This window comes from Hermetia illucens, chromosome 5 (genome assembly GCF_905115235.1).
Source record: "Hermetia illucens chromosome 5, iHerIll2.2.curated.20191125, whole genome shotgun sequence".
In the NCBI taxonomy this organism is placed as follows: Eukaryota; Metazoa; Arthropoda; class Insecta; order Diptera; family Stratiomyidae; genus Hermetia; species Hermetia illucens.
In genome coordinates this window covers 68,219,202-68,280,149 of record NC_051853.1, presented here as the reverse complement: position 1 = coordinate 68,280,149, position 60,948 = coordinate 68,219,202, and the positions used below count along the sequence as shown (strand labels likewise).

Sequence of the window (60,948 nt, the reverse complement as noted above, 5' to 3'; positions counted from 1 at the left end):
TTTTTACTTCAACCCATAAAAAATCATACAGATTTGCTTTCTGGAGACAGGTTAACCTAAAAATTTATTGTTATCGATGAGTTATTACAAAAGGTATAAGACACTGGACTATTTTGGATTACCTTAGAAATGTGTGCATCGTCATTGCTTTAGTTTTCAATTACCTTAAAGCTGACTTGCGCTTCTACCTAAAATTTGTTATCTCCAGGAAAGGTTGACGTCACGCAGCTAGGATTAACAATTTTATTCTAAATATAGAAAACGAACGTCGAGTGAACATTCAACATATACGAAACGAAATAAATTTTCAATTCCATTAGGGATTTATTCAGAGAAGCTGCTCCCCCCAATGAACAGACAGCGAATATCACCATGAGTAAACCCCAACGAACACGGAATTTGAGAAGTATCTGAATAAAAAACGCGCATTCTGTCCTCCGTTTCCCAATCCCAGAAGAGCCCTAGGTGTAAAGACGTTACACCTCTTCTAATTATAGCAATCCTCTTCAAATTGCTTACATTTGGAATGACAATTTCCGATTTGAAGTGAGGGCGTACTCCTCACTATTTAGGTAATAGTGTCTGGCATGTGCACTTGGGATTTTCGAATGAATTGCGACCAGAAGGAAATGAGATAAGGCGGCGGCCTAATGAGGCAAAATGGATGAAGTTTGGCGATAAACTTGCTCCAGGGTTTTCGTGAGTTGGGGGATATTACTTTGGGGAACTTAGAAGTAAAGAAGGAAGGGTAATGCCACTAATTCGGCTGAAGCCTACTGTAGTCTCTAAAAAGACAATTTAGTGACCTGTTGAAAACCCCCGCTACATACATATATATTTCAATATTCCCCATGGGAAATCATTTTCAGTATTACAGCCTTTTCTGGCGCAACGCGGCTTCTTCTTTCTATTTATGAAATCAGACCACACTTATACGAAGTATCTAATTTTTGGGTACACATTATCTTAACTTTCAGGACGCAATTAGATTAGTGACAGTTTTAAATAGAGTAAGCGGACTTGCCCTTCATCGACGTGAAGACAGATGAAAAAACGAGCCCCTGAAGTGTGGGTGCCGATTCATTCCGGAACTATATTTCCGTCGTCAGGTTTCAATGGAGAAGTGAATGCTGAAATGTGGATGAAAAAATTGTGTTTTTAGTCAGCTCGACTTGGAGATTGGAGGAAATCTATTTGTGGAAGCTGTAGTGTTTGTTTTTCTGGAATTGCATTCGGCGGAGATATTCTAGTTGCATCGTGCATCAGCATTTCAGAGATTGGTCGTGGAAAGTGGTGAATATGTACATACTTATATTGCTCTTCTCTACAAAATATAAATAGAACCATTTTCTGCAAACTAAAAACAACATAAGAGCAGTCGGCAAAGATAATTCACCCTTAATGCTGGAGTTCGTTTTTAGTGTTTAAAATGTTGTCCTCGAACAAAAGCGTCTACAACTACTATCTGCTGGCACACTGTCTGAAAGCTTCCAACGGTTTTTGTATATTTGTTGTTAATTTGCTCAACAAGGGATGCAATTAGCCAAATGAAATTAACGAAATTAATTTCTTAGATGACTCTGAAAGACCCCCCGCCGGCATTGTTCCCATTATGCCCCGACAATACGTCGCAGCGGGTGATACAACGCAATTCTAATGAATTTTCCGGAAATTCGTTTCACACCATCATTCAAGGTGGATCGTAGATTTGTTATCATTTCACCATGTTCCTACGTTTCGAATTTTTCACCTGAATAGGGTTGTTAATTAAAAGCATGAAACGTTTCATTTCCCTGTCTAGTCGATGTCTCACGTACGGCGATGTGGGTAAGGTCTATGTCATTTTCGCAGCTTTTAAGTCCTTTTTCGCTGTCGCTTAATTCAAAGTGTATGAAAAGAACCAGGAGGTAGGAACAAGAACGTGTTTTGATGACTCATGGAAAGTTTTTTTTGCATGCATTAAGAAAATGTTGCTAATATTCTTGAGCAAAGTTAATTATAGAATGCACTTTCTATATTGTAATCAATAGAAAAAGCAAGGATCATTATTTGTTGTCAGCTGTTGGAAAATGTTCAATACACTTTCCGATCCGGCTCTGGTCCGGAATTGCCCCCAGAATTTTATTGGAGTGGGACTTTCAGACCTTTCAGATTTTCGGCTCCTTCTGCTTGGGAACAAAAAGGGCACCTGCAGATTCTAACTTTTCCTTGTTATGGAAACATCGAGGTGAGGGCGGGGCTACCGCTTATGACCTAAAGCTATAGGATACGGTCTGGTTTTTCGAATGTGCGTACGCTCCTCAACAACGGTATCGAGGATTAACAGAATGAAGTTCCAGGGTTAGATATTCAGGGGTTAAACAAGGTTAGATGGTGGCTTTGAGGAGAGCACTTCTTTTCCTTTTGCGGGGTGCTATGTTATTGTACTTTGACAAGTCTGCCGGAAGTAAGGGCGAATCTGGTGTCACATTAATGTTTACGGTATACACTAGCTGTGCTTTCTGCAGCTTCGACTGCCTTCCACTTCTTGCGGCGCCATGCTATACTACGGAAAAGATTGCGGAAGCAAGTGTGTTTACAGCAAGGTGTGCCCTCATTATTTGGGAGCCGGTGTCGGACAAAATGCTCTTTGTGAGATTCTGATTCAGTATGAGGGACATATCAGTAGGAGATTTCCGATCCAAGGAAGAAGGAGGCATTTTATGTGGAATTGAATGCAGTACAAGAAAAACTTTCGAAAGGTGACATTGTGATCGGGATGGGTGATCTGAAAACTAAGGTGGGCTGTGAAAACACCTTGCGGAAACTTGTGTTAGGCAGATGTAGTCGTGGAACGTAACGATAACGTTGAGAGGTTTTCGGATCCACTGCCTTGTGAATTCTGGCCCATTGATCCAGCGCAGACATTGCAAGTTATCTGATTGACCAACTTGCGATCAGCAATAGATTTTAGCTGTCTTCTGGATGTTTTCACTGTAAAAAGGCGCCGACACACACTTCAAAGGGGTACTGCCTCAAGAGTCGTGAGCGACTGACGGTGTCGGGACGGCGACTCCAATACCCTGCGGCGCTCCTGTTCTGGAAAAAATCCCAGTCAAAATCGGTAGTGTATTAGGCCATCAATCGAGTGGAAGTGAGGTCGACCGTCCTCCAGAAGAACATCTGCAAAGGCATCCAGAACGGGCTCATAGAATTAGAGGAACTCTCGTGGACATCAGGGAAAATCGCGTGGAAATCAGAAACGGCCGCGCTTCCCGCTGAGAACATATTAACGCCAAATGGGTCGCAGATAGCCCACTGCAAAGCTAACTGGAGAAAAGCAGCATGAGGATGACGTGCCAGAAGGAGACTTTAGAAGAGCAGTCCCCAGTGTCCCAAAAAAGAAGACAAAAAGTACAAAAGGAATGAAGTCCTCACACCGCCTACAAACCGAAAACTAGTAACAGGAACCGATTATTGATTAAACTGAAGGAAGGCAAGGCATTTGCGGAAACGCTCACTGAAATCCGTTACAACATGAAACCCGAAGGCAATGAAGCAAAAATGTCTTCCATACGGAAAGCGAAGGGCGACTAGTAAAAGTACGTTCTGTAAAGCGGTCAAGAGGCTACTGGGGAGAAGGCTCTCATTTCTAGTCTAGAGCCTATGTACTGTCTATAAATCCGAGATCCTAGCTGCCTCACGTGAATATCCAGAGGCAACAAATGGCGGATATACCACTTCTTTGAATGGTAGGTAGGTAGGTATCAGTGGCCGCTCCGAGGAGCCCAATTAGCGCTTTGGTGCGCCGTTTTGATGCCACAAACTCCTAAGACCGTGACTGTTGTTATAGGAACAGGGAAGCAGAGTCCAGCTGGCTCGGATCTTCAGAGCCAGCCCGTAGCATTCACGAAGGAAAGCAGCTCTCCGACCCTGCAGCTAGAAATCTCACTAAGGTCCCCAAAGAATGGTTTACCCAGTGTCCGGAAGAATGCGGATAACCCCCACCGACTGCTACAGGTGTCTGGACTAGAGATACACGTCAGCAACTTTCATGGGACTCGACAGGAGGGCAGCATGCACTAGATGCGGTCAGGTAAGTCACCAAGGAAGGACCTGCGATGAAAACACCAAGGATCGTGGCGCGTCCGGTGAACTTGTTGCATACACTGCAGTTTCAGGATGGTGTCCAATCTTTATGGTAGAAATAGAAAGAGCTAGGATGCAACTGGCATGATCCGCACCGTATACCGGAATGCTATCGCCCACGAATTGCTAGCGCAGTTCGCTGCAGAGGCGAAAGAGGATCTAGCGCTAATCAACAAGCACTACCGGAACAGGGACCCGGCTTCATGACATCTCGACTTACCGTGTGCCGCTGCCATCTGGGTTCGGGACGGCGTTCACTTCGTGTTCTTGTTTAAGGGCGATTAGCTTTGTCTGGATTCGGTATTTAACTTTTTTTAGCGTTTACTTGACGACGAATGAGACTATGCCGGACTTTTGGTGCCGCCTAGATGCTTTGGAGGACGCGGTTTCGGACACGGAGAAAGTTGCCGCAGCTGTGACAAGCCTTTCAAGTACTGGCGGACGGCAGAAATTGCCGATTTACGGATGGAGCGTCATAAGCTCCGCCGCTTCACACAACGTTTACATGTACGCGAGGAGGCATGTGCTTTGAAAGGCAGAGTATATATAAGCAAAAAGGAGATAAAAGCAAAGCTCACCGCTGGTAGAATCTAGCCAACGAGGCAAATGACTTGGCTGGGGACTTCGCTATAAACTTACCACCGGGAAAGTCGGGGCTCGCGGTAATTCCGCATACTAAGTACCGAACGGATAGACCGCATATTATGGGCATTATTCACCGGCCAGGTCCTGATGGTATCCCGGCGGAAATCTATAAAATGGTGTCCCGTCAACGGCTAGACTTGTTGCTCGTGGTGCTCGACGCCCGCCTGAAGGAGGTTATTTTCCCCTGTCGCTGGAAGGCGGCGAGACTCGCGCTAATCAACAAAGGGGTAGGGGACCCTGAGCTGCCGTCTTTATATCGAAAAGTGTTCGAAAAGCTCATCAGCGATTTACGCTGTTGGAACTCAACCATGCTGCCGAGACTTATCCTCAGGGCAGTCTGGGTTCACAGCAGGGAGATCCACGGTGGATGTTGTTATGAAGGTCGTGGATGCGGTTCTTCGAGCTCAGACACACAGCTTCCGATCTAAACGGAGTGTTCCTGATAACGCTTGATGTCAGAAATGCCTTCAATTCCGTAAGATGGACAGATATGCTAGGCACATTAGAAAACTCAATCCACGTGCGAAGCAAAGTTTTGCGGATATTGAGAGATTATCTGAAACACCGCTCCCTGCTCTATGAGACGCTAGAAGGGCAGAGGAGGATGGAGACCACGTCGAGAGTAGTACAGGGATCCACCATACTTCCGCATCTCTCGAACAATTCCTATGATAGTCTGCAAAGACTGGACATTCCAGAAGATTCCCGCCTGATTGGTTATACAGACGAGGTTGCGGCTCTTGTTGCCGGATTGTTGTCGGACGCATTGTTGAACAGGCGCAAAGCAGAGTTGGAATATTGATGCGAGTATGCGGATGGATGACTATTCAGCTTGCGCTTGAAAAACAGTAGTCGTCTAGCTCAGAAAGATAATTCCGCTGCGTCCAATATCGATTGGCGAGTTGCCCATTGAGTCAAAATCAGCGGTTAAATATCTTTTTGAGCAAATCAAAGCAGCTTCGGAAGGGGCTACAAGTGGAGTCTAAGCCATCTACCTGAAGAGGTCTTCTTATAGGAGCAATGTAGTCTGTTCTGCTCTACGACGCGAAGGTATGGGTTGATGCCCTTGACAAGGAGGTGTATCGTAAGAGCGTTATTCAAGTGCAGAGACGGGGAGCTTTGCGAGCGGCGTCTCGCACCGCACTGTCTGGGGGGATCGAAAGGTGGAGCGACAATGCACATCAAAGGCAGGAGAACCATCGATTGAGGAAACGTGCAGTCTTGGATCTTCTCTCATGATCACGGCACTTAATCCGCAGATTTTCGGCTCCACGCCCGCTACATATAGTGTTTGCGGGCGGACCTTCATGGTCAACTTCACTACTTTTTTTAGATTTTGGGGGAGCTCTTCCCTCTTGGTAGATTTCGGACACTTAGGATGGTTTTGTAGTCCATCGACCAATCACACATATCATTACAAACCATATAGGATGATCTAGTCCAAAAAGTCTATAGGGGCAGTACAGGCTTTGCCTCAGATGGAACGACGAGGGCTAAGAAGACAGAAAGCTCTTAGAAGTAGCGAATTGGTGGAGCTCGGCCCAAACCGAAATGGTTGCAGTTCTTTGTTAAAGCAGGCCTTCACCGGACACCGGTTGATGCGACATTGTTGACCATGATGATTATGAAAAAATATTTACAAGAAATATAAAAAATATAAAAAATATTTACAAGAAACGGTTTTCTATTTGCATGTCTAGCATTTTTGTTTTCACTGGATCATGGCTTCCTCCATCATAGCAATTATTAACGTCACTCCTATTGCCTTCTTTAGCTTCTGGAGTAACACTGGAACTGCCGACCGCTGAACTATTGTAACTAAGCTCGTTAGATCTCATCTGGAAAAGTCTGGTTTGTATTTACCTTCTAATTTAATCATCATGAGAAGAATCGAGTCCTATATGGTATGTCATTACCATGTGATGAGCGAGTGAATTCAATTTTTCTAACTTGGAAGATACTTCATAAAATCCTCGGCGGTTAGGTCGAACATACTTGCCGGTGCAGCTTAAGCCATAATCAACCACTTCCATTTTTTTAATGTCCCATTTCCACTTAGAGAACTGCTTCATACCCTCTAATAAATGATAGAGGTACAATCGTTGATCGGTAAGCAATCTTTCTTCTCCCTAGCCTCCCTCTAATGTGAACTTCATTTACCGATGAGAAAAGTCTGAACAAGTACCCCCGCAGATAGACATGATTTTCGATTTTTATTCGGAATGCAGTTGACATCAGATACATTTACATGAATATGCATTGTACCAATATGTCCGAGAATTTAAATTGTCTCTCTGAGGAACGATAGGTGGTAAAATGCGTTAATTACGAACTCAGTGTGACTCTGTGCAGTGCAGACCTCGGTCAGGCACAAGGCTCAATGTTTTAACGAGGGGTTGCGAAACTTCTTATTCAGGATGGTGTTTTCAATATCGTTAATCTTGTAATGTATATAGTATGAAATTTCAAAACTGTATATTTATAACGATAACAAATTGTTTTTTATGCATGGGCGATGTTCGAAAGTATCTAGTTCACTTCTGGAGCCGGTCCAGGTGTGTCCCATAGGGGAAAGATCAGTTAAGAACCAGAACCGAAACCAGAAATAATTCCCTGAAAATTAATGCCGTTTCAAGAGAATTAAGTGAAAGACTTGGGTTGTCTCTAATTGACCAAAAAATCCGCAGATATAATATTGAGGGTAGGGGTGCCTGATGCCCGGTTTTTACCCAATGCCAGCATTTTGAGTTTGATTTAACATTAAGGGTGTTTGCTCCCCGTTTGTCCTTGTATCCCCTAACTCTGGCTGGGATTCACTTTGAGGCATGCACTCTTAAGTCCGTGATTTTCAACGCAGATACATATTCACAAGTGCCACCTGTAGAACCGGTCGAAATGCGTCGACAAGGCTTAAAATATTTCCTTGGCTTTGTTACATATCGATCCATCTACAAGAAGTGTACAGGTCGCGTTTCAATAAACGCGTGCATATGATGTAGTTGTTTTTCAGTTCTTGTTCAGCTGCAGATCTACTTGTTTCTAGTGGAAACTCAGTTTTTCCGATATACGCCTGCCAAGTCTACTGCACTAGGAGAGTGCATGTGCAATCATTTATAAATGAGTCAATAAATTATCAACTTCCTGACCGGCGAGAAATCTCCTCATGTCGGTAGAAAAGATGCCTCCTAGCGTAATTGGACAATTGGTTTGGTGTAAGACTTGTCGATATAAATACCACAATTATAGCATGTGAAATGGCTCTCTTCGGTAAGGTCCCATGCACCTTTGCACATAATATCAAACTCACATCAGACCTTCATGGAGCCTCATGCGATCCGTTTCGTTTTAAGTTTCTGCTAATTATATTTTGAACAGTAGGAATCACGGGTCCGTATTTTGTCCAGAAAGGGAATTTCCCTTCCCTTGTGTTCCAACAACTTGATTATACACCTGTGAACTGATTCATGAGAGGACCGACATGTAAAGAAAAAGAAAAGGAATGGCTTCACTGAAATCGACGCTGTATATACTGGCTTGATCAGTAGTAACGTAAAATCCGGCACACGTAAGAACACACTGAGACCGAGGTGGAAGAAAATAAGCAGCATCTCGTGCATCTCATAAATTAGTGCAGGTGGTCAAACGCTCACTTGCCTTACTTTTATTTGGAGAAGCGCATCTGATCAAGACAACTCTGATCCTAAGTAGTCGCAGCGGGAAGCCTGTAGGCAAAAGTGTGGCTTATTTTTTAAAAAAAGGATCCTATGTAGGCTCCTTTACAAGTTCAATGTTCTTGGGCAAAGGGTTCCAGGAGCTTTAATTAGTTTGATCTTCACAAAAAGTGCTTCTAAATATCAATCTCAGTAAAAGATTCATTCATTGCTCTTGGATATGGTATGCTTTCTGGATCACTAGGAACATTGAGAATGTATGTATATATGGGTGTAGAACTAAAACGGTTATTTTTGGTTTTGGCAACGACCATACTTTACTGCCAAGCACATTACGCCGATATTACCCATTGTATTATGTTGCTTTTGGTGTATCGAACTTAGGTTGGGGGAACACGAAACGTTTGTAGCAATAAAATTTGAGTGTTGGGTAATATCATCCTCTGGTTAGCCTTTTAATGGTATCCGTAATGAAGGCCGCCCATGGGATCACCGTCATGATATGATTTCCCTGGATTGCATACTACCCACCGTGGTGCTAACATATTTGCGCGAACTTTTTTTCTCCATTTTGATTCTGTTTTTCTCCATTTCATTGTTGTAATTACCACGGTCTACGTCTACGTCTACGTCTGATGCCACCATGTAAACTGCTACATTTTCCCATTGAGCTTTCTAATTTTGGGCAGGTAAAAAAAATGTGCTCCTTCGGCTGCACCTTCGTACGTGGGACAATCAGGAGATTTAGCCAAACTGTCAAATCATAGTTCGTCTTGCCGGGGCATATTTCTATTTGGGTTAAGTTTGAGTTCCCATCGACCATTCTTCTCCTGGTCCTATGCTGTTCCTGTATTTATAATCGGCTGGAATATCTACCCAGAACATCCCTACTACAATCATACATTCTGCCCCATATGTTGTTGCTCTTTTGGCGCATTATTTTCGTAGTGCGCCAAGTTGATATGCAGTTTACTTTGTCTACGATTTTCTTTCATGTTGATTGCAGATACCCACACTAAAGGAACATATAAAATAACTGCCCTGACAACTTATGATAGAAGTAATCGCAGCTTGTGTTTTAAGCAGTCGATTATATTTGGTAGCACCTCACTTTTATTTAAAGAGGTTAAAATTACCACAAGGTATTTCAATGATAGCCAAGAGAGTTAACATGTTAATTTATGCAAACAGTTGAACCGTTTTCAAGAATTCATTGTTAGTATAAATTTTGATTTCTTCGGGGAGATAGGATGTTATTGTTGCCATTATCCCCTAAATGATCCGACCCTGGAAATTTTAGTTCTGCTCTCTCTAGGTCTACATTCCTTCTCTACTATTCTGCACCACAGTCTTGAAGGAAGATTTTCTCGCCGATCCCCAGCAGTAGTGAATTTAATTGCACAAATTGTCGTTCTCCCTTAATGTGGGACCTATCCACTGCCGATTCTGATTTCTAGTCAACATGCCAACCGATGCAAACTCCGCACCCCCTATAACCTGATCGACTCCGATTTTTACTTCAAACTCCTCTCAAGGAGCACTTTCCACTTGCATGATATGGTGGATTACCATTACATCCATAAGAGGTGCAACTTCATCGGATACTACACGTTTGAAGACTGGGGAAACTAATCCTCCCATCTCTTTGCCTGCACGTCATGAGTGAGACTTGCGACCACCTGCAAATTTATCCTTGCCGCGGAATACAGTTCTGAAATCAATTTATTTATATTATTTTATTTGCTGTAGATTGAACGTCTTCGATTAATAATAATAATAATAATAATCGTTGGCACAACAATCTATATTGGATCAAGGCCTTGAAGTGTGTTAGAGCACTTCATTCAAGACCGTAACGGTACACTACAGTACACTGTAGGAGGCAATGTGGTCAGCATTACGTTCGCCCGAGATTATTACCCTGATTTGACTCAGGTACTCATTCGCAGCTGAGTCGACTGGTATCCGACGTTAAATCACGATACAAATCCCACTGTCGCCAGCGAGATTTGAACCGCGACCTTCCGTACGACAGCCTTGTGCTCTAACCACTCAGCTATCCGGACACTTCTTCGATTAAGCGCAATAATATATATGGTTGCAATTAACCCCCGAGTGGGGTATACCGCGACATTCACTTTAGCTCCCACCATGACTTCCCGAGACGTCCGCATTCCTCCTCCGCTACTATGCACTAAGTGCCCTTCGCGCGACTCACCCGTTGACCATCTTGCAAAACTGAAATCCACTGCATAGTGTAATCAGTAATTGTTGCCCCTCCTTAATGTGTGACCTAACCACTACCAGTTCCGCCTTCCAATCACAGTGCGCATACGTGCTGGATCTGTGCGCTGATCACGTTCTTCGTTTGAAATAGTGTCAGCGCATTTCGATAATATGACCCAGACAGGTGTTGACGAAGGCTTGGAGCTTTTGTGTCACAGTGGGGTTTACTTTCCATGTGCTACCCCATATAGCGACACAGAAAGAACACTTGCACAGAACAATCTCAACTTGATTCAGTCGTTAAAATAATTGCATTTCCAGATCCGCAGAAACCACGCTTTGTTTATTTATTTATTTATTTAATGAGGACAATACACAGAAAGCAAATTCCTTATTACATATTGTCCCCAGAGGGAGGAGCAAGTGAATGGCTTATTTTACGCTTAAAACTAGAGAGGGAAATAGAGTCAAAGGACCCAAGCTGTAGGGCATTGTAGGACCGGCAAAGCCTCGGGATCGGAGAGTGAAAGCAAATCTGGAGCTCCGCGAAGGGTACATAAAAAATGCCCGCACTACGTGTGGTATGAGACGAGGCGATACGGAAGTAATAACTGAGTTGGCGGAACAGCCCATCAGATAATTGCAGAGTTTGAAAAGGGTACAAATATCAAGGAAGATACGGCGTTGCTGTAGGGAAGGGAGATTGAGGGTGCAGAGTCGTAACGGATAATTAACCCGTGGAAAGTTCTTTTTGTAAAAGAGGGTCCGGGTGAATTTGCGTTGTACAGCTTCAAGAGCGCGGCAGTCACGGATGCGGTAGGGGGACCAGACTACACAGCAATATTCACGCTACCTATTTATACAAATTGGTCGATGTTTTCGGTACTCTGCCCATTAATGCAAATATATGTAAAGAAGGTGCTATGCTATTGATGTTCAGTCCAAGCCTACTTACCTCTCCTTTCTAATCCAGAGCCATTTGGCCCAGATCCATGACCTGGTGAGAGAGCAAACAGATGTTATCAGTTCAATCTAAGTGTTTGAAGAAATATATCATAGTCCATTGAATTTATTTCTTTACGTCCTTCGGGCAAGGCGGTATGAGGAACGTCAACCCATAACAAGGTTTGGATCAGAAAATTTCAGAATTTACCTCAGTGCAGGGAGTGCATTTTGCATCATTATATGTTGTTCTGATAACAGTTATTCATTTCTCCAGATTGCCCCTACTGTATGTAGCACTCCAGATACATTCCCAGTTTTCACTATTGTAAAATTTCTCGATATCGATGAAGAGCAGGTGAATCGAAGATCAAAACCCCGTGCACTATTCCAAAATGATCTGTAGGGTATCGATGTAAATGCAACAGGATCTAGAGCGGAAACTAGGTTTTTTTCTGTCAATCAATCTTTCGAAATATTCTTTGATGCGTTCCAGCGTTATTTTAGCCATTTTCTTTGGGACGCAGGGAGCACACAGATACCCCTCCAATTGTCGCTCCAATTGGGTGCTCTTTTTTGGAATCCTGACGATCATCAGGTGGTGTCCGGGTAGCTGAGTGGTTAGAGCACAAGGCTGTCGTAAGGAAGGTCGCGGTTCAAATCTTACTGGTGGCAGTGGAATTTATATTGTTATTTGACGTCGGATACCAGTCGACTCAGCTGTGAATGAGTACCTGTGTCAAATCAGGGTAATAATCTCAGGCGAGCGCAATTCTGACCACATTGCCTTCTATAGGGTATTGTAATCCTGTAGTGTACCGTTGGTTTCTTGAATGAAGTGCTGTAACACACTTTAACACCCTAATCCAATATGGATTGTTGTGCCAACGACTATTATTATTATCATTAACGATCATCCCCTTCTTCCACTCTCTGGGATAGGTCTCGAATTCCCGAGACTTCCGTACGAGTGGAAGCGGCAGGTTTGTAGTAACTGCAAGTGTGTGAGGAAACCGTAAAGCCCAGCGAATTTACTCCTTTTTGAGTCCATTCCTATCTGAAATGATTTCTTTTCTGTTTGGAAGAATTACTTCGTCCCCAAGACGATGTCATACGGTTAAGAACCATGGTGAAGTGTTTTTTCTATTTCTTCAGTTGCCCGTCATCGTTGATAAGAAGTCTGCCATTGTCGTCCTTCCCTGGACAACTGAAAGATTTGCAACTACATGCAAGTTGTGTCATGATGCACATTCTCTTCTGAAATCATTTGATTTTCCGATATCTTCCGCTTTTCCGACTAGCAAAATAGCAAATTCTCTCTTGCCATGGTGTACACTATGCTGAACTTCCCAGGATTTTGCTCGGTATCATAATTTGAACACGTTACGCCTGCCATCGCTCGCAGCGGTAAATACAACCTTCAGCCCCTTCTGTACATAGATCCGCTTCCTTTACGGTATTTAGTTCTTATAACGTCCTTCGAAGCGTGGTCGAGGACCTAAGCAGCCCACAAGAGAAAAGCGCATTTGTGGTGGCAACCCAATATTCATCGATATCCTCAGGCGGGTTATCCAGTATATCTGCCGTCAGATCAGTAAGATAGCTCTCCCACTATCGATCATACAAGTGGTCGATATTGAATTTGAGGAGTTGCCCAGCATTCTCCAATCGTGCGAGAAGTGGTGGACGCAACACGCAGGCGAACGTAAGAGGCAATGTGATCAGCATTGCGCTCGCCCGAGATTATTGCCCTGATTTGATTCAGGAACTCATTCATAGCTGAGTCGCCTGGTATCCGACGTCAAATGACAATACAAATCCCACTGCTAACAGTGAGATTCGACCCGTGACCTTTCGTACGACAGCTTTGTGCTCTAACCACGCAGCTATCCAGATCATTGGATGGTAATCCCTTTCGAGACCAATGTCAACGCCTCTCTTGTTACGTTCATCCAGGAGACAACCTCTAAATCTACTGCTGATTGTGAAACGGTCGGTTTGATTTCTCTTATGGTGTTGGTCATTTAAAACCCAAAAGCATCCTTCTCCACTATATTGGAAGTAAATGTTGGTGCCTATTATTGTACATTTATGATACTCCTTAATCTAGACCGGATTCTTTCAGTTAGAAGTCTTTAATAAACCGGGCCTCAGGTCAGTAGTCGTCAGAAGCAACCTGATAACGGATTCACGTCTGCTACCACTTGGTTTTCCAGAGTACAAAAGCGCATTGCAGGAGGGAGAAAAGTACTTTCCTTACAACGTTGGAACCCCCGCTCTAATTGGAGGAAGCGAGCATTTTGAGGTCGCTATCGTTGCCGAGGAGCATGTGTACTTTCCAAAAATTAATCATAGTGTATTTTTGGTAGCCAAAGCTCGTAACTGAGTCCTTCCCTGAGGCGTTGTTGAAGTTTCGGTGGCAATAAGATGTCAAAGGTTGTAGGCTATCCACAAATTTCTATTTATTTTGTTCACCTCTTACGACAAACAGGAAAGACTTTGAGCGCATTTTTAATCCTCAACTAGGAGGACCATTCCTTTTAATGTGTACTTTTTGCACTTCTAGCGAAAGCTAATATTTTCGAAATAACTTGTTCTCTTCGTGAGTGCGAGATATTGTTGACATATTTCCAGAATAAAAAATTTTGCTTGCAGCAAAAACGGAACCTACAATTGAAGAAAATTTGCTACGGCCCCGTAGTCTAAGGCTTCAGTAGTATAAATATGTATGTTCTAATCCACTTTCATATAAAAATCTTGCGGTTTTGAGACGGCATGTATGTTCGAATCCAGTTTCATATGAAAATGTTGTGGTTAGGGGCGGCCGGTTTGGCGCGTGCCGGGGGCGACTTTTAGGGAAGCGTAGTTCGTAGGGCGTCGTCCGCGGGGGTTCGGGGATCCTCGTTCCGGGCCGGGGCGGGGCGGGGCGGGGCGGGGCGGGGCGGCGTGCGTTTTTGTTGTTGTTGGATGTCATGTGCATATTGCTTGGGTGATGGGGAATTGCTTATCAGGTTGGCATATTTGGGAGCGTGTGAATATTAGACCGCAGGTGAATATGTAGTAAGTTTGAAAATGATGGTTTTTTCTAGATTTTAAATGTACTTGGCTGATTTGTTTGTTGTTGTTGTTGTTGCTGAGGTTGCTGATAAGAGGCGATCGTTTGGGTGCCATGTGCTAATTGTTTGGGTGACGGGAAATCGCTTATCAAGTTGATGTATATTGGGGACTGTGTGAATATTAAACCGCAGGTGAATATATTGTAAGTTTGAAAGTGATGTTTGTCAGTTGTGAAGGAAGATTAGAAGTGTTAAGCGATAAGCCATGTTTTGGATTGAGCGGTTATCGCATAGAGATAAATATTGTATATGTGAACAAGTATGGAAGAGTTTTAAAATTATCAACGTGAAGATTGATTCGGGTTATCTGGAGGTTTATATGACACCTGAGGATGGTTCAAGGGGGCTTGTACTAAGCTTAAGGAATGGAGAGGATTGCAAACCTGGAAATTTCGATACGACATTTACATTTCAAATCTGGCAGCATGTTAAGATTGAAGTATTTGGTGAGTGGGATGGTGATGAAGGGAATAGTGTATTTTTATTGCAACTTTGGTGTTGTTGTTTCAGGTAATGGTGAAATTACTATAATGGGAAAAGTGTTGCCAGGTTTGACTAGATGTAAGACGAAAGGCCGATATCCGAAGGGTTGTCCGTTCAACGACATAGATGGTGGTGATGATGTTGAATGGGTGCAAAAATATGGAATAAATGAATTTGAAAAAGGGGAAGAGGAAAGAATTAAAGAGGTTCTTCGCCGAAATGGAAGTCATCATGATTATTATGGAGATGATATCATACGAATTCAGCGGGAGTTTGATCGATTGATTCGAAGAAAACAAAATAAAAAATCTTTATCGAGTAAAATTATTGCAAAAGAGGAGGGGGAGAATGGAAGATCTAAGAAAACGTTTCGCATAAGGAGTGGTTATCTGGAGGCTGTTGATGAGGGAAATCTTGAAGTTGATTTAGCTGAAAGAGAATTTTAAATAGTCAATGATAAATTTTGAAATGTGTGTATATCCAACCTGTAAAATTTTACGTTTGTTTTCGTTGTGGGGGATAAACATGCAGAATAAATAAAAAAAGATGATTGTTTTTTTGTAAATATTTGTTTATTGTTGTTCATTCTTTTTCTTTATTATATAAGTTTGAAAGGCTTTCACTTGAGGATATTTATAGATGACATGACAATGTGGTTTTGAACAAAACCATCGAGACTTCAAAATGATTTCCTCAAATGTGTGTCCTCGTGTTGCGTCATCCCACTTTGGGGGATTTTTTAATGAGAACTTGAAGGCCTCTAACTGCAACCGATCCTTTAGGAAGTACACATCGGCATGATGAAACTTTTTGCTGCCGATCCATGCAGCTAAAGCGTGATGCTGCAATTTTGGCACCTGGTACTCCCTTTGTTCTTGCTGCTGCTGCTGTTGCTCCTGATTTCCTAACATATTGATGTTTAACGAACTTTACCAGCTGACTGACTGATTTTAAAAGGTTCGTTTGGTTTGGTTTAGTAAAATGTTTCTTTATCAGAAACTATATTCATGTTCGGATATATGCAGTTCATGGGAATGAAAATATTTAACCGCAGATAATTGTGTTGTTGTAAATTTGAAACTGATGGTTTTGCGTGCTTTAATATTTACTAATGTGAAATAATAATTTTGACGATAACGATGACGACAGGAAATATATGTAACCACATAAAATTGTTGTTTACGAAGAAAAAAAAAAAACAACCACACAAACTGTTTTCCTGAGAACGAAATATTGGACTACTGGTGATAATAAATTAATATAAATAGTGGACTTTATGAAAAGATTTTGTTATAAGTGAAAAGTTGTCGCCAACGATGGATTCGATAAATGAGTTATTGGGCTGCAAACCGCTCATTTACATCAAATCATCAGAATTGGAAGTGGGAAAGCGCTACCACATCACTGGAGGCGAAAGAATGGAAACACGGTAAGTTAAAATTTAAAATTAAACTTTTCTTCTTCTGCTAAAAAAATTAATACATTTTTTGTTTTTTATAGATATGGACAGGCCATCGTTGTAGATTTGGAGGGTACTATGCGGCTATTTTTACCATCGCGCTACAGTAAATGTAGCGATAAGGTGTTGGACGACTTCAATGCGGGGAAGTTGTCCTTAAGTTGCAGCGGTGCGGCCAATTCCAAAAACTTGGAATTTCACCTACACATATAGTTATAAAATATATATATATATATTTTAAATAATAATAATAAAACTTGTAAATTTAGATTGTCACAATTTATTATTATTATTGATATTCACAATAAAGAAAAATTATTATATACAATGAAACTTCTTTTTTTATTATTACATTTGATTATTATTTTGAGTTATAAATTTTTTCAGAAGGAATGCGTTTTGTAGCGCGCAACATCCGCTGTGGGCATTACAGCGTAACATGTCGGGATAATTTTGTTTCAGTGATTTTAGATTCGGACAGCTGTGATCTTCCACATTGAATACTAGTGCAATATTTCCCAGCAAATCATCCAGCCATTTTTTCTTCTCTGTTCCTTTGACGTAGATGGTTGTATTTTTCATGTTTAGAAGTAAATATTCTTTCACTTCCCAAAATGTTGTTAGTCCACCTTCCCATTTCAATCCATGATGATTTTCGTATACCCAGTGTGCCTGGGATTGCAGCTCTCTTGATAGTGTTGAAAAACTGAAGGGAGGTTTCAGTATAAAGTGTCGATGAAAATTTTCGTTTACATTTACGACAGCTAACTCTTTGATGATGAAAGCATTGTTGCATCCTCTAAATCCTTGCATATCGATAACGAAAATCATCGTCATGGTGATGAAATGGTGCAGTTTGCTTGCGTGCAGAATGTAAACGTGATACTGGATTAACATTTATAGTTTCCATAGTTTTTATACAAGTTTTTGAACTGAAGAAGTGAGTGGGTTGTACTCTATCACACGATCATGTAGGAGCAAGCAGTAAGCTGTTGTTAAGGCAGGCACATCTACAGATGTTTTCATGTCTAACCTTATGTCCACTGAGCCAGATTTCATGGATTCATTTTGACGTGAACAATCAATTACTATAATTGGTGCAGATTCCTTATATTCGCTTCGTGAAAGTAGTGGCTGGGGTTGTACACCGTAATAAGATTGTTGAAAATTGCAGTACATATCATAGAGAAGAGCGAATCGATCACGGGAAAATTTAATATTCATATCGTCATAAGGATACGATTCGGAGTTTAAATGTATTTTGATATTTGTTAAATCACAGTGATCAAATTTGCTGGCATCTTTGTCTTTGAGATTTTTTCGATTTGTCTGTAAAGCTAAAATAACATATCGAGGTTTTTCGAGTTGACCTGTGGTTTTCACATTCCACACATGATCTGTTGTTGTGGGTAGAACTGGATATTCGTACAGTTCCCAATTTCGAAAGCTTATTTGAATCGGATGTCCCGATTCAATATATTTCAACATTGACAATTTTTCAGCGCCATCGGGATTAACATGGGGCACCTTCCACTGTAGTTTAAAAATTTTGATGTGTACATTATCAGTGGATGAAATAAATGCATTTTCATCGCTTCTTGTGCGAACCAAAATTAGCTCGTGTTTAGCGTTTACAATAATTTTCTTGTAGTCCTCGGCAAATCCCAAAAGTTTTCTTAGCGGAATAGAAAAGTTGAAGTAACCACTTGACGGTGTGATAGATTCGTTCGGTGACCAAGCGGCATTATAAAGCATTTTACTTTCGTTTTCATTAAGTGATACATAATTTTTTAACGTCGATGTTATTCCCACATTTTTGTTTCGATCGATTTCTACTCCATTCAGTTCATATCTTATCTCATCAAATAGGAAAGCTACGCTATTATTCGTCAATTTAGCTAGTGCTGATATTGTTCCATCTGTTTTAGTTAAGGCGCCTTCAATGTAAATGAAACTCTGACTCGGCAAAATACACAAATCCTGTTGTTGTATGGGTATTCGGATTTCATCACTGGAGTTGTATGATGATAAGAATGGAGAGTAGCTATGGTATTCGATTTTTGATATACTATTATCAAAACTGATTTTACGTGTAACGTTCAGGATATCGCTCATTATTTTTGTTTCAATTTGAATCCCAATAACTTTAGATACTGTTTATTTTGCAATGTTAATCGCGGTCTAGCTCGTTCGATTTTTCTGATTGAACTGGTTCTATCTACATTATCGGGCAGGTATTTATCATCGTTATATAGCAGCATCCTGGGGCTTCAAATGAAGTCTAATCGTTATTGTTTCCCCTTTGAAGTTTATTATATCTCCGTTTTGATCAATCAGCTTAAGAGTTAGCGTGCTTATTCGTTTAAGGCTTACCGGTAAATAAATGACGTTACTAGGAACCTCCACTATTTTATAACCTGGTCCTACTTCAGGTGAGAATTCATGGATTGTGTGTGAGGGAATATTGTTGATGTAAGAATTTCCAACTATGTTACACTCAATCCGTATTACGTTCACTTTACTTATACTCACAGGTAGATCAGAAGTATGTTTTTCATTGATTTTCAATTCTCGTTTAGCGAATCCCAACAATTGACCAATGGATCTTTCTTCATTGAAGTAAATTGGAGCATTTGACTTTATTTCACTTTTGAGTGTATTATTATTAGCCTGTATTAAAAGAATTATTTTGTCATTGATCTTCGCTAGTTCTTTATACAGATAGTTGGCAATATCATCAATTTCGTACGATCCAATGGGTATTTCTATAATGTGCTTCCCAATGTGAAATAAATTATTTTTTTCATCCACGTTAGGTATAGAATTATATGTTTGAAAATCAACAAGTCCGCATACGTAACCACCTTGTAAATCGATTGGTGGAAAATATTCAGTTGTAAGAATGGATGAATTTCCACTTAGAGTTAATGTAAGTGCCATGGCAGCATATAAAACAATGATTGATTTTCAGTTTTAAAAGTATTTATATATTTACATAGATGCATTGAAAATTTACAAAAGATTGTACAAAAATTTCAAACATAAATGTCCACAGTTATATGAGTCGTAGCTTTGATATGCATTGTAGTTGTATTTTATATTAGAACCTAGATAATCTATTAGCTCTTTCGGTGGAGGTAAATTTCCAAAACTATCAAAGTATTCCACATATCGATTCTGTTTTTTGTATGCTACCCAATGAGTACCAGAACCCTGCATATTATCCAGATTTACAATACCACATTCGTTTTGCTTTGCAGCTCCCCTCGGTAAATTATTTCGCATGAAAACTCCTCTGAAGTTTGACAAGAATCTGGCGAATCTCTTTAAATCATTCTCATTTAATGCTCTCTTGGGTAGCGTTTTTAAAAGTTTTTTGAAGCAGGATTCAAAAACAACCCTAATCCTTTTCTGTACGGTTTTAAATGCAATCCTCGACCTAATGTTATCTCCTCCATTTTTTGGTTATGACGCTGTTTTTCTTCTAAGGTCTTTTTGGCATTGGTAGCATCATTAACAGCTTTCGCTATTCCCGCAGCTCCACCTGATAAAGCACCAATAGCAGATAATCCTGCGAAAAGAGGAACTAGAAAAGGTAGAACTCCACCAACTTTAGGAATGGGTATTATCCTTGGAGTCTTGAGAGTCTTCTTCCGTCCCTTTGTTATATTCTTTGCAGCAGCTAAGGCTACTTTAATACTCGCTTTCATTGTGTCGGGTTTCTTTCTTTTGACAATCCTTCGGACTTTGGAAACAATTGTTCCAAATTTCGGTTTATTCTTCATTCCCATTCCTAATTTTACTTTAGCTTTCATCATGTTGGTTACAAGTAGTGCGTTAGCTCGTTCTGACAATCCTGCGTCTGCTGATCTGACTCGTTGCCATGCCTTTTCAGCTAATATTTTATCTAATATATGACGATCAGCCGTTTCTTTAAATTTTGAATATCCAATATCATGCTCTTTACAGGCTTGATCCAATAAGTTTATTCCTGGATCACCTCTAGCAAGCCGCTCGCTTAGTTTTGTACCAGGACCACAGTATTGATAACCGGGTAGATGCAGTTCAATTGGAAGTTTATTGATTAGGGTATTAATCACACCTCTTCCTTTCACCGCTTTTCGTGTTGTACTAGTATATTTATTTTTATGATCAATCATTTTATAGTGACCGTTCTCTTTGCGTCTATGTATGCGTATAATCCTGCTCGGTTCAACAACTCTCGCAGACTATAACACTTTTTGCAACAACGTAATTACTTTCAGTCTGGTTGTTTAGTTGCACTGATAATGCGGTTTATACAACAACAACAAAGGTTGGTGGTGGAAAACACTGACATTACAAATGAAAGCTGTATAGCTAAACACAGCAATTTATTGCCTAATAATATTCGGGGTATTATTACGGGTCCTTCTAACTGCGGCAAAACTAACGTTATGCTTTCTCTATTGAAGCACCCAAATGGTATAAAATTTGAAAATATTTACATCTACTCGAAATCATTACATCAACCCAAATATGAACATTTGAAGCAGGCTGTTAAAGCTATTTCCGGATTGGGCTTCTATACATTCTCAAATAATAGTGAAGTGATTTCGCCTGAAGAAGCCAAATCTGACTCTGTTTTCATTTTCGATGATATTGCCAGCGAGAAACAAGAGAATATTCGATCATATTTCTGTATGGGACGACATCATAATATTGATAGCTTTTATCTGTGTCAAACATATACAAGAATACCGAAACACCTTATTCGAGATAACGCAAATTTTTTGATTATATTCAAACAGGATGATATGAATTTAAGACACATTTACAATGATCACGTAAACACCGATATGACTTTCGAACAGTTTAGAACCATTTGTGCTGAATGTTGGAATGATAAATATGGATTCTGTGTAATTGATAAAGACAGTTCTTTAGAGAAGGGTCGATATCGAAAGGGATTCGATATATTCATAATACTATAAAAGCAAATCCACAGTATGGAAAGAACCCCACATCTATTAAAAGCATCATTACCAACTTAGCAGTTCAGGAGCAGTTCAAATCAGTTCAGGAGCAGTTCAGGAGCAGTTCAGAGCAGTTCAAAGCAGTTCAAAGCAGTTCAGAAGCAGTTCAAAGCAGTCCAGGAGCAGTTCAAAGCAGTTAAAATCAGTTCACGAACAGTTCAAAGCAGTTCAGTTCAAAGGACCAGTTTGATGCAGCTCAATAGCTGTTCAATACAGTTCGATAACAGTTCAATACAGTTTGAGTGCAGCAACAGTGAGGACAGTTCCAAACAATTCAAAAGAGAAACAACAAATCGATTTAGGTGCTGCAAAAATCAGTTCAAAATCAAACTAGAACCTATTGAAAGAATATTTCAAAACATTTTAGATATATTTCGAAATTTGACCGATTGCATCCGTTTGCATAAACAATGAAAAGAACAAAGCTTGACAAACAGTTGCTAAGTGATATTGTAAAGACAACCGATTCAATAAGGAAAAAATATCAACAGCTGAAAGCTAACAAAGCCGGAACAGAGATTCAGTTGGAAGAAACATTTAAGCCCATCACGGAACCCCTCAAAGAATTTGTTAAAAAAGCTAAAGTATTGCAGGAACAAGACATAAAAAAACCAAAGATCAAAGAAGAGTCTTCATCAGCTCGTATTAAATGTAAAGATGAGGAATTAAAGAGAGATCGTGTCTATGAAGAAAATGAACACATTTTTGAAACCCCTAAGTCAAAGTTTAACCGGAAACTTAACCTCACCAACACTTCTTCTTCTTCTACAAAAGCTGTTCGCCAATATGTTGCCACTCCGGAAGGACAAGAATATCTGGGAGAATACCTGAAGCAAAATCATTTTTCAGATATTGCTAAGCAATATCTAGATATCTATGTAAATCAACCATCTGTAATTGACAGTGTTTATGGGGTATATAGGGATGACAATAATGGAAATCAGTGGAAAATAGGAAATTCAGATTTCGCAATCGATGATAATCATATAATTGTAGATGAAAAATCTTACATTGGAAGTCGGGGTTTATATGAACTGCTTTTTATGAAGTATCCAGATGAAACAATATATTCCGACGATGATTTAGAGAATTATAAAAGTATTCTTCTACACTCTAATGCTCACAGGCGTTCTTATGACAGTAGCAGTCAAATCAATGGAAATCGAAGCTTTAAATATACAAGAATAATTTCTAAATTGTTAAATAGAAAAGAAGGAAAAGGGTTAACACGAACCCCTAATATTAAATGCAAAAACCCTAATTTAATGGAAACGTCTAACAAACAAATTGACTATATATATTGGGATGATCCCAATGAACTAGTAAGTCGATTGCGGTTACTCATTGCGTCACAGCAAGCCGGTCACAATAATCATAACAATGAAATTATATCAATCATTGAAGAATTGAAAGAATCACAAATAATAGAATAAACACGCAGCTCACATCATTTATTAAATGGGTGTTGATAAATTTGGTCGATTTTCAAACGATACTGGAGGAGGAAAACGTGGTTTGCAAGGACTTCAAGGACCCCCGGGTCCTCAAGGTCCCCAAGGTCCTATAGGTCAGCGGGGCCCCTCGGGTCCCCGAGGTCCGGAAGGAAAACCTGGTAAGGATGGTCTACAAGGTTTGCATGGTGCGGGATTTAATAAAACGGAAAGCGGTGATTACAACATCAAATTCAAACAACTCAAGAATCTTGGAGAACCCGTTGAGGATGCTGATGCTTCTACAAAGAACTACGTTGATATTAACATTGAGAAACTCAAAGAATATATAGACAGACAAATTCAACTTGAAATCGACGAACTTACAAAACTATAATGATGATGACAGTTCAAAGTCATACCTTGAAAACAACAACAACAAATACAACTATCAATCATATTACGAAATTCAGTTCATTCTAAAATGAGCAAACGGCAAGTAGTAAACGAATTACATAGGTCAGCTCGAAAAAATTTTAACCGACGACGAGTCATAATTAAAGGGTTGGATGACTTGTGGCAGGCCGATTTAGTTGAAATGGGAGCATATGTTAGCGACAATACGGGGTTCCGTTTCCTTCTTACGATCATCGACACGTTTTCCAAGTTTGCGTGGACGGCTTCCATCAAAACAAAAACGGGTAAAGAAGTTGCTATAGCAATTGAACAGATTCTCCAACGAGGACGCATTCCTAAAAACCTACAAACAGACGACGGAAAAGAATTCTACAACAAACATTTTAAAAATGTTATGACAAAATATCAAATAAACCATTATTCTACGTATAGTCCACTTAAGGCATCAATTGTTGAACGATTCAATCGTACCCTAAAGAATATGATGTGGAAAGAGTTTAGTATGAATGGAAACTACAAGTGGATCAATCAAGTCGATGATATAGTTGACGCCTACAATAATAAAAAACACCGAACAATTAAAATGGCTCCGTCTGCTGTGAATAGTTCCAATGAAAAATTACTCCTGTCTACCGTATACAACAACATTAAGGTGATGGGTCCATTTAAATATAATGTGGGTGATCATGTTCGAATCAGTAAATACAAGCATGTATTTGAAAAGGGCTACACACCCAATTGGACCACGGAAATTTTCAAGATTCGCGAAATTCGTATTACCAATCCCGTTACATATCTATTAGAAGATTACGAAGGAAATAAAATTGAAGGTGGTTTTTATGAGCCTGAACTATTGAAAGCTGAGCATCCATCAATTTATCTTGTGGAAAAAATATTGAAAAGGAAAGGTAACCAAGCGTTTGTGAAGTGGCTAGGGTTCTCAACGAAACACAATTCCTGGATAAATACCAAGGATATGATATATTAAGATTCACAATGAAACACTGTAATTTTGATTGAAGAATAAAATTTATTTATTAGTTAATCTTTTGTAAAACTGAACAAGGTTTTTCATTTCATTTATTCTCCTACGAACACTATAACATTCACAAGTGTCTGGTCCGCATTTTGCATCGTCATATGCCCACGGGCAGCTCACGTAATGTTTTCCAAATTGGCTGACTTTCTGCGACATTTCAGCGTATGGTTTCAAAAACGTATAGCTGCTTATAAATTGGTTAAAGTGCTCCGTAAGAATTAGCAATCTGTTGGTACAAAAAAATTGTTTCAACTCCTCAATAGAACGTTGAAGGTCGTCGTCCACATCGTTGTTATTTTTATTCGTCGTCGCCATTTTTTTAATTCGTTGTGCACAGGTTCGCGGTTCAAGCAATACTCATAGAATAGGTTTGCTTCATTTTCTTCAAGTCCAGAAATTCTATATTGCTCCTATAGTCTGGATCTGCCTGTTTTATATACTCAACCTCGCCATTACTGAGTATTCTTTCGGTTTCGAACTCATGGTATTCATAACATGCGATTTTCAGTGAGCGCATGGAATAGTTGCTATCATATGTACATCGAACTGTTAAAATTTTGTCATCATCGAACTCTAATTTAAAGTGCCTGTAAAAAATATTTTCGCTCTCGATAATTCCAGCTATTTCCATTTCCTTCTTAATCAAAGCTTGCCGAAATCCTTCTATTGCTTCATCGACTGTAACATATCTTCTAGACGGTTCTGTTGTTGTTGTTGTTGTTGTTGTTGTTGACGTCGACGTCAGCCATGATGATGATGATGAAATAGCAACATCGGCATCATTTTGAAACGACGTGTTCGTTTCTGTTGAAACTGTACTAACAGTCATAAGTCGAAAAGATAATGTCACTTGCGCTGTATTGTTATCAGGTAGCACGAGATTAAACGCTAAATTGTTTGTACTTTCGTTGGTATTAAGATTCACCACTGGTAATGGGCTACCTAAAAGAAAAGGCACACCAAAACCTAACACAAGAAGTATATCTAAAAACTTCATTCTATTCCAATCGATTTGCGAAAACCAACTAATTGTATATTTACCATCATGAGATCTATTTATACTGCTCTGAACGATTGAAATTACCTACCCTTTCGGCTGCTCCTATTCCATAAAAAGAGAGAGAGAAAGAAAACTTTTTTTTTTCTAGTCTACATTTATTTATTATTATCATATGAATCATTTTATTTTAGTTTACATCCATTCTTATATTAAAATGTCCCCAAGCATATGTCCTAACCCCGTCCTCTCTTATGAATCGCTTATCATCTAAATAGTTTAATGCAATTTTATTAATACATTCTGTATACAAGTTATGCATCTTAGACCTAAATATAAACATGTTACCTCTAAATATTTTTTTTCTAAATAGACAATCCCGATAATCATCTAAACTTAAACCATCCATTATTATTTTCTTAACTCCTTTGGCTTTTTTAACAAAACCGTCATTTTCTACGCTAAATGAATACATTTTAGATCTTAATCCTATAAATTCTGTCATTATCTTACCATTATTTTCATCTTTCATCAAACCCAAGACTTTAGCATTTTTTTGAGGAATATTATATATATTATCGATAGCATATTCTGATGTATCAAATTGTGTATCAATATCAGACAAAATATCTTTGTACACATCTTCCGTTTCGATAGTGTAAATGAAACTGTCCGTATCCATGTAATTTAGAATGAGCTTATCATTATACTTAGGTTTCATATAATGATAGTGAAAATCATACATTTTCAGTTTGGATAGATCAAGCACAGTAAATCCCAAGTAAATTGGTTTGTCGTAACAAGTAAATACTCTATCCATTTGGATAGCTGCCATGTTTGGTGTAAATACAGCTGCGCTGTGAAAATTGGGTTTTGAAATAAGCACTCGAGCGCCTGAATGTCTGCCTCGACTCTCCCAATCGGTAACAATTTTTACGTCCTTTCTTTTGTCAACGTTTTCCATGGTTTTGCCATAAACTGCATTATTCAAAAGTTTGAAAAAATTTTTCTCGAAAGGATTTTTACTCATTTTCCTGTAATGGGTATTTAAATCGATATATTCCTTCAACCAACTGGATTGTTTAAACTGTAAAATCCTGTAGATGCGAGTCAGTTTCAAACCATTTTGAATGCATTGCTGCAGATTCCGATAGTGGATAACATATTTTTGCTTGTCTGTTAAATCCACAATCAGTTTGTTAGTTTTCGAATTATGCGGGATTTTATTTTCTGGACATAATGGCAAATCATTGTGCTCATCATGTTTTGATATTGGATACTCCAAATCAACTTCCAATATGTATCCAATATCCGAATCTGCTGCAATATTCAAAACATCAAAATCAACTATATTTTCAACCCACTTGAATTCAGCATAGGGAAGCGGCTGTGACATTGCCCATCCGTATAGATTATTAGCATCTACATACATTAAATATTTGGAAGGATCCTCTTCTTTATAATTTTTCATATATTTATTATTTGCAGTTGAATGGCGATGCGAACATTGCGTAATACCCCCCCTAATTCCTCTTTTCACAAAGTGATGCATTTCGATATCTGTAAGAAGCTCCAGTTTTATGGATGTAATTTTAAGCATGGCATCCCATGATAAGCCAGGAGTCGTATAATATTGACAAGGATCAAGTCCATATATATTTTTACAAACATTTCGAAAGTTTTCAAAAACATCTGTTAGAAGCAAAACATCTGTTTTCAGATACAACTCCAAATAGTCCCACATAACACCACAATTGAATTGCTTCCAAACATTGAGCGCATGTTGATAATCTGCTTCTTTGCACTCAGTGTTTGACATCTTATTGAAAAATTTCTCTCGAGATGGTAGAGAAGTTTCATTAAGCCGATCCCAAGAGTTTATATATTCATAAGGAAACACACCCTTTCGCGTAAGAAGACTGAATTTTTCGCCATCTCCATATACCCCTGAAACAGTTTTCAAATCTTTATGAGCCAGATTGTTTACGAGTGCATCAAGACTGCTATGCATGAATCTGAACGAATCCAAAAATCTTAATTCAATGGTTTCAGAATCATTAAGGGGTATTTTTTTGGAAAGCGACACGTACAGTTCCTTATTAATGGGTATTATTGAAATATCTCCATCAATGCTTGCCAGCTCCTTGACAAACAAATGACAATCATACCCTGAAAAGTTATGAAATAGAATTGGGAAGAATTTAGGAATCTGAAACAAAAGATTGCATGAGCTATGAGCCGGACCTCTATACTTTCCGGTAAAGTGGCAATGTTCGCGAACTCTATCACTATCCAGCGTTTTCTTACAAATGCAACATAGAGTTGCTTCTCTTTGCGTTTTTTCCTCATCTAAAGTCAAAGTATTTGACGATTTGGGTTTCTGAATATGATTTATATAGAGCCATTTTAAATCAGATACTAACGAATTAATAAATTTTTTAGGAGAATCTGGTCCCTTGTATATTCTAAACCTATCTAAATTAGAATTGTAACAACACTTAATATAGTAAGCAAAAGCACACGGTATATGCTCTTGAAGAGTTGTTGTTGACGCTGATGCTGGATCCGGCTGACAACTTTGAATATCTTGAAGTAGACATTCGAAATCTGCATAGACTACAAAAGGCACATCTATTTGCCTCTCGAAATGTCTATACTCCAACGTTGATTTCTCCGGGGACACCATTTTCGTGACAATTTTGCTGCAATCGTTTTCATGACTCTTCAGCTTTTCAGTTGAATAGAAATGCTGAAGACATTTGTTACATATAAATATTTTTGAGCAGTGCGATGTTTGTTGCTCTCGTATTAATCTAAGAAAAAAATAAAATATATGAAAGGCTCTGAAAGAAAGACTAATCTGTTATATTCTCTTACCTTGACATATCTTTAATCCAAATGTAGTGGTTTTTTTCTCCAAATTGCAGCAGCAGCAAGTTGATGTGGTGCACCTTTTCCTCCTTCGACAGGTGATAGGGACCCACAATCTTTTTCATTTCTGAATCATACCCGAATAAATTGATGCTGATTGAGGGATTCAGCTCCTCGAACACACTAATGTCTTTCACTTTAAGGGGGAAATCAAGCCCCCAAAAGTTTATAATTCGTCCATTTTTTAGCACTATTACACTATCTGTGATATCATCGATTTCATATGATGATGTTTTTTCCAAGTGAGTGTTCACGGGGTATAGGGCAGAAATGATGCTCCACTTGAAGCAATAAATATCTTTATTTCTTACATTCACACATGCACGTTTTTGGGCTATATACTTTGGGGATGGAATAAAATTCGTTCCCCGCAGTGGTTTGAACTCATTTAGGTTTAATTCGCAATGCGTTAACCTCAATAAAGCCCATCCACTGTCCTTCTCCTGAAACCCTTCCATTTTTTCCACTATTTGAGCCGTCATATTGTTAAACGCGGGCTCTATCTCATTAGCACTTAATATTGCATGCATTTTGGTATTGAAAGACTTGATGCTCACAACACTTTCACTGTCCTCATCCATTATTTTTATAAACTCCGCGAAAAGTTCAATATTAAATTTGAATGCCATGCGCTGCTCTAACGCATTACGAAGGTATTCCATCAAAGGAGCCTCCATCCTCTTTAAAAACTCTGTAGCATTCAAAAGAGCCTCGTCCATGTTTTCGTATACCAGGGTTTCGATCCGGTTACCAAAACAACCTTTCACTCTTTTCAGGTTGGCATCAATTGCCTCGGTCGCGTTTCGCTTGTGCGAATTTGTTCGCAGATGAAACTGCCACGACGAACTCCCTACCTCAATTTTACAAAATTCACAATACATAGTTAATAGATTTAGTTAATAGTTAATAAATTTTACGAAAAAAAAGTTTTATAACCCCCCGATAACAATCAATCAATCAATCAGTTTTTTGTTTTTATTGTCTACAAACACTTTGTACGCGCGGCAACACAAACACAGCCAGACACACACACACGCAAAATCACTTTTATCTTTATTATTATTATAACTTCACGTAACTTAACACGCAAATTCCAATTTATACCGACGGCAGCACACAATCAGCTTTTTTTTCTAGTTCGTTCGTTCATCCGTATTGACTTGCGCGAATTCGGTAGAAATTAACGTAACTCAACTATTTATATTAGTTTATTTGATAAGCGATTTCCATCACCCCAAGCAATACGGACATGGTACTCCAACGATTACCACTTATCAGTAACCACAAGAAAATCAGCCCGAGTACATTTTAATCTACAAAACCATCACTTTCAAACTTACAATATATTCACCTGCGGTTTAATATTCACACAGTCCCCAATATACATCAACTTGATAAGCGATTTCCCGTCACCCAAACAATTAGCACATGGCACCCAAACGATCGCCTCTTATCAGCAACCTCAGCAACAACAACAACAACAAACAAATCAGCCAAGTACATTTAAAATCTAGAAAAAACCATCATTTTCAAACTTACTACATATTCACCTGCGGTCTAATATTCACACGCTCCCAAATATGCCAACCTGATAAGCAATTCCCCATCACCCAAGCAATATGCACATGACATCCAACAACAACAAAAACGCACGCCGCCCCGCCCCGCCCCGCCCCGCCCCGCCCCGGCCCGGAACGAGGATCCCCGAACCCCCGCGGACGACGCCCTACGAACTACGCTTCCCTAAAAGTCGCCCCCGGCACGCGCCAAACCGGCCGCCCCTAACCACAACATTTTCATATGAAACTGGATTCGAACATACATGCCGTCTCAAAACCGCAAGATTTTTATATGAAAGTGGATTAGAACATACATATTTATACTACTGGCTTCTACTCACAGCGGCAATAAGAGCTTTCACTTTCTTACCTTCATCGAACGGTTTCCATGTTTCCACCTTCAACCAGATCTTGTTGTGCACCATCGAAACGTGACCGACAACTTGAACTTTTGATGGCGGCCCAATGCTGATCAGTCTTCTCTCTTTCGGTTAGCTTAGGCAGTTTTCTATTGCGATCTTGTAGGTTCAAATCTTCCCGATGTCAACGCTTCTCCTACACGTGATAGTAGGGGGTCATTTTCTTTTTGTTGTCGACCTTGGCAACTAGTATGCACTTCCCAATGGGACGAAATCAGTTTCTTTACAAAGTCCCTTCAAGCAATCCTTTTAATTTTTCACGATGCACAATTACAACTTCTTGCTTGGGTCTTTATACTCGAGGGGTCGTTGTTCATATCGCGCGTACTTCTTCGTCATTGACTTCTAACCTGCCGTCGTCGAGGCTCTACAGTTCGTTTCAGGCTTTGGTCTTCGAAATGTCCTTCTTGCAATCATATTGATCCATCGATCGCGTCCTAGAATTTCGAAATTCGCTGATCCTCTAATGCGCTGTTTTCTTCTCGGTTTTCCCACCGGTCCTCGCCCTTCTGCTCTCCCTTGGAATATCCTTTCAGGTATTCGTGTGACGTCCATTCGTTCAATGTTGCCAGTCCATAGCAACTTTAGTAGTATAAATATGTATGTTCTAATCCACTTTCATATAAAAATCTTGCGGTTTTGAGACGGCATGTATGTTCGAATCCAGTTTCATATGAAAATGTTGTGGTTAGGGGCGGCCGGTTTGGCGCGTGCCGGGGGCGACTTTTAGGGAAGCGTAGTTCGTAGGGCGTCGTCCGCGCGGGTTCGGGGATCCTCGTTCCGGGCCGGGGCGGGGCGGGGCGGGGCGGCGTGCGTTTTTGTTGTTGTTGGATGTCATGTGCGTATTGCTTGGGGTGATGGGGAATTGCTTATCAGGTTGGCATATTTGGGAGCGTGTGAATATTAGACCGCAGGTGAATATGTAGTAAGTTTGAAAATGATGGTTTTTTCTAGATTTTAAATGTACTTGGCTGATTTGTTTGTTGTTGTTGTTGTTGCTGAGGTTGCTGATAAGAGGCGATCGTTTGGGTGCCATGTGCTAATTGTTTGGGTGACGGGAAATCGCTTATCAAGTTGATGTATATTGGGGACTGTGTGAATATTAAACCGCAGGTGAATATATTGTAAGTTTGAAAGTGATGGTTTTGTAGATTAAAATGTACTCGGGCTGATTTTCTTGTGGTTACTGATAAGTGGTAATCGTTGGAGTACCATGTCCGTATTGCTTGGGGTGATGGAAATCGCTTATCAAATAAACTAATATAAATAGTTGAGTTACGTTAATTTCTACCGAATTCGCGCAAGTCAATACGGATGAACGAACGAACTAGAAAAAAAAGCTGATTGTGTGCTGCCGTCGGTATAAATTGGAATTTGCGTGTTAAGTTACGTGAAGTTATAATAATAATAAAGATAAAAGTGATTTTGCGTGTGTGTGTGTCTGGCTGTGTTTGTGTTGCCGCGCGTACAAAGTGTTTGTAGACAATAAAAACAAAAAACTGATTGATTGATTGATTGTTATCGGGGGGTTATAAAACTTTTTTTTCGTAAAATTTATTAACTATTAACTAAATCTATTAACTATGTATTGTGAATTTTGTAAAATTGAGGTAGGGAGTTCGTCGTGGCAGTTTCATCTGCGAACAAATTCGCACAAGCGAAACGCGACCGAGGCAATTGATGCCAACCTGAAAAGAGTGAAAGGTTGTTTTGGTAACCGGATCGAAACCCTGGTATACGAAAACATGGACGAGGCTCTTTTGAATGCTACAGAGTTTTTAAAGAGGATGGAGGCTCCTTTGATGGAATACCTTCGTAATGCGTTAGAGCAGCGCATGGCATTCAAATTTAATATTGAACTTTTCGCGGAGTTTATAAAAATAATGGATGAGGACAGTGAAAGTGTTGTGAGCATCAAGTCTTTCAATACCAAAATGCATGCAATATTAAGTGCTAATGAGATAGAGCCCGCGTTTAACAATATGACGGCTCAAATAGTGGAAAAAATGGAAGGGTTTCAGGAGAAGGACAGTGGATGGGCTTTATTGAGGTTAACGCATTGCGAATTAAACCTAAATGAGTTCAAACCACTGCGGGGAACGAATTTTATTCCATCCCCAAAGTATATAGCCCAAAAACGTGCATGTGTGAATGTAAGAAATAAAGATATTTATTGCTTCAAGTGGAGCATCATTTCTGCCCTATACCCCGTGAACACTCACTTGGAAAAAACATCATCATATGAAATCGATGATATCACAGATAGTGTAATAGTGCTAAAAAATGGACGAATTATAAACTTTTGGGGGCTTGATTTCCCCCTTAAAGTGAAAGACATTAGTGTGTTTGAGGAGCTGAATCCCTCAATCAGCATCAATTTATTCGGGTATGATTCAGAAATGAAAAAGATTGTGGGTCCCTATCACCTGTCGAAGGAGGAAAAGGTGCACCACATCAACTTGCTGCTGCTGCAATTTGGAGAAAAAAACCACTACATTTGGATTAAAGATATGTCAAGGTAAGAGAATATAACAGATTAGTCTTTCTTTCAGAGCCTTTCATATATTTTATTTTTTTCTTAGATTAATACGAGAGCAACAAACATCGCACTGCTCAAAAATATTTATATGTAACAAATGTCTTCAGCATTTCTATTCAACTGAAAAGCTGAAGAGTCATGAAAACGATTGCAGCAAAATTGTCACGAAAATGGTGTCCCCGGAGAAATCAACGTTGGAGTATAGACATTTCGAGAGGCAAATAGATGTGCCTTTTGTAGTCTATGCAGATTTCGAATGTCTACTTCAAGATATTCAAAGTTGTCAGCCGGATCCAGCATCAGCGTCAACAACAACTCTTCAAGAGCATATACCGTGTGCTTTTGCTTACTATATTAAGTGTTGTTACAATTCTAATTTAGATAGGTTTAGAATATACAAGGGACCAGATTCTCCTAAAAAATTTATTAATTCGTTAGTATCTGATTTAAAATGGCTCTATATAAATCATATTCAGAAACCCAAATCGTCAAATACTTTGACTTTAGATGAGGAAAAAACGCAAAGAGAAGCAACTCTATGTTGCATTTGTAAGAAAACGCTGGATAGTGATAGAGTTCGCGAACATTGCCACTTTACCGGAAAGTATAGAGGTCCGGCTCATAGCTCATGCAATCTTTTGTTTCAGATTCCTAAATTCTTCCCAATTCTATTTCATAACTTTTCAGGGTATGATTGTCATTTGTTTGTCAAGGAGCTGGCAAGCATTGATGGAGATATTTCAATAATACCCATTAATAAGGAACTGTACGTGTCGCTTTCCAAAAAAATACCCCTTAATGATTCTGAAACCATTGAATTAAGATTTTTGGATTCGTTCAGATTCATGCATAGCAGTCTTGATGCACTCGTAAACAATCTGGCTCATAAAGATTTGAAAACTGTTTCAGGGGTATATGGAGATGGCGAAAAATTCAGTCTTCTTACGCGAAAGGGTGTGTTTCCTTATGAATATATAAACTCTTGGGATCGGCTTAATGAAACTTCTCTACCATCTCGAGAGAAATTTTTCAATAAGATGTCAAACACTGAGTGCAAAGAAGCAGATTATCAACATGCGCTCAATGTTTGGAAGCAATTCAATTGTGGTGTTATGTGGGACTATTTGGAGTTGTATCTGAAAACAGATGTTTTGCTTCTAACAGATGTTTTTGAAAACTTTCGAAATGTTTGTAAAAATATATATGGACTTGATCCTTGTCAATATTATACGACTCCTGGCTTATCATGGGATGCCATGCTTAAAATTACATCCATAAAACTGGAGCTTCTTACAGATATCGAAATGCATCACTTTGTGAAAAGAGGAATTAGGGGGGGTATTACGCAATGTTCGCATCGCCATTCAACTGCAAATAATAAATATATGAAAAATTATAAAGAAGAGGATCCTTCCAAATATTTAATGTATGTAGATGCTAATAATCTATACGGATGGGCAATGTCACAGCCGCTTCCCTATGCTGAATTCAAGTGGGTTGAAAATATAGTTGATTTTGATGTTTTGAATATTGCAGCAGATTCGGATATTGGATACATATTGGAAGTTGATTTGGAGTATCCAATATCAAAACATGATGAGCACAATGATTTGCCATTATGTCCAGAAAATAAAATCCCGCATAATTCGAAAACTAACAAACTGATTGTGGATTTAACAGACAAGCAAAAATATGTTATCCACTATCGGAATCTGCAGCAATGCATTCAAAATGGTTTGAAACTGACTCGCATCTACAGGATTTTACAGTTTAAACAATCCAGTTGGTTGAAGGAATATATCGATTTAAATACCCATTACAGGAAAATGAGTAAAAATCCTTTCGAGAAAAATTTTTTCAAACTTTTGAATAATGCAGTTTATGGCAAAACCATGGAAAACGTTGACAAAAGAAAGGACGTAAAAATTGTTACCGATTGGGAGAGTCGAGGCAGACATTCAGGCGCTCGAGTGCTTATTTCAAAACCCAATTTTCACAGCGCAGCTGTATTTACACCAAACATGGCAGCTATCCAAATGGATAGAGTATTTACTTGTTACGACAAACCAATTTACTTGGGATTTACTGTGCTTGATCTATCCAAACTGAAAATGTATGATTTTCACTATCATTATATGAAACCTAAGTATAATGATAAGCTCATTCTAAATTACATGGATACGGACAGTTTCATTTACACTATCGAAACGGAAGATGTGTACAAAGATATTTTGTCTGATATTGATACACAATTTGATACATCAGAATATGCTATCGATAATATATATAATATTCCTCAAAAAAATGCTAAAGTCTTGGGTTTGATGAAAGATGAAAATAATGGTAAGATAATGACAGAATTTATAGGATTAAGATCTAAAATGTATTCATTTAGCGTAGAAAATGACGGTTTTGTTAAAAAAGCCAAAGGAGTTAAGAAAATAATAATGGATGGTTTAAGTTTAGATGATTATCGGGATTGTCTATTTAGAAAAAAAATATTTAGAGGTAACATGTTTATATTTAGGTCTAAGATGCATAACTTGTATACAGAATGTATTAATAAAATTGCATTAAACTATTTAGATGATAAGCGATTCATAAGAGAGGACGGGGTTAGGACATATGCTTGGGGACATTTTAATATAAGAATGGATGTAAACTAAAATAAAATGATTCATATGATAATAATAAATAAATGTAGACTAGAAAAAAAAAAGTTTTCTTTCTCTCTCTCTTTTTATGGAATAGGAGCAGCCGAAAGGGTAGGTAATTTCAATCGTTCAGAGCAGTATAAATAGATCTCATGATGGTAAATATACAATTAGTTGGTTTTCGCAAATCGATTGGAATAGAATGAAGTTTTTAGATATACTTCTTGTGTTAGGTTTTGGTGTGCCTTTTCTTTTAGGTAGCCCATTACCAGTGGTGAATCTTAATACCAACGAAAGTACAAACAATTTAGCGTTTAATCTCGTGCTACCTGATAACAATACAGCGCAAGTGACATTATCTTTTCGACTTATGACTGTTAGTACAGTTTCAACAGAAACGAACACGTCGTTTCAAAATGATGCCGATGTTGCTATTTCATCATCATCATCATGGCTGACGTCGACGTCAACAACAACAACAACAACAACAACAACAGAACCGTCTAGAAGATATGTTACAGTCGATGAAGCAATAGAAGGATTTCGGCAAGCTTTGATTAAGAAGGAAATGGAAATAGCTGGAATTATCGAGAGCGAAAATATTTTTTACAGGCACTTTAAATTAGAGTTCGATGATGACAAAATTTTAACAGTTCGATGTACATATGATAGCAACTATTCCATGCGCTCACTGAAAATCGCATGTTATGAATACCATGAGTTCGAAACCGAAAGAATACTCAGTAATGGCGAGGTTGAGTATATAAAACAGGCAGATCCAGACTATAGGAGCAATATAGAATTTCTGGACTTGAAGAAAATGAAGCAAACCTATTCTATGAGTATTGCTTGAACCGCGAACCTGTGCACAACGAATTAAAAAAATGGCGACGACGAATAAAAATAACAACGATGTGGACGACGACCTTCAACGTTCTATTGAGGAGTTGAAACAATTTTTTTGTACCAACAGATTGCTAATTCTTACGGAGCACTTTAACCAATTTATAAGCAGCTATACGTTTTTGAAACCATACGCTGAAATGTCGCAGAAAGTCAGCCAATTTGGAAAACATTACGTGAGCTGCCCGTGGGCATATGACGATGCAAAATGCGGACCAGACACTTGTGAATGTTATAGTGTTCGTAGGAGAATAAATGAAATGAAAAACCTTGTTCAGTTTTACAAAAGATTAACTAATAAATAAATTTTATTCTTCAATCAAAATTACAGTGTTTCATTGTGAATCTTAATATATCATATCCTTGGTATTTATCCAGGAATTGTGTTTCGTTGAGAACCCTAGCCACTTCACAAACGCTTGGTTACCATTCCTTTTCAATATTTTTTCCACAAGATAAATTGACGGATGCTCAGCTTTCAATAGTTCAGGCTCATAAAAACCACCTTCAATTTTATTTCCTTCGTAATCTTCTAATAGATATGTAACGGGATTGGTAATACGAATTTCGCGAATCTTGAAAATTTCCGTGGTCCAATTGGGTGTGTAGCCCTTTTCAAATACATGCTTGTATTTACTGATTCGAACATGATCACCCACATTATATTTAAATGGACCCATCACCTTAATGTTGTTGTATACGGTAGACAGGAGTAATTTTTCATTGGAACTATTCACAGCAGACGGAGCCATTTTAATTGTTCGGTGTTTTTTATTATTGTAGGCGTCAACTATATCATCGACTTGATTGATCCACTTGTAGTTTCCATTCATACTAAACTCTTTCCACATCATATTCTTTAGGGTACGATTGAATCGTTCAACAATTGATGCCTTAAGTGGACTATACGTAGAATAATGGTTTATTTGATATTTTGTCATAACATTTTTAAAATGTTTGTTGTAGAATTCTTTTCCGTCGTCTGTTTGTAGGTTTTTAGGAATGCGTCCTCGTTGGAGAATCTGTTCAATTGCTATAGCAACTTCTTTGCCCGTTTTTGTTTTAATGGAAGCCGTCCACGCAAACTTGGAAAACGTGTCGATGATCGTAAGAAGGAAACGGAACCCCGTATTGTCGCTAACATATGCTCCCATTTCAACTAAATCGGCCTGCCACAAGTCATCCAAACCTTTAATTATGACTGGTCGTCGGTTAAAATTTTTTCGAGCTGACCTATGTAATTCGTTTACTACTTGCCGTTTGCTCATTTTAGAATGAACTGAATTTCGTAATATGATTGATAGTTGTATTTGTTGTTGTTGTTTTCAAGGTATGACTTTGAACTGTCATCATCATTATAGTTTTGTAAGTTCGTCGATTTCAAGTTGAATTTGTCTGTCTATATATTCTTTGAGTTTCTCAATGTTAATATCAACGTAGTTCTTTGTAGAAGCATCAGCATCCTCAACGGGTTCTCCAAGATTCTTGAGTTGTTTGAATTTGATGTTGTAATCACCGCTTTCCGTTTTATTAAATCCCGCACCATGCAAACCTTGTAGACCATCCTTACCAGGTTTTCCTTCCGGACCTCGGGGACCCGAGGGCCCCTGCTGACCTATAGGACCTTGGGGACCTTGAGGACCCGGGGGTCCTTGAAGTCCTTGCAAACCACGTTTTCCTCCTCCAGTATCGTTTGAAAATCGACCAAATTTATCAACACCCATTTAATAAATGATGTGAGCTGCGTGTTTATTCTATTATTTGTGATTCTTTCAATTCTTCAATGATTGATATAATTTCATTGTTATGATTATTGTGACCGGCTTGCTGTGACGCAATGAGTAACCGCAATCGACTTACTAGTTCATTGGGATCATCCCAATATATATAGTCAATTTGTTTGTTAGACGTTTCCATTAAATTAGGGTTTTTGCATTTAATATTAGGGGTTCGTGTTAACCCTTTTCCTTCTTTTCTATTTAACAATTTAGAAATTATTCTTGTATATTTAAAGCTTCGATTTCCATTGATTTGACTGCTACTGTCATAAGAACGCCTGTGAGCATTAGAGTGTAGAAGAATACTTTTATAATTCTCTAAATCATCGTCGGAATATATTGTTTCATCTGGATACTTCATAAAAAGCAGTTCATATAAACCCCGACTTCCAATGTAAGATTTTTCATCTACAATTATATGATTATCATCGATTGCGAAATCTGAATTTCCTATTTTCCACTGATTTCCATTATTGTCATCCCTATATACCCCATAAACACTGTCAATTACAGATGGTTGATTTACATAGATATCTAGATATTGCTTAGCAATATCTGAAAAATGATTTTGCTTCAGGTATTCTCCCAGATATTCTTGTCCTTCCGGAGTGGCAACATATTGGCGAACAGCTTTTGTAGAAGAAGAAGAAGTGTTGGTGAGGTTAAGTTTCCGGTTAAACTTTGACTTAGGGGTTTCAAAAATGTGTTCATTTTCTTCATAGACACGATCTCTCTTTAATTCCTCATCTTTACATTTAATACGAGCTGATGAAGACTCTTCTTTGATCTTTGGTTTTTTTATGTCTTGTTCCTGCAATACTTTAGCTTTTTTAACAAATTCTTTGAGGGGTTCCGTGATGGGCTTAAATGTTTCTTCCAACTGAATCTCTGTTCCGGCTTTGTTAGCTTTCAGCTGTTGATATTTTTTCCTTATTGAATCGGTTGTCTTTACAATATCACTTAGCAACTGTTTGTCAAGCTTTGTTCTTTTCATTGTTTATGCAAACGGATGCAATCGGTCAAATTTCGAAATATATCTAAAATGTTTTGAAATATTCTTTCAATAGGTTCTAGTTTGATTTTGAACTGATTTTTGCAGCACCTAAATCGATTTGTTGTTTCTCTTTTGAATTGTTTGGAACTGTCCTCACTGTTGCTGCACTCAAACTGTATTGAACTGTTATCGAACTGTATTGAACAGCTATTGAGCTGCATCAAACTGGTCCTTTGAACTGAACTGCTTTGAACTGTTCGTGAACTGATTTTAACTGCTTTGAACTGCTCCTGGACTGCTTTGAACTGCTTCTGAACTGCTTTGAACTGCTTTGAACTGCTCTGAACTGCTCCTGAACTGCTCCTGAACTGATTTGAACTGCTCCTGAACTGCTAAGTTGGTAATGATGCTTTTAATAGATGTGGGGTTCTTTCCATACTGTGGATTTGCTTTTATAGTATTATGAATATATCGAATCCCTTTCGATATCGACCCTTCTCTAAAGAACTGTCTTTATCAATTACACAGAATCCATATTTATCATTCCAACATTCAGCACAAATGGTTCTAAACTGTTCGAAAGTCATATCGGTGTTTACGTGATCATTGTAAATGTGTCTTAAATTCATATCATCCTGTTTGAATATAATCAAAAAATTTGCGTTATCTCGAATAAGGTGTTTCGGTATTCTTGTATATGTTTGACACAGATAAAAGCTATCAATATTATGATGTCGTCCCATACAGAAATATGATCGAATATTCTCTTGTTTCTCGCTGGCAATATCATCGAAAATGAAAACAGAGTCAGATTTGGCTTCTTCAGGCGAAATCACTTCACTATTATTTGAGAATGTATAGAAGCCCAATCCGGAAATAGCTTTAACAGCCTGCTTCAAATGTTCATATTTGGGTTGATGTAATGATTTCGAGTAGATGTAAATATTTTCAAATTTTATACCATTTGGGTGCTTCAATAGAGAAAGCATAACGTTAGTTTTGCCGCAGTTAGAAGGACCCGTAATAATACCCCGAATATTATTAGGCAATAAATTGCTGTGTTTAGCTATACAGCTTTCATTTGTAATGTCAGTGTTTTCCACCACCAACCTTTGTTGTTGTTGTATAAACCGCATTATCAGTGCAACTAAACAACCAGACTGAAAGTAATTACGTTGTTGCAAAAAGTGTTATAGTCTGCGAGAGTTGTTGAACCGAGCAGGATTATACGCATACATAGACGCAAAGAGAACGGTCACTATAAAATGATTGATCATAAAAATAAATATACTAGTACAACACGAAAAGCGGTGAAAGGAAGAGGTGTGATTAATACCCTAATCAATAAACTTCCAATTGAACTGCATCTACCCGGTTATCAATACTGTGGTCCTGGTACAAAACTAAGCGAGCGGCTTGCTAGAGGTGATCCAGGAATAAACTTATTGGATCAAGCCTGTAAAGAGCATGATATTGGATATTCAAAATTTAAAGAAACGGCTGATCGTCATATATTAGATAAAATATTAGCTGAAAAGGCATGGCAACGAGTCAGATCAGCAGACGCAGGATTGTCAGAACGAGCTAACGCACTACTTGTAACCAACATGATGAAAGCTAAAGTAAAATTAGGAATGGGAATGAAGAATAAACCGAAATTTGGAACAATTGTTTCCAAAGTCCGAAGGATTGTCAAAAGAAAGAAACCCGACACAATGAAAGCGAGTATTAAAGTAGCCTTAGCTGCTGCAAAGAATATAACAAAGGGACGGAAGAAGACTCTCAAGACTCCAAGGATAATACCCATTCCTAAAGTTGGTGGAGTTCTACCTTTTCTAGTTCCTCTTTTCGCAGGATTATCTGCTATTGGTGCTTTATCAGGTGGAGCTGCGGGAATAGCGAAAGCTGTTAATGATGCTACCAATGCCAAAAAGACCTTAGAAGAAAAACAGCGTCATAACCAAAAAATGGAGGAGATAACATTAGGTCGAGGATTGCATTTAAAACCGTACAGAAAAGGATTAGGGTTGTTTTTGAATCCTGCTTCAAAAAACTTTTAAAAACGCTACCCAAGAGAGCATTAAATGAGAATGATTTAAAGAGATTCGCCAGATTCTTGTCAAACTTCAGAGGAGTTTTCATGCGAAATAATTTACCGAGGGGAGCTGCAAAGCAAAACGAATGTGGTATTGTAAATCTGGATAATATGCAGGGTTCTGGTACTCATTGGGTAGCATACAAAAAACAGAATCGATATGTGGAATACTTTGATAGTTTTGGAAATTTACCTCCACCGAAAGAGCTAATAGATTATCTAGGTTCTAATATAAAATACAACTACAATGCATATCAAAGCTACGACTCATATAACTGTGGACATTTATGTTTGAAATTTTTGTACAATCTTTTGTAAATTTTCAATGCATCTATGTAAATATATAAATACTTTTAAAACTGAAAATCAATCATTGTTTTATATGCTGCCATGGCACTTACATTAACTCTAAGTGGAAATTCATCCATTCTTACAACTGAATATTTTCCACCAATCGATTTACAAGGTGGTTACGTATGCGGACTTGTTGATTTTCAAACATATAATTCTATACCTAACGTGGATGAAAAAAATAATTTATTTCACATTGGGAAGCACATTATAGAAATACCCATTGGATCGTACGAAATTGATGATATTGCCAACTATCTGTATAAAGAACTAGCGAAGATCAATGACAAAATAATTCTTTTAATACAGGCTAATAATAATACACTCAAAAGTGAAATAAAGTCAAATGCTCCAATTTACTTCAATGAAGAAAGGTCCATTGGTCAATTGTTGGGATTCGCTAAACGAGAATTGAAAATCAATGAAAAACATACTTCTGATCTACCTGTGAGTATAAGTAAAGTGAACGTAATACGGATTGAGTGTAACATAGTTGGAAATTCTTACATCAACAATATTCCCTCACACACAATCCATGAATTCTCACCTGAAGTAGGACCAGGTTATAAAATAGTGGAGGTTCCTAGTAACGTCATTTATTTACCGGTAAGCCTTAAACGAATAAGCACGCTAACTCTTAAGCTGATTGATCAAAACGGAGATATAATAAACTTCAAAGGGGAAACAATAACGATTAGACTTCATTTGAAGCCCCAGGATGCTGCTATATAACGATGATAAATACCTGCCCGATAATGTAGATAGAACCAGTTCAATCAGAAAAATCGAACGAGCTAGACCGCGATTAACATTGCAAAATAAACAGTATCTAAAGTTATTGGGATTCAAATTGAAACAAAAATAATGAGCGATATCCTGAACGTTACACGTAAAATCAGTTTTGATAATAGTATATCAAAAATCGAATACCATAGCTACTCTCCATTCTTATCATCTTACAACTCCAGTGATGAAATCCGAATACCCATACAACAACAGGATTTGTGTATTTTGCCGAGTCAGAGTTTCATTTACATTGAAGGCGCCTTAACTAAAACAGATGGAACAATATCAGCACTAGCTAAATTGACGAATAATAGCGTAGCTTTCCTATTTGATGAGATAAGATATGAACTGAATGGAGTAGAAATCGATCGAAACAAAAATGTGGGAATAACATCGACGTTAAAAAATTATGTATCACTTAATGAAAACGAAAGTAAAATGCTTTATAATGCCGCTTGGTCACCGAACGAATCTATCACACCGTCAAGTGGTTACTTCAACTTTTCTATTCCGCTAAGAAAACTTTTGGGATTTGCCGAGGACTACAAGAAAATTATTGTAAACGCTAAACACGAGCTAATTTTGGTTCGCACAAGAAGCGATGAAAATGCATTTATTTCATCCACTGATAATGTACACATCAAAATTTTTAAACTACAGTGGAAGGTGCCCCATGTTAATCCCGATGGCGCTGAAAAATTGTCAATGTTGAAATATATTGAATCGGGACATCCGATTCAAATAAGCTTTCGAAATTGGGAACTGTACGAATATCCAGTTCTACCCACAACAACAGATCATGTGTGGAATGTGAAAACCACAGGTCAACTCGAAAAACCTCGATATGTTATTTTAGCTTTACAGACAAATCGAAAAAATCTCAAAGACAAAGATGCCAGCAAATTTGATCACTGTGATTTAACAAATATCAAAATACATTTAAACTCCGAATCGTATCCTTATGACGATATGAATATTAAATTTTCCCGTGATCGATTCGCTCTTCTCTATGATATGTACTGCAATTTTCAACAATCTTATTACGGTGTACAACCCCAGCCACTACTTTCACGAAGCGAATATAAGGAATCTGCACCAATTATAGTAATTGATTGTTCACGTCAAAATGAATCCATGAAATCTGGCTCAGTGGACATAAGGTTAGACATGAAAACATCTGTAGATGTGCCTGCCTTAACAACAGCTTACTGCTTGCTCCTACATGATCGTGTGATAGAGTACAACCCACTCACTTCTTCAGTTCAAAAACTTGTATAAAAACTATGGAAACTATAAATGTTAATCCAGTATCACGTTTACATTCTGCACGCAAGCAAACTGCACCATTTCATCACCATGACGATGATTTTCGTTATCGATATGCAAGGATTTAGAGGATGCAACAATGCTTTCATCATCAAAGAGTTAGCTGTCGTAAATGTAAACGAAAATTTTCATCGACACTTTATACTGAAACCTCCCTTCAGTTTTTCAACACTATCAAGAGAGCTGCAATCCCAGGCACACTGGGTATACGAAAATCATCATGGATTGAAATGGGAAGGTGGACTAACAACATTTTGGGAAGTGAAAGAATATTTACTTCTAAACATGAAAAATACAACCATCTACGTCAAAGGAACAGAGAAGAAAAAATGGCTGGATGATTTGCTGGGAAATATTGCACTAGTATTCAATGTGGAAGATCACAGCTGTCCGAATCTAAAATCACTGAAACAAAATTATCCCGACATGTTACGCTGTAATGCCCACAGCGGATGTTGCGCGCTACAAAACGCATTCCTTCTGAAAAAATTTATAACTCAAAATAATAATCAAATGTAATAAAAAGAAGTTTTCATTGTAAATAAATAAATTTTGTTTTTTTCTTTATTGTAAGTCATTTTTCTGTGAATAATAATAAATGTTCACATCTAAATCTACATTTTCATGGTTTATTATTATATATGAAGATGGAATTCCAAGTTTTTGGAATTGGCCGCACCGCTGCAACTCAAGGACAACTTCCCTGTATTGAAGTCGTCCAACACATTATCGCTACATTTACTATAGCGCGATGGTAAAAATAACCGCATAGTACCCTCCAAATCCACGACGATAGTCTGTCCATATCTATAGAAAAAGCAATGAAAAAAAGAACTTGTTAGCAGAAGAAAAGTTTAATTTTAAATTCTAACTTACCGTGTTTCCATTCTCTCGCCTCCAGTGATGTGGTACCGCTTTTCCACTTCCAACTCTGACGTTTTAATATAAATGAGCGGCTTGCAACCCAATAATTCGTTAATCGAATCCATCCTCTGCGGCAACTTTTCACTTATAACAAAATCTTTTCACCAATTCCACTATTTATATTAATTTGTCATCCAAACAATTAGCACATGGCGCTCAAACGATCACCTCTTATCACAACAACAACAAAATCAGCCAAGTAAATAAAATCTACAAAAAAAAAAAAAACCATCATTTTCAAACTTACTACATATTCACCCACGGTCTAATATTCACTCCCAAATACGTCAACCTGATAAGCAATTCCCCATCACCCAAGCAATACGCACATGACATCCAACAACAACAAAAACGCACGCCGCCCCGCCCCGCCCCGCCCCGCCCCGGCCCGGAACGAGGATCCCCGAACCCGCGCGGACGACGCCCTACGAACTACGCACCGCTAAAAGTCGCCCCCGGCACGCGCCAAACCGGCCGCCCCTAACCACAACATTTTCATATGAAACTGGATTCGAACATACATGCCGTCTCAAAACCGCAAGATTTTTATATGAAAGTGGATTAGAACATACATATTTATACTACTGTAGGGAGTTCAAAACAACGGCCAACGAACCGACCAATACCTAAACAAAACCCGCCCCGGCCCGGAACGAGGATCCCCGAACCCGCGCGGACGACGCCCTACGAACTACGCACCGCTAAAAGTCGCCCCCGGCACGCGCCAAACCGGCCGCCCCTAACCACAACATTTTCATATGAAACTGGATTCGAACATACATGCCGTCTCAAAACCGCAAGATTTTTATATGAAAGTGGATTAGAACATACATATTTATACTACTGTAGGGAGTTCAAAACAACGGCCAACGAACCGACCAATACCTAAACAAAACCCGCCCCGGCCCGGAACGAGGATCCCCGAACCCGCGCGGACGACGCCCTACGAACTACGCACCGCTAAAAGTCGCCCCCGGCACGCGCCAAACCGGCCGCCCCTAACCACAACATTTTCATATGAAACTGGATTCGAACATACATGCCGTCTCAAAACCGCAAGATTTTTATATGAAAGTGGATTAGAACATACATATTTATACTACTGTAGGGAGTTCAAAACAACGGCCAACGAACCGACCAATACCTAAACAAAACCCGCCCCGGCCCGGAACGAGGATCCCCGAACCCCCGCGGACGACGCCCTACGAACTACGCTTCCCTAAAAGTCGCCCCCGGCACGCGCCAAACCGGCCGCCCCTAACCACAACATTTTCATATGAAACTGGATTCGAACATACATGCCGTCTCAAAACCGCAAGATTTTTATATGAAAGTGGATTAGAACATACATATTTATACTACTAACTTTCGAAGTTTGATTATTCTTGGCAGGTCTTTTTTTACTCTTTTGAGAGTTTTTTAGTAAGAAAAATTAATTGGAATACATTTAAATTTAGCCATTATATTAGTCATATTCCGAGAAAATTGCGAAAATAAAAAATAAAAGAGTTACCCGACAATGTTCCGCAAAAAGTCTTAATATAATATTGTTGATTATTGTTATATTGTTAATAATATTGTTGATGGGTGTACTTTGTTGTTGTTGTTTTCAATAAATTTTGACAGCTCATCAAATTTACTTCTAAGGAAAATAAAGGGTGACTATTCCAGGTCAGACTTCTGTTCTGTTCTGTCATCCCTTACGCTTGGGTGTGGTTGATGACATTACGGGTTGTGAGGCTTATGGTTCTCTTTTGGACATAGCGCTTTTGTTCTGGTTATTCTGCGAAGCGACGTATGGTGTATGAACGCCTCCTTTTCTAAGTTGATTATAGCATTAGGTGCCGTGATAGCCAAGCAGCATATTTCAATTTTCTGCACTGTAACATTTTTTATTGTGGTTGTTTTTTCCTTCTGGATGATCTTTCACGCATAGTAGCATCCCACTTGAATAGCCATTTTGGCTTCTCTATACTTACATCGTTGTAAGTGGCGCCCAACGTTAGAGTTCATAAAACCGTACTTGTGACAAATAGCTTCCTCCGGCTGCAAACCTTGGTTTAACCAATGTGGATGTGCTCCACGTGCGCTTGGGTTCATGTTCTAGTTTTAAGGAAAATGTTTTCCCCCTTAAATCCAGTTTTCCTTTACCTAATTCCTACCCCACTAAGTAGAGTAGAGTGACCCGCTCTATTCTGTTTAGCACACCAGAAGTCGGAAAAAGGGGCCCTCGTAGTCAAGCGCTATACGGTATTCCCTCCAAACTTCTTGGAGACGTCTTTTGCTTTTTTGTGGATGTCGACTCTGCCATTATAAATTTTTTCAATCTTCCTCTTTTATTGAAAAATAATGTCGATCAAATTTGAGTATGACATCGAAAGCAATTTTTTACAGTGAAAATTATCGATGTCAGTATGGAAACAGAGTCGAAGAAAGTTGAAAGTCAGGAGTTAAGGGAGATTTTTTCGGCACTAATTTAAGAAATTATATTTTCCTTTTAAATAAAATTAAAATAAAATTGCAATAGCTACACTATAATGGCTGAGCTGAATACAACAGAAGCCAGAATCATTCAGAGAATATAATCGAGAAATTAAAACAGTGGCTTCACGTGTCCCAATATCACATCTGGCATACACCGTACTAAAGACCTACCTATGAAAAGAGAATGGTCTTACTCATTGCAAGCAAACTACCTACCAGGTTGTTCAATAAGTTTTGCGGTTCGATAAGAAAAACACAATTTTATGGTTTGAAATGCACTTTATTATTCAGTATAGTTTCCGTGAACATCAACTAGCTTTAATAATATAATATTCAGAATGTTTTGTTTTACCAGTTTGTAAGTACACACAGGAAATTCCTTTCGCATTCCAAAAAACCGATGCCAACACCTTCTGGATCGATTTCTGGACACGAATTCGTTTCGGAACCGAAGAACCAGGTTCACACCACTCTTTAGCCTCTTGTTTTGATTCAGAATCATGGTGATAGACCCAAACCTCATTCATAGTGATGAATCCATGCACGACATCTACTTTATCCTCTCGAAAACGCTCTAAATGTTGTTAAGAAAGTCACATTCGAATGTGTTTTTGTTCCATTGTTAGGATTCCTAGGGCTTCTGCTAAATCTCTTTCAGTCACTTGACGATTTTCCAATACGATATCTTCTATTTTTTCTATGATTTTTGGTGTTGTTGCTGTTTCTGGACGTCCTTGACGTGGATCGTCTTCAAGGCTTGTTCGACCACGTTTGAAGTCAGTAACCCATTTTTCTACTGTACTAATTGAAGGCGAGGAGCTTTTATGCACTTTCAATATTCCATTATAAATTTTCTTTGCTTTAAACCTTCTAAAGGTAAAAATTCTATCATTTTTTCCACTGTGCAAAAATACTGTGACATGCCGATACTAAATGGCTTGTAAACAAAGAATAAATTGACAGATTGAAATGAAACTTCACATATGTTCATATGAAGAGTGTACCAACATAACAAAAAAAAAATTAGGCTGGTAACAACGTCCTCTCTTATCGAACAGGAAAACTTATTGAACAACCTAGTATATTCCCGCGTCAGGAAAGTACATATGTTTAGCAATGTTATAATTGTCAATCACATATACATATGATCCAACATTACGTAGCATTCCATCCAATAATATAATAGTATATTGCCAATAACTGAAACAGTGTATTTGGTTGAAGATATGATGATTGGATGAACCGGTGGTTGTCGTTTACGTATATCATTGTCGAGTGTGGTATTCCTTCGTTGGGGTACGGCATGAGCATTTTATTCTCATATTTTTTTCTCTTTTGCGGGTAGTTATTAAATGTACTTATAACATGGGATGCGATACTAAAAAGTTTTGGAGAAATCTTGCAATTGTTAACAAAGTTATAAGTGCATTTCCTTGCGTTTTCGTTAATCATTGATGGGAGTTGTCAGTACCTACTTAAATGGCAAAGAACACGTTTCATTTTCATTTTCCTAGCTTTTGTCGTTAATTGCAAAATAGATGTCAAACTATCGTTCTGAAGGTAGATGATGCAGTTTAATATGTCCCGATGCAGTACTTTCCAAAGCGAAGTACCCTTGAAAACTAGAGCATAATTGAATTTTTAGCTATTTGTAAATGGAACATGGTGCAGACAAAGTCCTTCACTTATGAAAAACCTCCAAAATTTTCACATCTGTTGCGCACTTTTCAGAAGAATAATTTTTGCCAGGCCTGTCAGCTTTCTTTTCCTAGGATCATATTCCTTGCACGTGACGTTCATCTGGAAAATGACAATTTACGTGTTTAATTCTCTTTTGTTATTCCAAATGAGAATTAAATATTTTATCCCATTCAACTGGTCTAATAAAACTCACATTTCGAAGAGACAATCGTTTACATATTTCTCAATATTTTCCAACATTATTTATGTCATTTAGGCATCCGTTTGAATATTCAAATAAACATTCTGTCCCACCCTCACTTTCTTAATATAATGAACATTAATCACTCTCGTTTCGAAAATTCTGACAAAGAAAATTCACTGTAATTCCTGGCAGATTCACTCGTCATCAGAAATTCCATTTCAAACAAAACATTCCATATTTGTCGTGAGGTATTAAAATTTCCATAATGAAATTTGAAATTGAAATATAATTCAGTGGCGTACTTTGGAGCTTGCAAGAAAGTGGAAGTGTGGTGCTTTCCATCTTAACATTTTCCCAAAGAGAGAAATGAATATTTCCGCCCAGAACCGTTCCTGACGCAGGTTTTTCATTTAATGTATTTTTTTTTGCAAGACGAAAACGGGCAAAGCCCAGGGGCGCAATATTTCGATTAGTTGCCTTGAAAGTTCGATTTAGCTCCTTTAATTTTTCCGGAAATAAGCGGATGAGATCATATAAGCTTTATTGATTAGTTTCGGAGCTGACGCAAATTTGATTTTGGGCACGACGACCATGATATTCGCGACGACACAGCATTTCCCCTAAAGTATTATATTTCTACATCTCATATCCATTAATCCTCTCCAAACAGTCGTGAAAATTTATTCATATATTTATTTCTCGTGAAAATCAGAAACTTTTACCTTCCATCACCGTTCAGATCCCTGCAGACGCACGATATCAGAATATCGCGTTGTGAAAATTCCTGGCATTTTAGTTGATGCCAGATTTTTCCGAAGTGTCATGTTGAGAATGATGCGTTTGAACATTTTCCGAATTCCTGGGAAAGGGGCAAATATTCGCCTGTGAGGAATCCTATCGGGGAGCGACAGACAGACAATCCTGTCATCTTTCCTGAGCCCACCGAACCTTCCGTTCAGCCATTGTAGGTTACTAAGCACAACGGAAATGTTTTCTTTCATTTTTCCTCTCCTCGGCGTATAGTGGTGAAAAATGATGACACGACGGAAAAATTATGGTGATGGGGATACCCGGAAAATGACCGGCCAACAAAATAAATTTGCTCGACATATTTGCGAACATGTGTTGGCCCGTTGATTTCAATGGAAGCCCATCGTCTGCGATAGTGATTTGCACTTTAGCTACGACTACGCTCATTTTCCGTGCGACAAGAAGTGTTTCCTGTCTGAGTCCTTTTTCTTTTATGGAGTGGTAATAGCTGTCATTTTATCATCATGAGCTTCAGGAAAGAAGCCTTTGTTTGGACGGTTAAATCGGGAAAAAAAATATTTTTGCTGTGCAATGGTGAAGAGTCTATTGGAAGGACTTATCCATGAAAGAATATTCCGAGACAATGAGGGTATACCAAATTTGCACGAAATCGGAATCGTGGCTATCTATCACCATAATAACGGCTGCTTACCATCCCATAAATTCTGGCGTGTTTATTTTATTTCGAGGTTATTTCAGTGATAGTTACATGCTTCGGATTGATATAAGCCACTGAAGGACATATTATATCTCAGATTTTTATTTGCGCTCTCTAAATTATATAAATGGTACCCATATTAACCAACATATTGCATAGTTATTTTGGGTTTTCAACTGGACTGAGGGAAAATTATGTGAACCCCTTATTAGTCTTTCATTCTAAGACATAAGGTCATTCAGGAATACCTCACTCGGTCCTTCACCATCCGGGGCTCAAGTTTAATGTTTTCTAAGGGTACAGACCTGTGTGGGGCAAACTTGATCTTGTATCCCTACCTCGGCCTTCCCACTGGGAACCGACTTTGAAGCCGCACAAAGAATACTAAGTAAATGTTACAAACATTCTCCCGAATTCTCCTGAATTTTCTAGAGAACATAGAAAAATAGAATAACAACTCGGGAGACTGGAAGCTTGACACTTCAGGTGTGAAATGTTTTGTGTATTTCTTATATAAAGGTATTTGAGTGTGCATTTGCCCCATTAGTAGCACGTCATATATGCATATATTATATGACAGCAGACACTTTCTGGTGATATTGACATTCATAGCCTTGAATTTGCAAAGAAACGACAACTTTGACCTATTATAACTTTGTTAATAATGGTGCGATTCCCACCAAACTTGGTAGGATCAAGCTCTATATTACAGCCTATGTTACTGCGTGTTACTTACGTGGTACTTAGATGAACTTAAGGTGAGTTGTGCAGTCAATTACTAAAAATTGTAAAAAATATACAATTATTAACTTTATTTGTGCCGTATAGTGGCAACCTCTTGATTTTTTTTCAGATTTTTGGGTGGGAACCTTTCCAACAAATGTCAAAACTAAGAGCGGCTTCGGAAAGTACTAACCGAGACTTTTCACTTGATATTCCACATGACTATATTTGGTGAAAAAAAATGTCCACCCTCCTTCGCATGTACCTCTCCCCTTAAATTTGACACAAAAGGATGTAACTCATTGTATGCGTGAGTGTTCATAGTTCCCACTTTTTCACCAAACTTGATATGAATTGCTATAACTGTTTCCCAGATAAATGCCGGTGACAGACAGTAAACCGGGTTTAAAAAGGGAAATAACAATAATGTTTCGCTGGACACAAGATTAAAAGGCAAATATGACATTGATGAAATGCTTGACAAATTGATCAAAGTTGTACTCGAAGTTGCATTTAAGGCAACACCAACATCTTTAAAAAGAGTTGCCTGTAAAGGAGTCGATTCATCACTATCCATGAGCCCGAAGGGAATAACCGGTTCATAGGTATCGCCAAGCGTGAAGCAAACTCAACAAAACCACTAAAATCCTTAAATTGGCGCTTGTAAAGATTCACGAGCTTCATAGCCGACGATTTTTGGGTGGGTTGGTTACTTCTGAATCTACTGACTATTTATTTATATAGAGTAGCAATAGACCAACGATCAGAGAATCCCGATTACGAACTATCACAAAGAATTGACTCGAAAGTAATGAGGAAAGCTAGAAGAAATATTTAGATAAACCGACCCCCAAATCGTACTTGAACTTCAAACATGTCCAACCCAAGCCAAGCTAAATCACCTGCGAGCATCCTTGAAAGAAGTTAAACGTTTCTTTAGGGATATAGTCGATCCTGGAAAAGCTCCAGGGTGTGATTTATTGCCCCTTTTCATGTTGAAATAGTTACCAGTAAAAGTCCTCAAACTACTGCGCTATATTTTCAATGCTGCCCCGGAAAGGAATCCAAATGAAATCACCCAGATCAACAAGCACCATATCGAAATTATCCGAAAAACTTCAACTTCAGACATTATTGTCAATTTTAGTAAACCTTTGGTGCACACATTTTGTGTTCTTACTTTTGCACCCAATGCCAGAAATAAGCTCAGTTTCGAAAAGTGCTAATCAAACCCTTTCATTTGATACCCCACATGACCACATTTTGTTAAATTTTGTTTAAACCCAGCACAAAATAGCGCCACTTGTTATATATCATATAAAAGGACTCACAGACCACATCTTCTCTCTCTCATTTGCTGATAATTTGTTCAATTGTTTCCGAACAAATCCGGTGTGACAAACAGACAGACAGATATTGAATCGATTTTAATAAGGTATGGTATGCGAACTTTAAATGTGGTCAAATATCTACCACACAGCGCCCAGGTCGCCCAACTGAGGTGGCTGTGCCTGAAAACATCGAAAAAGTCCTAAAAATCGTTATGTCCGATCGTAGAGCAAGGTTGGATGACATAGGTATGATCCTAAAGATGTCAAAGGGCACTTTGTTCAAAATTGTGCTTGACAATGAGCAAAAAAAACAGCGAATTGATAATTCAGAGCACTGTTTACGGGGGATAGAAAGGATTTTTTTGCGCCGGTACATAACAATGAATGAAACGTGGATTCAGCATTATACTCCGAAGTCAAAAAGAGGGTGAGCCCAAATGGAGACGAAAGGGCGAAAGCCGGCCAAAGTGTTCGAAGACACAACAGACAGGCACGGTCGTGGCCTCTGTATTTTGGGACATTCACGGAATTGATGAAAAAAGTTGAAGAAAAAATGCTTGACTGATAACCCATGTTTAAATTGCGCTTATCGGTAGCTATTTAGTTGGTAGAAGGCCCTGGTACGATCCAGATAATGGACTCTGAGCATTCATTGCTTCCGTGGGTGTTCTACACGGCTGATGCTGAGACCGCAATCGTGGAACGTCATGTATAATAATGTTCGCAGCATCGCAGTTGCCAACGAAGCCACAATAGTGGCTGACGCCTATAATATAGTGTTAATTGAAATAATAAAAACTTGTTGTTTCTTTTTCGTTGGTGCAAACAAGTTGTTTGCACTGGTGGTTCCCCAAATATCGGTATTTGCAAGAATAAATACCCACACCAACGAAAAAGAAACAACAAGTTTTTATTATTTCAATTAATTAATCGTTGGAAACACCGCATAATTTCACTCTGATAGTGTTAATTGTTATTGCAAAAAATCTGGCCGGAATGATGCCGATGATACGATATGCCCAATTCGTCTTCTGGTCGGCACGTGAAAAACGCTGAAAGGGAGGAATCATTAAGTGTTGGAAGCAAGCGGAGGACACAGAGATAGCATGGAAGATAAACTATGATTTTGCGCAGTTTTTCACGGAACATGGTGGAAACATGGAAGGATCTTGAAGAGATCTTGGGAGGACCAGTAGCACCGGAAAGTATAATTGGTAAAATGCTTGGGTGCCAGGAGAACTGTAATGCAGTTAATGATATGGTGGTGCAGAATCGGTACGGGTTGAGAGAGGCAGAGGAGCCGAGAAAGGTGGAGTTTCAGGTGCAATCGATGGGAGAGGCTAGAGCCACGTCCACACTGTGACAAAATACTTTGCGGGGGTTCCGCGGGGAAGAGGAAACCGATCATAAAAAACCTTAAAATCAATGGTTTCGTGTCGAGCCCTTATGAGAATTTTATGTCTACTGAGGGTAGACGTCGGATGGCGAATGAGATAAAACAGTGAATGGTACCTACTTAGGACGTAGTACATCCCGCCAGCAAAAGCAAGATTGTAAAGCTGTAGCGGGGATGTTTTGCAGAACGTGTGTAAGACAGAAAATTTCTCAGATGCCTAGTCAAAGATTAGGTGGAAGGTAAATGATCACCTGGAAAACCCCGACATAGATGGGAGGACTCCATTGACCACGTTGCACGTGGGTCGGCTTCCAAAATTGGAGGATGCGGTCAGTGGGCCGAGAAGAATGGAGAGGAAGACTTTGGAAGGCCAAGGTCACACATTTGACTGTAGCGCACAGGGGAAGTTTTATGTAGACATTTGGGTCAATATTTCACACTGAGATGGAGGTATAAAGGAATTGGAACACTCCTTCTTTCATTGCCAGCAAGTCTTGCAGAAGGAGGAGGCATGCCGGGGGATTGGGATGCGAACAACTCTGTGATTGCATTGCACAATACATTAAACAAGTTGGAATAATGGAAGTTCTAGAAGAATCTGAGTGGGAATCTAACCCATTTCTACCTAGCTTGTCATGTTTACACATTCAAACCACTCATTTTAAAGTGGCAACTTTGACCTTTTTGTTTAGAGATTGGCTTACAGTTTCGTTCCAGGCAGAGGCGACTTATTAGATGCTGCCTCATCTCTGCCCAGGGAGCAGCATGACCCAAGCGTTTGTGGGTTATTAACGAACCGCTTCGGTCACGCCTCCCGGGGCAGTGGTGAGGCGGCGCCTGATGAGTTGCCTCCGCCCTGGTATGTAAGCTGCCTTTGCTCCGTTTTAACTTTAACCTGCTATAACTCTGTCAGTATTCCTCTTTTCCTTCAGCCTTTGTCCCGTTCAGAAGCGGGATCGGGTCATTTTGATCAGCCTTGCCATTTGACCCTATCAAATATCTGATCTGGATGTAATCGCGAGGTTTATAAATTCCTATCCAGCGTATCAATCCACCATTATTTCAGCTGGCTTACAATCAAATTCGATGTGCTGACCAATCTTGGCAAGTGAATTCACGTTAGCGCGAATTATGGGACCATACTATCGAAGACACCTATCACGCAGTTTTTCCACGATAGGTGCAACTCCATATTGATCGCGGATAACCTTATTTCGGATGTGATCAAAACGTGTCACGCCACTAGTCCAACGCAACATCATCGTCTGCATTACCGCCTTTCATTGTCTCTTGTATTCGACCAACACTCAGAACCATAGAGAGCGACAGGACGAACGACATTGCGGCAAATTTTAGATTTGAGACATTCGCTGATAAGTCGATCACAAAGAACATCAGTTGTGGAACGCCACTTCCTCCAGGTGCCGTTAATGCGTAAAGCAATTTCATAACGCAGTTCTCCATTGGCTGATAGCATTGACCCGAGGTATTTAAATCCCTCAGTTCTGAGAATGTGACTGTCGCTGATAGTGATTTTGCCCGCTTCATGAAGATTGGTCTTCAAAAATTCAGTTTTATTCAGATTCAATTTGAGACCATGTTGCATGAAGCGACCATTCAATTTTTGGACAAGTTGCTCGAGATCATTTTTGCTATTAGATGCTAGGAAAACCACATCTGCATAAAGCAGTATATAGGGCGCTAGACGTTGATGTCCCGTGTGACGGTGTTCATAACAAAAACAAAGAGGAGTGGTGAGAGGGTGCTTCCTTGATGAACACCAACAGAGACACAAAGCGGTTTTGATACACCCGCTACACTTCGAACTTTACTTTTCGGATCGCTGTAGAACAATTGAACCCAGCGCATGAGTTCTTCTGGCACTACGTGTTGTCGTAGTGCATACCGGATGAGGCTCTTGCGAAATCCTCGGTGTTTCCTTTTAGGATACCAACATTTAGCGGGCAGACACGTATTTGTTTTGTTCAGACTAACTTACTTACGCCCTGACGCTGTCCTCTTGACACATGGACACATGGAGCCTTGCCCATTTCTCGACAGGACCGGGAACTGTCCTGCCGCGTCGACTGAGGTGGACGCCCTAACATTTTTCCGAGGCTTGTTTCTCGATCCGGTTATCTTGTTTCTAGCGACTTTGGATGCATTCTCTTAACCGGCCTGTCATGAGGTCTGTCACCAGTAGGGAACAGGTAGGATTTAGCATAGTAGAATAACTCCAACTCTTTCCCTGGTCTCAGCATTTTATTTTTATTCTACTGAGGATAGTACAAAGTACGTTGCGCCTCCTTCTCCTTTACCTGGGCTTGGGGCCAGCACACTATGCTAATAGCATAGCGGAGGTTACTATACCTCTTTCAGTAGTAGTGTATTTTCACCAAACTTGGTAGTATCATGCCCTACAGTGTGGCCTATATTACTGAAAGCATGATTCTAAAACATTCTTAAGGGGGCTCCCACTCAATTTCTAAACAATATTGTAATATTCTATTGTTAACTTTATTTAAACTGGTATCGGTATGGAGAGTATTTTGAGACCTAGATACCATGTTTATGGACTACCATACCTTTTTTTCAAATGTTTGGGTTGGTAAGTTTCTGAGAGTGGGTCCTTTAAATAACTGACCTTTTATACTCCCCACTTGTGCGTGCATGGGGACCCCCTCTTAAACTTAATGCATGCGAGGGGATTCAAAGATGCCACTTTTCATTCAAATTCGATATCAATAGAAGTAACCGTCTTTGAGATAATAGGTGTGACAGACAGACAGACCGAGGGATAGAGGCACAGACAGAAAGATAGTAAACCTCTTTTAATAAGGTTTTGTTTGATCCAAAACCTTAAATACAAGTGGACAACTGGAAGCTCAAAGCTAGGGAGCATCATTAAGCTACCATGTCAGGTTCCTTTAGTTATGGTAACCACAAAAGTCAGATTTAAAAGGACTTTAATTCAAATTATCCATTCTTAATATGAGGCGCTAGGTCTACTTATCCTGGAGGCATTGAGAAATTTAAACGAAACCAGTTCTGCCACTCCGAGTTCATATTTACATCCTTATCTGTTGATGAATGTCCTAACCTAAGGCGCCAACTTTTTCTCCTCATTTGACTCACAAACTGAATAAAATACATAAATAGAGGATCAGATATAAAAAATCTTGCATAGTTTGCTTTAATCTTGAGTTCCAACTTTTTCTATCCGTGCAACTAATAAGACCGAACGTTAATAATTTATCGATAGCTTGTATCGATTTATTCGAAATGGAGTTAATTAAGATTGGAAAACAGTTTCCGATCTTCAAGCAGATAAGTTTCACGGCCATATACGTGTCTATGTCACCAGAATGTGGCCTTAATGAAAGCATCGCTCTCAGATGAATGTTTAGAGCCGCTCCTAGAACAGAAAGCAATTAGGACAGGTTGTTAACGCTAATTCGATCTGAAAACAAAAGCGAATGGGGCACATGTCGATATCAAACTGGGATTGTTAGGAAATTAATCGGCAATCGAATAGAAATAATGAAATAATTGATTAGGGGAAGCGGTGGCGACATGTCTTCAGTTTTTTTCCACGCGGTAAAGTCATTTTTTAACGGGCTTTTCGACTGTTCTCTGAAAGTTTACAACGGATTTTATGTTCTACCGGAATGTTTGTCGGCTACCACTTTCCTTTGATGAACCCACTGATTTAATATTTGTCGCCAATTAGAGCTTTATTTGCAATATTTGCCTAGAACGCCATCTCTTCATTGGTGGTATGTTTTTCATCCGGCGGTCTCAAAACGCTGGATTAGGACTCAAACGGAAAACACGGTCATTAATTCGTCTCCCCAGGATATCTGAAATTTTTAAACCATATTTGTTACTTCTGTTGCGTGCTATTTTCTTTATTTTATAACCAGATCGACCACCATTAAATGTTCATATTAATTATGAAATCCATGAAAACGAGAAATGTGGTCCTATTTCAATTAGTCACGGTATGTTAAGTGCATGGTACAGTTTGCAATTTGGCAGCAAATAGTCAACAAATTATTCAATTTTTCAATTTTGCTGGTGGGAATTTAAAATGACTGCCAACATGCATTTTCCATTGGCCTTTTGCCTTTACGGTCAATTTAGCAGCGATCATTACACATAAAAATACTAAAGTAATAATTGAAAACGCCAAAAAAATTGGGGTCAAAATCAATTTCGACCGTAATCAATCCACCCAAGTCGGCCCGAATTACGTGTGATTCAGAGCTGATTGGCCATTAACCAGGCAAGAAGTTCCTCTCAAGCAAAAATTTGTCACACTTACCAAATGGTTACTAAACGCTTCGGCGGCTAATGTAGCGTATTTAACATACTTTCGAAACTAAAGTGATAATTGCCTAAGTGTCGGCTGACGAACCCATTAGCACTAATAGTCTAGAAGCGTGTGAAATTCGTGGGTAAAGGATCCGCAGTAAAATGGCTCTCATTGGTCTTGATTTCTCAATAATACGGCGACTCGGGGAAATGGGAAAACCAAGAAAAATGGTTTTTAGTAGTTTTGCGTTGAACGAACGCAATCCATCAGCATCCAATTTAGCCATTAATCGTTGATGCCGTGCATATTCAATCAGACAATTAGTTGAACAACACGCTTAATGGAAAATCATCACGTTCTGATGGTGCACAGTTGAGTAGGCATGAATGCGTATGGGATCAGGTCTTTTCGTGCGAGGAGCGGATAAGCGTAGGGAAGAGAGATTTCAGCGAAAAACCTGATGGAATTCGCTTATTGTTTAATGTTTATTGGATTTTTTCGACGCAAACAAGCAATTCACGTGTGTTATCCGTCAATGTCTTTAGCATGCAAGTGAACGGCAAGTGTTGCTGAGGTAGAATTTCCAGAAATTGCAGTCATGGGATCACTGCATTTCTTCCGTGTATTTCCAAAGAGCGGTAGGGTGTCTTTTGGGTGGCTTTCTGTTTTGTGAACCACATCATATTATTTAAGAACTACTTTTTCAAGTCTCTCTCACCTGCACTCCTTCTCTTCCGCCATCAGCAATGCAATTGTCGCCCCTCCATAATGTGACATCTATCCACCACCATTTGCGTATTTCAATATGACGCAGAGAGGTGTTGACCAAGGCGTGAAGCTTTGTTTAACAGTGAGGTTCGCTTTCAGAATGCTACTCCTACATAGCAACACAGAAAGATCTTGATGTTGTGATAGCTACAGTTCCAGGTTTTAATTTCGGTGTCCCCACCGTGGCAGAAACCACCCTTACAAGATACACAAATTAATCCTGAATAACTCTGTGGGGAGATAGTCAAGCCTATTGCATTTATTACTCTGTTTCAGTGTATTGTTGGCCGAATTGATTTCTTTTCTCCTTGGAGGAAAAGTCCGTATCCGCATGTTGCAGTAACTAACTAGCTATTTCATCCATCAGAGAAGCAAAAGATTTGCCAGCATATGCAATCCCTCTGGTCATGCATAATATACTTCTGAAATCATTGCGAATTCTCTTTTGTCTCGGGGCACACTATACTGAATTTCCCAGCATCACTCGCGGCAGTCAATAGAGCCTTCAATCCCTTGTGTTCACCGATCCGATTTTACCATTCCGCTGTTAGCCACATCTTACGGCACCCTTCGGGACGTGACTGACGACCTGAACGACGTGAAAGGGGCATTTTCTATGGCGACCCAATTATAATTGATATTCTCAAGATCATATTAGCGATCGTTGTTGAGCATGGGGGTTCGCTACTTTCCAACCCTGTAAGAACTAGCGGAAGCTACATGCAAACGAAAGTAGGCTACCATCAGATGGTAATCCTTTTCGAAGCGGATACAAGCGCCTCTTTTGTTACGCGCAACAAGAACCGTAAAGTGGTCATCCTGATTGCTTGTGCGGTACTGGCCAGTTGAAACCCAAGTGACCTTATAGCAGGCTTTGTGCTCCAACAACGTGTGCCAGTGATGAGGTGATGGAAGCTGCAGAAATTCACAAACCTTCTACCATTACGGTTACCGTCGTCGGACTGTGCTTCTCCATTACATGTCCGAGCAACGTATTGTCAAAGTTCACCTTGGCATTCAGTTAAGTCACCACGATCGCAATGTCGCCTTTATGAAGCCTTCCCTGAACTGTGTGAAATTGCTCGTAGAAAGCATCCTTCTGCGCTATATTGAAATTCTTCCTTGGTGTATAACAACGTGGGGTCAAAATCCTGTGAGAAATCGGCTCCCAAGTTAGTATCAACCCGCGTTTGCTACCACTTGGTTTTCCAGAGCACAAAAGCTCATTGCCATAACTGTGTGAAGAGGGAGAGGAATTCTTTCCGGAGTATCACCATCTTAATTTGCTTAGGCCCAGAGTGCTCAGCTTATATCGTTGGAATTCCCGCTGGAAAAAGCGGGCAATATTAGTGCCCCTGCTATCGCTGTCTAGGAGCGTATGTATTCTAGAACCCAATCATAGTTTGTTTTCTCTAGCTAAAGGTTTTAGTTTCAATTCCAAAAATTTCTTTCCCCTATTGGTGTCTTCCGACAAACCGGGAAAACTTTGGATGTATTTTTAAGTCTCAACTCATAGGTACAAGTCAAGCTTTAGGCTTTTTCCCTCCTATCCTTGACATCCTCAGGTCATTATTTCAGACAATGTCAAGGATGGGAGGGAGCCTCAGAGGCCGCGCCTGAATATCTGAGGCAGAAGAAGCCCTGAGGGGGGCTGTGATCCGTCGTGGATCTTCCTTCTCAATCGCGGCACTCGGGGCCGGAGACTTACGGCTCCACGAGCGCAGTCGAGCCGTTTCTCGCATTCTGTTTTT

The 60,948-nt window shown here is 39.1% G+C and overlaps 6 protein-coding genes across 6 annotated transcripts; 3 read left to right on the top strand and 3 right to left on the bottom strand.

The window, feature by feature from the left end:
• Positions 1–17,585: 17,585 nt before the first annotated feature.
• LOC119658127 lies at positions 17,586–18,785 on the bottom strand. Its single transcript, XM_038065396.1, has one exon. It carries the CDS (start codon positions 18,783–18,785, stop codon positions 17,586–17,588), a length of 1,200 nt encoding a protein of 399 aa, XP_037921324.1.
• Positions 18,786–23,143: 4,358 nt separating this feature from the next.
• On the top strand, positions 23,144–23,512 carry LOC119658126 (EMI domain-containing protein 1-like). Its single transcript, XM_038065395.1, has one exon. It carries the CDS (start codon positions 23,144–23,146, stop codon positions 23,510–23,512), a length of 369 nt encoding a protein of 122 aa, XP_037921323.1.
• A 2,246-nt stretch (positions 23,513–25,758) lies between these two features.
• On the bottom strand, positions 25,759–29,549 carry LOC119658125. Its single transcript, XM_038065394.1, has 3 exons — positions 28,446–29,549; positions 25,917–28,381; positions 25,759–25,838 (listed from the first exon to the last, which is right to left on the bottom strand). The coding sequence occupies exons 1-3, from the start codon at positions 29,378–29,380 to the stop codon at positions 25,759–25,761; spliced, it is 3,480 nt and encodes a 1,159-aa protein (XP_037921322.1). The 5' UTR covers positions 29,381–29,549.
• A 2,673-nt stretch (positions 29,550–32,222) lies between these two features.
• Positions 32,223–35,682, top strand: LOC119658124. The gene is made up of 3 exons (XM_038065392.1): positions 32,223–32,995; positions 33,060–35,524; positions 35,603–35,682. The coding sequence occupies exons 1-3, from the start codon at positions 32,223–32,225 to the stop codon at positions 35,680–35,682; spliced, it is 3,318 nt and encodes a 1,105-aa protein (XP_037921320.1).
• Positions 35,683–37,928: 2,246 nt separating this feature from the next.
• On the bottom strand, positions 37,929–38,297 carry LOC119658123 (short-chain collagen C4-like). The gene has a single exon (XM_038065391.1). It carries the CDS (start codon positions 38,295–38,297, stop codon positions 37,929–37,931), a length of 369 nt encoding a protein of 122 aa, XP_037921319.1.
• Positions 38,298–42,655: 4,358 nt separating this feature from the next.
• Positions 42,656–43,855, top strand: LOC119658122. The gene has a single exon (XM_038065390.1). The coding sequence runs from the start codon at positions 42,656–42,658 to the stop codon at positions 43,853–43,855; it is 1,200 nt and encodes a 399-aa protein (XP_037921318.1).
• Positions 43,856–60,948: the final 17,093 nt, after the last annotated feature.

Bases quoted from the DNA above. Each gene is read 5' to 3' on its own strand.
- LOC119658126 (XM_038065395.1), top strand. From the start codon at position 23,144: ATGGGTGTTGATAAATTTGGTCGATTTTCAAACGATACTGGAGGAGGA.
- LOC119658124 (XM_038065392.1), top strand. From the start codon at position 32,223: ATGGACGAGGCTCTTTTGAATGCTACAGAGTTTTTAAAGAGGATGGAG. The intron at 32,996-33,059 runs GTAAGAGAATAT...TTTTTTTCTTAG, and splicing joins TGGATTAAAGATATGTCAAG to ATTAATACGAGAGCAACAAA. The intron at 35,525-35,602 runs GTAACATGTTTA...TAAACTATTTAG, and splicing joins TAGAAAAAAAATATTTAGAG to ATGATAAGCGATTCATAAGA.
- LOC119658122 (XM_038065390.1), top strand. From the start codon at position 42,656: ATGAGCGATATCCTGAACGTTACACGTAAAATCAGTTTTGATAATAGT.
- LOC119658123 (XM_038065391.1), bottom strand. From the start codon at position 38,297: ATGGGTGTTGATAAATTTGGTCGATTTTCAAACGATACTGGAGGAGGA.
- LOC119658125 (XM_038065394.1), bottom strand. From the start codon at position 29,380: ATGTATTGTGAATTTTGTAAAATTGAGGTAGGGAGTTCGTCGTGGCAG. The intron at 28,382-28,445 runs GTAAGAGAATAT...TTTTTTTCTTAG, and splicing joins TGGATTAAAGATATGTCAAG to ATTAATACGAGAGCAACAAA. The intron at 25,839-25,916 runs GTAACATGTTTA...TAAACTATTTAG, and splicing joins TAGAAAAAAAATATTTAGAG to ATGATAAGCGATTCATAAGA.
- LOC119658127 (XM_038065396.1), bottom strand. From the start codon at position 18,785: ATGAGCGATATCCTGAACGTTACACGTAAAATCAGTTTTGATAATAGT.